This window comes from Staurois parvus, unplaced genomic scaffold (assembly GCF_062004578.1).
Source record: "Staurois parvus isolate SC_StPar_1 unplaced genomic scaffold, SC_StPar_1.0 ptg000336l, whole genome shotgun sequence".
Classification (NCBI taxonomy): domain Eukaryota; kingdom Metazoa; phylum Chordata; class Amphibia; order Anura; family Ranidae; genus Staurois; species Staurois parvus.
In genome coordinates this window covers 2,867,066-2,923,183 of record NW_028318132.1, presented here as the reverse complement: position 1 = coordinate 2,923,183, position 56,118 = coordinate 2,867,066, and the positions used below count along the sequence as shown (strand labels likewise).

At 40.2% G+C, this 56,118-nt stretch overlaps 1 protein-coding gene across 1 annotated transcript; it reads right to left on the bottom strand.

Annotated features, from left to right (window-relative positions):
• Nucleotides 1–2,431: 2,431 nt before the first annotated feature.
• CRYBB3 (crystallin beta B3) lies at nt 2,432–38,607 on the bottom strand. The gene is made up of 6 exons (XM_089684115.1): nt 38,562–38,607; nt 26,882–26,962; nt 8,434–8,552; nt 5,435–5,567; nt 3,797–3,939; nt 2,432–2,791 (listed from the first exon to the last, which is right to left on the bottom strand). The coding sequence occupies exons 2-6, from the start codon at nt 26,954–26,956 to the stop codon at nt 2,578–2,580; spliced, it is 684 nt and encodes a 227-aa protein (XP_089540241.1). The 5' UTR covers nt 26,957–26,962; nt 38,562–38,607; the 3' UTR covers nt 2,432–2,577.
• Nucleotides 38,608–56,118: the final 17,511 nt, after the last annotated feature.

Sequence of the window (56,118 nt, the reverse complement as noted above, 5' to 3'; positions counted from 1 at the left end):
GGTCTTATTTTAGCAGATTTTGTAGCTTCATTATCAGATTTTAATGTTACTGGTTTTGAGATGAACACTACACCAGTAGCGTCCATAGGGGGGTGCGGGCCGCACTGGGTGACACCATCACAGGGGGTGCAGGAGCAGGATGCCGACACAGTGACAGGTGCCCCTGCCCCGGTGTAGCGGTAAAATGAGTATCCCCTGAAGCAACTGCGCATGTTCTGTTTTCAGGCCGAAGAAGCCAATCGCCGGCTCTGTGCTAAAGTCGGAGATAGGCTTCTTCGGCCTGAAACTGGCACATGCGCAGTTGCTTTAAGGGATACATATCTTCAAGGGATATTCATTTTACCGATACACCAGCACTGCTCCTTCCTCTCTGGAGAGGTGACATCACGTGTTACCGCACCAGGTGACACCAACCCTAGGGACGCCTCTGCACTACACCTCTAACTAGCAAAGTCAAACAATAAAATTCCCTTCTATCACATTATCGCACATAATTTATTATTCTTGACCATATAGTAAGAAAATGGTGTTTAATGGTATTTAATTTTATAGCCCAAAGCACTGTTCTGTGAAATCTAATAAAATATTTGTAACTCCAACTATGTGAACCTCAGTTTTTAGAATGCTGAATACTGACCTTAATATTGTCTGGATGTTGACGTTGATGATAGGAATAATGACTTTCCTGACTGCACTATGCACCAGCATAGTCAACAAAAAAATCAACTTGTTGGCATTTGATGACTCTGGTCTTCTAATTTTCTTGGAACATATTTCCAAGTTACCATTTTTGTTTCATACAACCAACTAAATATGTAGTGGATATAATATAGACTATATATATATATATATATATATATATATAATATTAATATATGAGCTGTGTTAAAGGCTGTTTATTCCTGAAATTTACAACTGTCCAACCCAACAGCACAGCCCGGCTGGCTACCTATGGCAATTACAAAATACAAATTTTGATTGGACAATAAACATAAGCAGGCTAATGAGTTCCTCTCTCCTGTCTACATGTTCCTTGGTGGCACAGCCTTATTGTTTCAGAGCACTGCCTCTCCCTCTCCCAGTCAGATTTCTGTTATGGAGAGGATTCAGAAGAGGCTGATAACAAGGAAGATTCATGTCCTACACTAGTTGGATTTTAAATTAAATGTAATTATTTTTAATGATTGTGTAATTACAAAAATTAGTTAGGAGTAACAGCTGGGAAAGATAGTCAGAGGATTCAAGTTTGGGTCAGGGCTGCGAGGCTCTTCAGATCAGCTCTCTGAAACCTCCCCTTGACCTAGCGACTTGTAGAAGTCTCTAGAACTCAGTGGGTGGGGGTGAGGAGGAGCTGGTCTGCATTCAAGCAGAAGGCTTGGCATGGGATCAGGACAGCCTTTAAGAATGACTGAGACTGCTCTGTAGCAGGAGTGTTTAGGTGGAAGATGTGAGAGCAGGAGCTGGAGTGTGGAGTCTGGGAGGTGGTGCAGGGAAGGGGCCTGCCTCCAGGAAGGATCTTGAGGGAGGGAAAGCTGAACCTCACCCCTAAGAGAGGACCATCTGTGGAGCTAAGGAAGGAGCCAGCCCAGAAGGAGGGCTGAAGGCAGCTACCAACCTGCAGCTTGCAGAAGAGGAACAGTGAGTACTTCACAACCCCTGAACTGGAGTAGGGGAGAGGGCATTTGGGTGGGAAACCTAACTAGCCCCCAGCTGCACTGGGCTTTAAAGATGCAGACTCTCGATCCCCTTGTCCAGGGATTCCCCCAGAAAGCTGGATAGAGGAGAACTATCTGGGGTTTGGGGTGTTACATCAGGAAAGGCTGGATAGCTCTCCAAAAAAGAGAAACCCCTTCTGTGCACTTGCACAAATGGAGAAAGTTTTCCTCCATTTAACAGTTCCTTGAGCATTCCATGTATCCCACATCTCCATCCAAGTTCAAATCCCCTAATAAAATCCATAAAAAACAAGTTCAAGGACTCTTTACTGTCTCTGAAGTGCAAGTCTGGAGGGGAATGTGTGTTTCCTGGCTGTTCAGGACAATAGGGGGACCCAAATCTTCAACAACTCCAAAAGGGGGTGGTGCTACATATATCTGCCTGGAATCCAGCTTTAAAATCAACCTTACCTTTCAGGCTTGGCCCTATTAACACATTATGATGTTATACCACAGGGTAGATTAACTATTTTTAATGCAGTTTTAAACCCAAAACCAAAAATGTAATATATTGCAGCTTACCAATCCTTTGATGTGGTGGCTGTATTGTAATGAAAATAGGAGAAAGAAAGCATAAAAAAGAAAACGAATACAGCCATCACATATAAGAATTGGTAGGTTGCAATAAACAAAATGTTTGCTTTTGGGTTTAATAAAACTTTCATTTAAAAAGCAAAAAAAAAAACATGGCAACAGAATTCCATCCAACAACAGGATTTAGTGATGCAGTAATCTTTATTTAAGATTACAGACTGACACATTAAAGAGACGTTATCAAGGTTTAAAATCATATTATGCGTCTCTTCTTGCCGTGCTTGTCAGCAGAAGAGGGTGACATCTGGTGAGCTTGCTTTGTTCTCCTTCAGCTACTGGTGGGGGCTGGGGCAGGGGCAGCAGCAGCTGCAGCCACAGGGGGAGGAGCAAAGCATCCACGCTTGTGCCACTGCATATCACGAATACGGCGAACGGACTGAATTTGCGGCTGGTTGGCTTCCCAGTCATTCCAGTGTCTGTACTCGTTCTTCTCAAAGACATACTGACGACCTCTGTAGCCAGGGTATTCATAACCTACCCATCTGAAATAAAGAACACACTGGATGAAATTCAAATGTCAGGTTATGTTATTTCCAAGCAATACACAAATGGCAAAATTACCACTTTGTATTACATATGTTATGTGCACCAATTTACGAGATGAATTACACAGTAAAACCCATTTTGACTATTGTGTGCAGCCTTGAAACCAGCCTGGTCAGATGTTTTTTCTACATAGCCTTTGCAGCATGTCTGGCAGGGTTTCTCAACCAGGGTTCCATGAACCCTATGGTTCCTTCAGAAGTTGATATGAGTTCCATGCTCAATGAGCCATTTCTTCCTCTCAGTTAAGTTCCCAATTACACCATTGATCTTTTTAGTTATCTGTAAGGAGAAAATTCTTCTCAATGACCACAAGTGTAATGAGTGTTCTTTCCGCTGACCATTACACTAATGTATCATGAGGTGTGGATATAGTCATTTTTAGCAGGGGTTCCCTTAGACTGAAAAGTTATTTCAACGGTTCCTCTGTGTTGAACAGGTTGAGAAAGGCTGGTGTAATGCTTCAGAAGTCACTCCTAGCCTTAATATTGGCTGACGTCCCTTTACAGCTACAGTAAAATGTGACTCTGCTACCTTGCAGTTATCCAGGTTCTCTGGAAGCAGGAAAAGTCTTTGTTGTGATCAATTTGACAATGAATTACTGCACATGACAAGCAGCTAGAAATATGAGTGAGGTCTTGTTTTAAAGCCTTTTTACTGCTAGTTAAGAATATGTAAAGTGTTTAATGTCTTTTGTCTGGGCACCGGTGCACTTTAAGTTTCTAAGTACAGAAGTATAGGTGTAAATGTATAATTTGTGCAAAATTACATTTGTTCCTGTATATTTATTCACAAACAACCCTGAATAGGTTTTAATCGGATTCTGCTTACAGTACGTTGTACTGTATAATATGTATTTTAATTTGATACCCACAACATGTGAGTGAATTTGTTTTTTTAGTAACAGAGTGCAAGAATTAAAATTGTCAATTAAATGTTCTTACGTTCCATTGAGAACTTTGATACTGGCTACACGGTCCTGGAAGCCATGAGCCCACAGACTGGGTACATCATCATCCACAATCTCCATTTTCCTTCCATTGTAGCCTGCATTCTCAAAAAGGTGGATTTTGTGGTCAGCACTGTCCTGTAAAAAAAATTAAAATGTATTAGTAAAGATTTTGGATTAGCAATAATTATTCATATATAAGATAATTTAAAACATAAATAGCAGCCTAAAGTTGTCCATAAAAACAAGGCAGTTGAACATGCAGACACTATCTGAGTGCCTTTTCCCACTCCGGTCTGCTGGACATTTTACAAACATGAATGTTTATCTCACCTAAATTCTCCTGTTCCTGGGAATGTAGAGTAGAAGTATAAACAGAAAGGTAATGTGGGCATATGTTCCCAGCACTGATTGTATCATGGGGAAGAAAATACTAATAAAAAATAAAATTTCTAATCCACCCAATTAACTGGGACCAAGCGTAGCTACTGTATGAAAGCTTCATGGAGGCCTACAATAGATGTACACAGGGGCGGACTGACAACTCATGGGGCCCCCGGGCAATATTGGATTATGGGGCCCCTGTGTCCTCGCCCACACCCAAAAAAGCCTATGAAAAAACCAATGAAAGGTACCAGGGGCATCTCATGGGGCCCCCTACTGACCCCAGGCCCTCAGGCAGTGCCCGAGTGCTCGAATGGTCAGTCCGCCCCTGGCTGTACGTTAGTTGTCTTCAAACAGTTGTTCATGCTTATGTATCAGCATATGTTGAGCTTGTACTGCTACATTTTTTGGTTGTGTTTTTACTGGATATATGTGATGTTCTGTAACATTTACTGTGATAAAGCTCCATAAACCATGTACAAATTTCACACTAATCATAAAAATTAGAACAGAAATAGTATGGGCCTTTTTATTTACATGGAGACCCCTGGCATTGCTCTATAATCTGGTATTTTACATGCAATTAATATATGTATTTTTCATTTTTGTTTGTATGTTTCCATTATAGACTTATGTCAGAAACAGGGAATTAACTAGCATGCACTGTTAACTTTATTACAATGCCATTGGTATACTAAACCATTTTTAGGCCCCGTATACACAGCTTGTTGTGGGAACTCGCCTTCCCTCTCGCGATTTGTGTGAAAGATTCTCACGCAATTCCACATGTCACGCGCAAGGCAGCCCATTCATTTTAATGAGCTGCCCTATGTGCATTTACCACAGCAAAGAAGCTCAGGGGCCACATTTTGGATTTCTTGGATTTTACAAACACATTTTGCTGCAATTCTCCCCAAAAAAACTTTCAAGTGACGATCGCAGCAAAATCACATCACGTTTGGGGTGCTTTGTAGGATAATTGGCACCCAAATGCACCTTTTGCCACGATTCCTAATTGCCTAAGTGTGAACAGGGCCTTAGTTTGTTTTTGGTGGTAGGAAATGTGAAAAACAGCAACCAATGTCATGGCAAAACTGCCTGTTTTTCCTTAATTTTGTACTAGCTGTTATTGCTAAGTTATGCTTTCCTTGGCATACTTTTTTATTAACATTTACTATGTAAAGTTTCTATGCATTTCTTTAACTATAGTGCAGTGTTCCCTCGAACAGCACCTTATTACTGAACTCACAATGTTCAAGGGACGGATGGACATCACATAGTCACTTCTGTGGCTGTTAGACCAGGTGTCCCATCGTGGATAGTCGCCCTTCTCCAAGACAAACTGTTCCCCGCCAAATGCTTGACGTTCAAAACTGAGCCATCTACAGCCAGAGGACAAAGAAAATTATGATATATTCTAGGTTTATTAAAGTAGTGACACATAGCTCTTGTTAAAGTCATATCCTATGCAGTGTCATGCAATTAAAGCACTATATGACCTTACCCCTATTATATTGTAAACCCAAGAACAAATATTTAAAAATATATTCTTCAGATTTTTTTAACATATAAGAAAGTAATTTTAACATATAATTTATATATATTTGTAAATGCATTCCAAAAATATGGATTTGTATTTTTAAAGACATTCAGTATATTTTAAATGTATTTTTAAAAATTTCAAATATATTTTTCTTCCATATGGGGGGTCAGAATAAATTTTGGAGATTTTATATGTGACCCGGCCAATGGTTCTCTTTTGAATGCTGTTAATTTACTAAAACTGGAGAGTGGAATATCTGGTGCAGCTCTGCAAAGAAACCAACCAGCTTTCAGGTTTTTTTTTGTCAAAGCTTATTTGAGTTAGAAGCTGACTGTCTACTAGAACTAGAGAGTGCAATATCTGGTGCAGCTGTCTTTGGTAATCAACCACAATGAGACAAGTTGAGCAACATGTCAGCTATTAATATCCATTGAGTGAGTTGCATGAGAATCCATGTCAGTCCCAGGACTACAGAGAATTAGCAAATGTGTTCCTTCCTGTCATTCTCTAGGGTAGTGCTGATATTTGATTCATGGGATGTGTACTTTTAAAAACAAGCCCTTCTAAGACAACCTTGAGTCCACAATCATTAGTTCTGCCAGTTTAGCTTTTTTACACCCTGTCTATGGTTTACCTTATTTTTATAAACTTGTCCTGTGCAAAAAAAATGTGTGCTCATCCCCTAAACACCACTGGGGTGTCAGTAGCCATGAAACACATTCCTATCTGGGGTGATTAGCAATATTATTAAATGATAAAGATTACAATGTTTTAGGAAAGTGTAACATGACAAATGGAACAATGGTTGTCTCTTGCCAGAACCCTTTTTAATTGAGTGATCTTGGTCTTTGTTTATTTAAAAAAAATCTCAAGATATTAGGCTCCTCTATAGGAAAATGCAAATATGAGATTTAAATTCATACTGCATTTTATGGATGCCAGTAAATGATCCTAATCTTATCACAGTGTTCTCATCAAACTGTCTAATTAAAAAGAACCGACTTTTCAGTCATATTAGATTGTAAGCTCCAAGGAGTAGGGCCCTCTTGTATTGAACTGTATTGTCTCCCTTTATATTGTAAAGCGCTGAGCAAACTGTTGGCACTATGTAAATCCTGTATAATAATAATAATATAATAATATTGTTGTGAACACCCACAATGGCTTTAGGGCACATTTATGAGCTTAGGAGCACCATTTTTTCATTCCAGCAGAAACGGGGTACTTTTTATTCACAACAGTAATTTTATTTGGCAATGAGCCCAGCAAATGTATGTATGAATATTTATACTTGGCCTTGAATACACACGAGCATTAGTTCTCCCAGTTTAGTTATTAATTATGTCCTGCCATAAACCCTCTTCCAGTAAACACAGCTGACATAGATATTTACAACCAAAAGCAACAAAAAGTTTATTAAAAGTCAAGACCCAGCACAGTGAGAAATATATGACTAATTTAACTGTCAAAACAATGACTTAATGCAGTGTGATTTGTGGTAAATCATACATCTCTGTACTGATATTACCTAGGAAACGAAAACACATAGCTTCTGGCTTCTGATTGTGTGCACTAGGGTTAGAGAATTCATATCCTTGGCAAATCTGCAAGAGGTCCTTGGATGGATAATTTCTTTGCAATGCAATTAAATTGCTGGGGTCCTGGGCTAATTTCCTTCAAGGGACACTATCATCACAGGGTTTGCATATAATTCTTCTGTTCATAAGGATTGCCTCCTGACATTTTTATTCCACAACCCAAAAATACACTAGTAGGGGACAATGAACCATGATGTGTTTGAAGCTAGGTTCCCCCCTATTGATATGCAAATGAACCCGTTTGACTGGTTTATGAACAGCATAGGAAGCTACTTACAGGAAAAGAGGGAAGGGGGTAGGGAATTAGGACTTTGACAGAGTTGTTCTGGACTTTGGGGAGGAAAAACTTGTTTTGGATAGACAAAGAAGGAGACACTTGTTCCAAACACAGAGGACGAAGTAGTTGGACTTTGAAGGAACCATGAGAAGATTCCATCTCTGGGAGAGCCCAAGTTGAGAAGCTGTTTAGTATACTTATCTCATACATATTGTACCTGCTTACTTGCTAGGAAAATAGTCAGCTTGTGCATTTTGTAGGCATATTTTGTTACACGTTCCATGCTATGATTTGTGTTTTTCTGTAGTCTTATGTGCAGCTTTTTTGTTTAGTAAAGCACATTATTACACTACAGGGGTCTACATTTTGGTGTACCTTTCTTTGGCTTTTATCACAAGAACCTTTAATAGACACCAAGCAAAACAGGTGTGAATGGATCATTGTACACAGTAAAGCACCTAGGAAGGTGTTGACCTTATTTAAATGAGTAATGGAACTGTGTGTTTGGAGTGCATAGAAAACAGACAGAGACAGTAACTTGAAAGTTCAGTAGCACTCCACACCTCATATATCAGATTGGGTGTGAGATGTCATTAAGAAATGTGAGAATAATTCTTTCATCCTCTAATTACCAGATCAAAGCTACAGTGTAATGTGTGGGCAGAGTTTTCTGTGGTCCAATTCCATCACAGTAGCACTTTTTAGATTGTAAGCTCTCATGAACAGAGCCCTCCTAATTTATGTATTGATTTGTATATTAACTGTACTGAATCCCTTTATTTTGTAAAGCATTGTGCAATCCTGTATAATAATAATAATAATTTACTCACGGTCCAGATTCCACCTGGATGGATCCAACTTTCTCAAGTCCTTTCTCTGACAAGTTCTGGCACTCCCCAGTGAGCTCACACTTCTTACCCTGGAAGTTCTCCAACTCAAAGAGTGTGATCTGAAGAAAAAAACAGAAATAACTGTTTTTATCCTCTTTTTTTTTAATTTGCTTTGGTGAAAACCATATTTTACACAGCTCTCTACAAAAATTCGACAATTCTGACAATTGTTACATGGCCAGCTCTGACCACCTGCTACAGCTGTATTATGATGCATCATTCCTTTCTTAGAAAATACAGTGGGAGCAAAGATATTGCCTTCTTTGTCTCCACAACAACCTCACTCAGGTCAGAAATGCACTGTCCTGCGGAGATCCTACTACTAGACATATAAACCACTGGAGTCCAAATATAACCAAAATATCATATTCTATATGTTCAGATAAAAGTACCATGTACTGTATGTCCACTTCATAACATTTTATGCCTATTGATGTCAGCGAAGTGCTTGCCCCTGGAAAGTGAAAATGCCTTTTAATTTTTGCCAACGCAGGATGGATACAAAGGACTTACGATCCAGAAACCGAAGCAATATGTTCTGCTCCCTCTGGAGTTTACTCACAATACAATATGTAAACAATTTAATGGGAAGAGTGCAAACTTGGTCTGATCCAGTGGCAGTTTTTTGAGGTTCTGGGCATAGCTTCATTATATTTGTTTTTAAAAGTGGGGCTTGATGGCCCATTAAATATTTTTTTGTTTATAGGGTAACAGTAACAACATTTTTATATGCCCCCAGCCCCAGCATAAACTACACAAAACTGCCTGCTCCCCATCACATTTTTTCATATCTATGTCCCATTCAGTCCAAGCTGTTTGTAAAGAAGATGACTATGCATTGTGCTATCTATCAACTGACCTTTCTTTTGATAGCTATTTAAGGCATATGCATGTTTTCTTTGGGACTGGAGAGGAAATATATGTGAAAAATGGGAATGGGCAAGCCATGCAAAGTAAAACTATTAAAATGCAGCTAAGGCCTGCATAGCATATGATAACTATTATAAGAGGGAGCCACATGCAAATTTTATTTTGAAGCTACAGATATCCTGTCAAATCAATTCTCCTCTTCCATGGACTGTAATATATATGCAAACCTTTCATAAAAATGGAACTAGAAGGCAAGTATTAGAATATGTGTCAGTTGTTTCTATGTGTCTGTATCATTGCTGGGGAGATTCACCCTTTTTAGAACTCCTGGTGACAATTGTCATCTGGGCAGAGTAATAGAAAATCCAATCTTTTACAGTTGTCACCCCAACGCATCAAATTCAAACTACTCACTCTGACCTACAAAGCCATTCACAACACTGCCCCTAACTACCTCACCGACCTGATTCCCAAGTACCACCCTACCCGTACCCTTCGCTCTTCACAGGACCTCCTTCTATCTTGCTCCCTGGTCTCCTCCTCACACGCACGTCTGCAAGACTTCTCCAGGTCCTCCCCCATCCTCTGGAACTCACTACCCCAATCCATCAGACTGTCACCTTCCCTCCTCACCTTCAGGCGCTCCCTGAAAACCCACCTCTTCAGGGAAGCCTACCCCACCCTCACCTAACTGCTGCTCTCCTTCATTCCTCCTACCACTCCATCCCCCACAGCCACTTCCTCCTGTACCACTACCCCCTCCCTCCCAGATTGTAAGCTCGAAAGAGTAGGGCCCTCTTACCCCTCGTGTGCTGTTCGTAGCTGCTGTAATGTTTCATGTATTGTCCCCCCCTCTATTGTACAGCGCTGAGCAAACCCTTTGGCGCTATATAAACTCAATGTAATAATGTAATGTCACTGAAACAGGTATAGAGAGGAAATCTTCCATCGATGCCACTTGTTTAAGAGGGGACCTGCCCTTACTTTGAAGAGTTTTGTCTACTTCCTGTGGTGTCTCTGAGCAAGGAAGTGAAAGGAGAGGCATGGGAAAGCAAAAATAGGTAGTACATATGACCCTCATGCTTCTATGACATTTCTTTCTTGCCTCAGTCCTTTAGTTTCTGCAGTACAGATACTTGAACTATCAGGAAGGAGCCACTAATGGTCCTCTCTCTGTTTGAAAGTTTAGAGGGGGTGGATACAACTCCAGCATTCCACACCCTCTTTCAGTCCCTCTCTCTCTCTTGGCAACAGGCACACACCCAAGCTACTAGCTTGAGCAGGCATGCTAAAACTCAGAAGTGGAGGCATGTGAAAACCTGTGCAGCCTCTTCTCCCCTCTGCAAGTCTCCACCACCTCCCCTGTGGGCTTTGATTTCCCCTGTGCTCCGATCCCATTCCCATCACCTAGCAGCTTTCAAAGCCTGCGTCAGCTTCTTCTCCAGCTACTGCTGGGGAAGGGGAGGGGGGGTAAATTGGGTTGTCAGGATGGTGAGCAAGGGGGGGGGGGTGTCAGTAAACATTTCTCATGCTCAGTGATCCCCTGGATGAACACAGGAAATGCTCTCTACACACACATCCCACAGTGTTCATTCAGAAGGAGGGCCATATAATTTTTTGGTCTGGGGGGGAGTGAGTGTCAGGCACCATTTTGTGTCAGACAGCGCATTCACTGACTTTTTTTTAACCTTTACAGATTAAAAAAAGAGAATGCACTGCCTACCACAGGATGATAGCCAAACTTACTGGGCAGGTGCATAGGGCACCATCTTGAATATTTTTTGTTAACCAAGTATACTGGACAAGGGAAGGGGTACTGTGCAGAGTCCATACATACAGGATGAGAGATACTGAGAATTACACCCAGCATTAAGGGCAAGAGAAGTGGTATTGTGCAGAGTCCATAAACACAGTGGGAAACCCATGATCCATGTTTTGTGCACCACATTCAAATCGCACTGCCCTTGCGATCTGCAGTTGGTATAAGTGCCATCTTAACAACGCCCAAATGCAGGTCGCAAATGCAGTGCATTTGCCTGCCCCTGGTCACATGTTACAAAACAACCATGTGATCTGCTAGCAGTTTGGTTCCAAAACTGGTGCATGCATGACTTTGTTGTGATATGGTCCAATTTGAGTCCATTCAAGATGAATGGGCCCAAATCACACCACACTGAATCATATGCGAATTGAGCAGGAATGCAGTGCAGTTCCTGTATGATTCATATGTGTTTCATAGTGTGAACTGAGGCTTAATCCTAATGGAACCCCTATGCACTGGAAACCACACTATTCAGTTTCCCTGCAGGCATGTCCTTTTCCCTGCATTTTCAATGAATGGGCTGCTGTGCCCAAGCAAACGCGACTGCCGAAAACTGCATAAATGTTAACTGGAGGTTAATCTGAACAGAACGGTTTATACTTTCCATTTTACCAAAATAAAAAGGGCAAAGGCATGCCACTGAGGGCAGCAGACAGTCCAGTCTTGCTCTGGCACTGACAAACATGTTGTGGTGCCAACTTCTGAGTCAGAGAGCTGGGGGGTAACCCAGTGAGCACCACAACATGGCTGGCAATGCCAGGCTGGACTGTCAGTAAAGCATGACATAGCTGGTGCGATTTTCTTTCCTGCAACCACGGGTTGCAGGAAAGAACATTGCCTGATTCCCCCATCAACACAATCGGTGTTGATGGGGGAATCCCTCCTGCAGAGCTATTGTGTTCTCCTGAGGGAAGGAGTGGGCATGGGGAGCTGTCCCTGTGGGGAGAACACAGTGATTATTGCTAGCAGCTATTGCTGCTGACAGTAATTGGATCCTGAAAATCTGACATGATGGTTGTAAGTTGATTGATGGATCAACTTTGTACAAATTAATTCGACCTACCCATATATGGATCGAATCTCATCTGGTCAATTCTGAACTGGCCAAGATTTGAACTATGGCCAGCTTAACACAAGCAATGGAAAACAACTCAGCTCAGCTTGAGGGAGAATTCACACAGTTACTGCTCCGGCCAATCTGTATTTCCAGCCCCTTAGAGGGCAGTGTGGGTGCAATTCAGCACATCACACGACTCTTTTTTTTGTACAAGCTTTATTTAAAGTGTACAAAACATACCCCTCATTCACCACAATGTCAGGCAGGTGCACTGCCTGACAATGCAGTGCGATTCGGCCAGTGTGCTGTGATAAAATGTAGCATGTATGCATCTTAACGCAGCACTAGGCTGCACTGTAGTGTGAACAGGACACATAAGAAACAATTGTTTCCTGTGTGTCCCTGCAGTGACAGACCCTTTACCATATGATAAAAGGTCTGTCACCACATATAGTGTGCATTAGGCATCTCAGTCATACTGCCAGTACCCACACAGTCTCACTTATGGATTCTATGAACAGAAGAATGTCAGCAGCAGTAGTAACTGTGTGAGGACACTCTCTCTGGGTCTGGGAGTGACTATGCCAAAAGACAGAAGAGGGACACACCTGGTTGGAGTTGGACAGCAGTTCATTCACTGTGGCAGGCTGACTGGCAGCTACCCTACCATGACTTCAGCGCCCTGCACTCCAGGGCATAGACAAAGCCCCTCCCCCAAGCCCATAGGTAATTAACTCTATTTTAACAGAAAGGGTGCACTTCTCAGAGGGCTGGAAAGATTTGTAGATACTAGCAGCTCATAAGGATTACGATTAAGCGAAAAAAAAAAAAAAAGAAACTCACACTTCTCTTTGAAGGAAAACATCATCAAAGACATACAGACACCAAAGGAGAAAAAAAAAATAACAGGGTTTTAAATCATCCGATACTAAAAAAAAAACAATATACTGTAGGGCAAGACAAAAATCACTGATTAATGTAAGAAAAAAATATGAATGATGTATAAAAATTATAGGAACAAGCAGTTCTTCTAAACTACAATATTTCTATCAACCATGGTTCCTTTTTTTTAAATAGATGTTATTACCATTCTAAAAAAAAAGTTGGAATAAGTAGTAGAAGTTATGACTTTACCTGACCGCTACCTCCATTTTCTTACACATAGAGTGAAGGAAATAAGTATTTGATCCCCTGCTGATTTTGAATGTTTGCCCACTCACAAAGAAATGATCAGTCTAAAAATCGAATGGTAGGTGTATTGTAACACTGAGAGACAGAATAGCAACAAAACATTCAAAAGAAATGCATGTCTAACAAATTATGCACTGATTTGCATGTTCATGAGGGAAATAAGTATTTGATCCCCTATCATTCAGCAGGATTTCTGGCTACCAGGTGTCTTTAATGCAGGTAACAAGCTGAGATTAGAAGCAGTCTCTTAAAGGGAGTGCTGATAATCTCATTTTGTTACCTGTATAAAAGACACCTGCCCACAGGAACAATCAAACAATCAGATTCCAAACTCTCCACCATGGCAAAGACCAAAGAGCTGTCCAAGGATGTCAGGGACAAGATTGTAGACCTACACAAGGCTTGACTGGGCTACAAAACTATCGCCAAGCAGCTTGGTGAGGTGACAACAGTTGGTGCAATCATTCACAAATGGAAGAAACACAAAACAACTGTCAGTCTCCCTAGGTATGGTGCACCATGCAAGATCTCACCTCGAGAGTATCAATGATCATGAGAACAGTGAGGAATCATCCCAGAACTACACGAGGATCTTGTCAATGATCTCCAGGCAGCTGGGACCACAGTCACCAAGAAAACAATTGGTAACACACTACGCTGACAAGAGTTTAAATCCTGCAGTGCCCGCAAGGTTCTTCTGCTCAAGAAAGCACATGTCCAGGCCTCTCTGAAGTTTGCTACTGAATGATGCAGAGGAGGACTGGTTAAAAGTGTTGTGGTCAGGTGAAACCAAAATTGAGCTCTTTGGCATCAATTCAGCTCGCCGTGTTTGGGGGAAGAGGAATGCTGCCTTTGACCCCAAGAACACCATCCCAACTGTCAAACGTGGTGGTGGAAACATTCTACTTTGGGGGTGTTTTTCTGCTAAGGAGACAGGACAACTGCACCGCATCAAAGGGATGATGGATGGGGCAATGTACCGTCAAATCTTGCTTGAGAACCTTCTTCCATCAGCCAGGGCATTGAAAATGGGTCGTGGATGGGTGTTCCAGCATGACAATGACCCAAAACACATGGCCAAAGCAACAAAGGAGTGGCTCAAGAAGAAGCACATTAAGGTCCTGGAGTGGCCTAACCAGTCTCCAGACCTTAATCCGATTGAAAATCTGTGGAGGGAGCTGAAAGTTTGAGTTGCCAAACGTCAGTCACCAAACCTTAATGACTTGGAGAGGATCTGCCAAGAGGAGTGGGCCAAAATCCCTCCTGTGATGTGTGCAAACCTGGTGGCCAACTACAGGAAACGTCTGACCTCTGTGATTGCCAACAAGGGATTTGCCACCAAGTACTAAGTCATGTTTTGTGAAGGGGATCAAATACTTATTTCCCTCATGAACATGCAAATCAGTGCATAATTTGTTAGACATGCATTTCTTTTGAATTTTTTGTTGCTGTTCTGTCTCTCAGTGTTACAATACACCTACCATTCGATTTTTAGACTGATCATTTCTTTGTGAGTGGGCAAACATCCAAAATCAGCAGGAGATCAAATACTTATTTCCTTCACTGTATTACAGAGACTCTCAGACAGAAACATACTGTAGCGCATCAGGATAAATTTACTAAAAATGGAGCCTGCAAAATCTGGTGCAGCTCTGCATAGAAACCAGTCATCTTCCAGGTTTTATTGTCAAAGCTTAATTGAACAAGGTAAAGTTAGAAGCTGATTGGCTGCCATGCACAGCTGCACCAGATTCTGAGTGCTCCAGTTTTAGCAAATCTCCCCATATGGTCTATTTGTAAACTTTCCACCCAATATTCACATTTATTTTTCAATGGAATCCCTTTAAAAATGTGTGAAGCTTGTGTGAAAGTTGTTTAAATCTTGTGTGAAAGCATTTATAAATAGAACAAACATCACAGATCCAATAGCTCAAATACACAATATTTTCTATATGTTAAAGGCAAATTCCACCTTTTGCAAAAAAATAATTAAATGCATTTCATAATGAAAAAGAAAGAAAAATGTGCATTGATTATTTGTTTGCATTGAAGCCTTCAAAGCATTACAACTGTGATCAGTGGATGACGAGTGCAATGCACAGGCACCTGCAGACTATTCTTCCAACTTCAAGTTCATACAGAGTTATGGCCTCTCATTTGTAGAGCTGGAAGAGGTATCAATGAACTACAAGTGCAGTGATATCACCTCACATGTGCACCATCAATGAGTCCTTCTGTTGTGGGGGCAGATGGGATTTATAGTCTTCCATTTCCACATAAAATGATATGGGAATGACTGGGGTGCCCGGGCAGGTAAAGCCATGCACAGCTGGGTCAAATGAAGAAAAAAAAAATACAAGCTCCTGTAGGAAGAAGACCGATGCAATAAGAGTGGTGGCAGTTTGAGGGAGGGGATTTATGGAATGTGACCATCAGGGCTGTCTTGATGCATGGGCACAGTCCTGGGGCCAAAGGTGCATGGGGGCCCCATGATAATCTTGCATGACATCATACTTGTCAACTGTCTCGGATTTGCTGGGACAGTCATGCTTTTTATTAAGCTGTTCCAGGATGGCTGTATCCTGGGTAGCATCCTGGAGCCCGTACTGTGTACTCCTTATCCTAGGATTGTGCCCTCCGGACCCCTCCTCCCTGTACTGTGCCTTTCTGTCTCCCCCTTCTCCCGTATTATGCCCTTTGTGTTGATTAGTCTTTGATTTATGTGTTCCTAATGTTTAACATGTATTTTACTGAAAAATCTAATAAATATATGTTTAATTCTATCAGATATTTATACTTTAATTCTTGAGAGTAGGTGCAGGGCAGGCTGGTAGGGGCCCCAGAGCATTACTTTGCCCAGGGGCCTATGAAGCTGTTAAGACAGCACTGATGACCATGTTTCATGTTAAATAATATAGTTTCTACATCCTGGTTGAAAAAGGCAAATAATAGGTGATGTGTATTCTGCTTTACAGACTGCCCTAAGTGCTCAGATACATTTGAAATGTGGTCAACACTGGGGACAGGATCTAGGTCAGATAAAAGATGATCAATGGATTCAGGTTTTAGAAACAATACCATTATTATCCTTATCTCTCTCACAAATATTGACTTAGTTGTTCATAATGCATAGAGTACATTATACGCCCCAGAGATTACACTCATGGGGGAGGCTGCCATCTTCCAGGTCCCCAAGATGCACTACCTGGGGCCCCATGAGTTGTCAGTCCACCCCTGGTTATAGGCACCCTTATTCACATGATATGGAGATGTCCTAAACTCCATTGCTACTGGTCTGCTATTTTTCCCTTTAGGCCCCAAACTTGCTATCATGGGCATTGTGCCAGAAGATGTCCTCCCAGCTGACACTAGTCTATTGTGGACAAGGGCTTTATATTTAGCTTGCAAACAAATTCAAAGATGGCTCTCACCTACACTTCCAACATTGTCACAATGAAGAGATGCTGTTACTCTTTGATTTCAGGAGGGAAGAACTGACCTATAAACATAGGGGCTGCCCTAAAAAGTTTTTAAAAACCTGGGATCCATGGTTATCATCCACTGATCCGACTCGTGTTTCATCATTGACCTCATCTGAATAAAGGACAGATGCTTTTCTCCACTAGGTCTGGGGTATTTGATGTTCAACAACATTGTACCTGGTGACTTGTTATGGCTGCTTTTGAATTCTACACACTAGAGATGTTGTGTTCATGCTTATGTATCGGCTCAGCTACATTTACGTTTATGGAGACAATCTGGAATGCACGATGGTTACGCACCTTCTATTACTCTGTGTTTTTTGGTTTTTGGGTTTTTTTGCTGCCTATTGGACACTGTTGTTTTGTATTGTATTGCATCGTAAAACTGACAAAATTGCAATACAATTATCTGATTCAAAAACCCCACTAAATACAGGTGTGACATGAAATATAGTCAAAGTTGAAATTTGTCTTTAAAATGTTACAAAACCCAGGACCCTGCATTTACTATATCCGGTCTCCCACAGTACACAGAACATGGAAGCGCAATTATTTTAGTAAATATAAACTGCTAAATACCTTTTCTCATCAGCTGTTAAAGCAGTCTTGTGACTTCAGATGAGCACTGATTAAAGCTTGTAGGAGGAGTTTTCTTTCTGCTCCAGGAGGATGCAAAACCCCTGACCTCTGTCTGAACAGTGCTGATCACATGCACTCTCCCAAGAAAAAAAAACCTCTCTAGAAATACACACTAAACTGAGCGTGTGCAGAAGGGCTACTACGGGTTCAGTCTGTCTTATCGGAGTGTACATTTGAACAAGAGGAGGGGCAAAGAAGTCAGGATCAAACAGCCTTTTTATACAATGCAGAGGATTAACCCCTTAGGTTCCACAGTGAGTATAACAAGCATGCTTTACTGCATATATATACTGATTTTACTGTTGTGGGTTTAGTAACACTTTAAGTACGTTTCAGTAGTATAACATATCCTGCCTGGAGTTTGCATGTTCTCCCTGTGCCTGCGTGGGTTTCCTCTGGGTACACTGGTTACCTCCCACACTCCAAAGACATGCTGGTAGGTTAATTGGCTCCTGTCTAAATTGGCCCTAGTATGTGTATGTATGAATGTAAGTTAGGGACCTTAGATTGTACGCCCCTTGAGGGTTAGGGACTGATGTGAATGTACAATATATATGTAAAGCGCTGCGTAAATTGATGGTGCTATATAAGTACCTGAAATAAATAAATAATAAATAAATATCCATCAGTACACCTGCTAAAAAGACTTGATGATGTGAAAGCAAAGCAAAATTAAGAAATGCAACACATTTTACAATACTAATTAAGAAAAAAAAGTATTTACAAAAAAAACACACAATTTCTGAACTCAGAAATGTTTACTTCATATGAAGTGTGAGCTGATACATTTTGCAAGATCATGTAAACATGTCATTAAGGTTTTCATTGATCAATATTTGTGAATTGCCGTAATACACTGCAAAGTCACAACAGACACAAAGCAGGCAAAAAAGTAAAAAAAAATTAAAAGAATTGGAAAACATTAGCAACTGACTGGTACTGTATTTGCAAATTAGAACTCAATCAGTCTGTCCCAGTAATCGGACCAGTTCATAGATACAAAAGCATTGTTGCCAAATAAAACAATTGGATCTGCAGTCTTTGTTGCTTAATATTGTCTTCAGACAATATTACAATGGCACCACAAATCAGAATTTGCTTTAAAATGTGTAAATTATCAAATAGCTGGAACAAATACAAAGGGACCAGAATAATTGTAATGCTTATTACTAAAAGTCAAGTCAATGTATTTCATTGTTCCTGTTTTCCATATATTACTGTGCCTTGGCTGAGCAGCTTTTACATATAGTGACAAACATATGCTGTCAGACCTTTTTTTTTTTCCAACGAGGTTACAGAAGAATCAATAATAAATTGCCATAGTTATCTTATAGGAGTATACAATCACATATACATCCAGGTCATTGACATATCAGGACATTATAGCTAGGTATAGGTCAGCGTTATCAGCACCCTGTGTATGGAAATCGTACATTCAAAGTGCACCGGAATAAGGGAACAGAGGGATACCCATTTATTATAAATTTCCATAACTTACTCATTGAAACTAAATTTCTAGAACTTATAACAAAACAAGTATAGATGAAATAAAATGGAACATAAGTATATTATCCAAAGGGGACCATTCAGGAAAATTCCTGGATCTAGTGAGTTCTGCGTTTATAAAGGAAATACAGTTGGGTGGGGGGGGGGAGATTGGGGTGACACCTATTGGTGAAAAGAAAGGAAAGGGGGGAGTGAGTTGGAGATCACTGAGGGGAATGAGAGATAACCGCTCTTAACATAGGGAGAGGGAGCTAATCAGACCTTTTCTTTGAAACGTCAGACAAATTAGACAGCTCATCTTTGCTGATTCATATGTAATATGCTGGGGAGTGTATGTGTTGTTTGCGCACAATACACCAGCTGTGTAAGTTATACACTTAATGAGGAACTGACATATTTTTCTTGAGTTGTACTTTGTTATTTCTAGGCTTTTTGTGGTTGACTTACTAAAGGTAAATGGGTTGTTCACTTTGCAAGCAATTTTCCCCAATTTAATAAATGATCTGTAGCTCTGCTGACTTCTATCGTACAATCATGTACAATTAAAATTCTGTTTTCACATTTTCCTTGCACATGATTGAATATTCATATTGGAAATCTTGTCACTTTAACAGAGCTCTGGAGATAATTACTTGCAAAGTGCAATTTCCCTTTACAAAGTAAACAGCCTATTTGCTTATAGTAAATCAACCTTGTTACATAGTGTGCACCATAGGGTGTCCTGGGGTGATTTCTAAGTAAGTTTGCAGTTCAGTGAAGTTTACATATGTTTGCATCAGGGGCGGACGGACAACTCATGGGGCCCCTGGGCAATAGGGGATTATGGGGCCCCTGTGTCCTTGCCCAAACTCAAAAAAGCCTATGAAAAAGGTACCAGGGGCATCTCATGGGGCCCCCTACTGACCCTGGGCCCTTGAGCAGTGCCCGAGTTTCCAAATGGTCAGTCCGCCCCTGGTTTGCATATTAGTTCTCTGGACAATTATAAAAGAAGCCCAAGTTACAGAAGATGCCCTGACAAGGCTATGCATCTTTCACAGACATTTCTTACTGTATGCAAAGGCTTCTGTTTTGAAACAGGTTAGACTGGTCCCCTATGTTGAAAACTATGGCTTGTGCTTGTGCACATATGCTACCATTCAAAGGAATTATATTTTCTGTCATCAGCATTCACATTTGCACAGAAAAGTCTGTTTAATTATGTATACCTAAAACTTTGTTTTCTTTTGAATAGAGTAGGCAAGGACTAAAAGCCCTATCAGGTTCTAGTTTCTACAACGGGGGATTCCCATCTTAGACGATTGCTATACCCATATGGAAGAAAAATATATCTGAAATATATTTTAAAACTATTATTCCCAAATATATTGCCATATATTTGAAATGCTACAATTTTTGCCATATGAAATATATTTCAAACTATATATATATATATATATATATATATATATATATATATATATATACATACAGGTGAAATTAAAAAAATTTGAATATCGTGCAAAAGTTCATTTATTTAAGAAATGCAACTTAAAAGGTGAAACTAATATATGAGATAGACTCATTACATGCAAAGCAAGATAGTTCAAGCCGTGATTTGTCATAATTGTGATGATTATGGCTTACAGCTCATGAAAACCCCAAATCCACAATCTCAGAAAATTAGAATATTGTGAAAAGGTGCAATATTCTAGGCTCAAAGTGTCCCACTCTAATCAGCTAATTAAGCCATAACGCCTGCAAAGGGTTCCTGAGCCTTTAAATGGTCTCTCAGTCTGGTTCAGCAGGAATCACAATCATGGGAAAGACTGCTGACCTGACAGTTGTGCAGAAAACCATCATTGACACCCTCCATAAGGAGGGAAAGCCTCAAAAGGTAATTGCAAAAGAAGTTGGATGTTCCCAAAGTGCTGCATCAAAGCACATTAATAGAAAATTATCTGGAAGGGAAAAGTGTGGAAGAAAAAGGTGCACAAGCAGCAGGGATGACCGCAGCCTGGAGAGGATTGTCAGGAAAAGGCCATTCAAAAGTGTTGGGGACTTTCACAAGGAGTGGACTGAGGCTGGAGTCAGTGCATCAAGAGCCACCACACACAGACGGATCCTGGACATGGGCTTCAAATGTCGTATTCCTCTTGTCAAGTCGCTCCTGAACAACAAACAACTTCAGAAGCGTCTTACCTGGGCTAAAGAAAAACAGACCTGGTCTGTTGCTCAGTGGTTCAAAGTCCTCTTTTCTGATGAGAGCAACTTTTGCATCTCATTTGGAAACCAAGGACCCAGAGTATGGAGGAAGAATGGAGAGGCACACACTGCAAGATGCTTGAAGTCCAGTGTGAAGTTTCCACAGTCTGTGTTGATTTGGGGAGCCATGTCATCTGGTGGTGTTGGTCCACTGTGCTTCATTAAGTCCAGGGTCAACGCAGCCGTCTACCAGGAGATTTTGGAGCACTTCATGCTTCCTTCCGCAGACAACCATTATGGGGATGTTGACTTCATTTTCCAGCAGGACTTGGCACCTGCCCACACTGCCAAAAGCACCAAAACCTGCTTCAATGACCGTGGGATTACTGTGCTTGATTGGCCAGCAAACTCGTCTGACCTGAACCCCATAGAGAATCTATGGGGCATTGCCAAGAGAAAGATGAGAGAAATGAGACCAAACAATACAGAAGAGCTGAAGGCCGCTATTGAAGCATCCTGGTCTTCCATAACACCTCAGCAGTGCCACAGGCTGATAGCTTCCATGCCACGCCGCATTGAGGCAGTAATTGCTGCAAAAGGGGCCCAAACCAAGTACTGAGTACATATGCATGCTTATACTTTTCAGAGGTCCGATATTGTTCTATGTACAAACCTTGTTTTATTGATTGCATGTAATATTCTAATTTTCTGAGATTGTGGATTTGGGGTTTTCATTTATCACAATTATGACAAATCATGGATTGAACTATCTTGCTTTGCATGTAATGAGTCTATCTCATATATTAGTTTCACCTTTTAAGTTGCATTACTGAAATAAATGAACGTTTGCACGATATTCTAATAATTTTTTGAGTTTCACACACATATATATATATATATATATATATGTATATATATATATATATATTATATACTGCATGTTGAAATGCGTTTTTATTACAAAATATATGAAAAATATTTTTAAAAATACATTTCAAATATACTGTATGTCTTTAAAAATACAAATCTACATTTTTGGAATGCATTTACAAGTATATGTAAACAGATATGTTAAAATAACTTTTTTATATGTTAAAACAATCTGAAGAATGTATTAAAAATATATATATTTTTAAATATATTCTTCAGGTTTTTTTAACATATTAAAAAGTAATTTTAACATGTATTTTTACATATATTTGTAAATGCAATCCAAAAATGTAGATTTGTACTTTTAAAGACATACAGTATATTTGAAATGTATTTTTAAAAATATTTGTCATATATTTTGTAATACAAATGCATTTCAACATGCAGTATATAATATATATATATATATATATATATATATATATAGAAATATATTGAAATATATTGAATATGGCCAAAATTGTAGCATTTCAAATATATGGCAAAATATTTGGGAAGAATATTAATAAAATATATTTCAAATATATTTTCTTCCATGTGGGTAGGAACATGTGTTCCCATTGCATAAGTGGTTAAATGGTTAGAACTTTTGTCTGGCAGCATTATGGTCATCGGTTTGAATCCCAACCATGACACTACCTGCCTGGAGTTTGAATGTTCTCCTTGTGCCTGCATGGTTTTCCTACAGATACTCCAGTTACCTCGCACACTCCAAAGACATGCTGGTAGGATAATTGTCTCTTGTCTAAATTGGCCATGGCATATGTGTGTATGAATGTGGGGACCTTAGATTGTATGCTCCTTGAGGGCAGGGACCGAGGTGACTGTATAATATATGTGTAAAACACTGGATAAATTGTCGGCGCTATGAAAATACCTATAATAAATAAATACTAGAAAAGCTACAATTTCTGGGGAAATTGTGTGAAGTGTTCTTGTCTCCACCAGTAGTCTACAACTGGAGTGGGCGGAGTAACTGGGTGGGGTGGCTTGAGTAACTGTTGTGTGGTTGGAGTGGCTGGAGTAATTTCACCACAAAAACACCGATATTTTGTGAACCATTCAGTGAAACGTTCCGCAAAGTAGTAGCACACCAATCGGAAACAATCCGGGCGATTTGGTATATTACTGTCTATGTAGTGTAAAAACTGTGGGAGGAGTTACGGTGGTAAATTTGGCTATAATAATAAGAATATATATGTGAGATAACAGTAAGTGGTCTTGCCATGCAAGAACACTTAATTAGACAGTTGTCATTGAAACATGCATCCCCATTGGATAATTTAAAGCCTCCTGACTGGCTGGAGAACATGATGTCATCCACCCGCCTCTCTACTTTGGCCAATCTGAGGAAGCCATATATTCATTCATAAAAATACAAGGCCTCCTGTGAATGGCAAAGCAGTGCTCAGCCCAATTCAATTTTGTTCAAGGAATGGGATTAGAAGTCTCTTTACCACAACACAGCTCTGTATACTGTATGAAGCTGGTGCTACATCCAATTTATACAGCGCTGACAGCAGTAGAATGTAGTAGTGAAGAAAATAATTTGTCTGAACCAGCTTGGCCCAAACAAACTATTTAAAGTAATAGCAAACCTGGAGTTAGGCTTTAACTTCATCTCTTGCTCTGGTGACAACTGTAAAATGTTTTACTTCCCCTCAATTTTTGTTTCAGTGGCAGTGGTCAGTTTGACAAATAAAAGGACAACTTTCCCAATTGGGGACACACACAGCAGTAAAAACTTGGCAGAGGTACTAACCCTTCCGTACTCCTATCCAAACCAAAAAAACTATACACTTTAGTTGTGTACTCTACTTCACCGTTCAAGTTATCTCCCAGCGACCACTAGTGTCTTGCATAGTTTTACACCACCATCTCTAACAAGTTGTTTTCTAGTTCTGTATAGAGAAGTAAAACTATTTCCTGCAGCTTGTTCTATGGATTGTGCAGAGGACAGTACAAACACAACAATGGTTCAAATATTCTACACCTTTGTTACACATGATACTAAGAAGTGTGTGGTTATTGACATTTTGCCATGAAGATGTTTTATTAAACCAGAAAACACAATAGTGTAGCTAGACAATGTCTTAAAATTCTTATTTTTATGCCAGGCTAGAAATTTCAGAGAGGATCAGGCATTGCAAAGGGTGTCAGGAGAACAGGGAGGAAGCAAAGCACTGAAGTTTATTTGCCTACATAGTTACATAGTTAGTCTGGCTGAAAAAAGACAAAAGTCCATAGAGTTGAAACATAGAAAAAAAAAAAGTTATAATCCTATACCCACAGTTGATTCAGAGGAAGGCAAAAAAAATCCCACTACTGTGCTGCCCTTGGCTATTCCCTGTCCACAATCCAGGTCCTGCAGCCTCCTGAGTCCTGAGATACTCTTGTCACATCTCCCAGGAGGTTGCAGGACTAGGGACACAGAGCAGCTAGAGGGTTGGCCCAGAGAGTCATCCAGAGCTGGCTGCTGAAACCTAGAAGAGGTATCCAGCTGAGGAGGACCAATATGGCGGGCCTGGGCTATATTAATGGAACAGTGGATCTCAGCGCGACAACACTGAATTTTCTGTGCTGGTGAATATGAGCTCTGAACATAACCCCGCAATAAAGGTGAGAGGGTTAAAAATAATAGGCACAGGGGTAATTTATTACCACTTTACGTTGTTCTTGGAGATGACGATCAGTCATTTATAAGGTTTGTTTGTTTGTTTATAAGGTTTTTTTTTTCTTACTCTGGACCACCCTGGTATTTTGGAATGGCTGAATTGCTTCTTGTGTCTTTTTTAACCACTTACCCTCCAGAGGATTTACCCCCCTTCCTGACCAGGCCATTTTTTGCATTACGGCACTGCATTACTTTAACTGATGAATTGCGCGGTCCTGCAACACTGCACCCAAATGAAATTTACGGCCTTTTTTCCCCACAAATTGAGCTTTCTTTTGGTGGTATTTGATTTCCTGTGTTTTTTATTTTGTATGAAAAAAAAAGAATGACAATTTTGAGAAAAAAAAACAATATTTTTGACTTTTTGCTATTAACCTCCCTGGCGGTATGATCATGTCAGGAATTTTGTGCTGAAAGCGGTACCATTTTTTTGCATGGAAATATGTAGTTTTTAATTGTAGGCTGTAATTTTTAGGAATAACTCACTGAAATCTATCCGAAAAAGAGTCTATTAAACATTCCGGATATGATAAAACTTGAAACACGAAATCATAAATTATAATTTAATAAATAATCATAAAAAATAATAATATAATAATAATAAATTTAATTCAATAATATAATCAAATCAAAAACACTGAAATTTGAAATACAGAGGCAAATTCGCACATCGCTGAGCAAAGTCGCAAAATCGTTTTCAGTGTCTGATGACGAATTTCCCCACAAATCATTATCACTCAATTCTGCAAGTGGTTCTGATTTACTATCGCTGTTCTAAAACCGCTTTTGATGTAAAGGGATGCTTTTTGGCCGCCATGGACTTTTCTAAGTTTCCAGGCAGAAAGAACAGTCAAAATGCAGGCAGGGCACAGGACAAAGCAGTGGGGACAAAATGTATGTGAAATGCAGTGAAAAAGCAATGACAGCAAAAATGTCATTTTTTAAAAATTTCAAATTTCCCACCGGTTCCGCCGCCCGAACGTTCCGACGTCACGGGGACCGGAACACGGAAGTCAGATGCCGGCATCCGCCGGAGGAGATGGACGGGGACACTGCAGGGGACCCATCGTGGGAGCGAAGGACAAGGTAAGTGCTGCAGGGACCCCCAGAGAACGCTGCATAGTAAGCCCGAGTGTAGCTCGAGGTTACCGTTCTTGGTATAGAAATTCTACCCCGAGCTACACTCGGGAACACCGCCAAGGAGGTTAAACATGTCCAGTAAAGAAAAATGTAAAAATCAAATTTCCTCATAAATTTAGGCCAAAATTTATTCTGCTACAAGTCTTTGCTTAAAGAGATCCCAATACATGTAAATTAATTGGTTTACGTGAAAGTTATAGCATTTACAAATGGCGGTATATACAGTATACTGGAATTTTTTTTCACTAGTGATGGTGGCGATCAGTGACTTATAGCGGGACTGCGGCGGGCATTCTGACACTGTGGGGAACTGATTTGGTGTCACCGACATCCCCAGTGACACCAATACATTGATCTCTGCTAATAAAAAGCACTGACACTATACTAATGGCATTGCGCAGGAAGGGGTTACCATGTGGGATGATCAAAGGGTTAACTGTGTGCTGTTTTGCATACTGGGCTGTGTTTGTGCTGCACTGTAAGCACACTGCTTTGCAAAGCAGTGTGCAGGAGCTTTTGTTTAAAAACAGTTCCCCCCCCCCCCCCCGTTGGAGATGCTCGGCAGTCACCGGGTGCTGGCGATTAATCACCAGATGGGACCCAGTGATTGACAGCCGAGACTGTGAATGATGGCACGGGTAGGGCTCGTGCACACCCCCTACCCAGAACTGCAAAATCACGTATATATACGTGATTTTGCGCACCCATGCCGCCCTGTAGCAGTACTTCTGCTACAGAGCGGAAGGGAAGCGGTTAACCTACATATGTTGTAAAATCTAGACCTTAAAGCAACTCCAAGCTGACAGGTCTCTTCATTAAGGAGTGAATCTGTATGATAACCTTTGTCCAATGAGTAGGGAACTGACCTAGGAAACTTTGCGAGTGACTTGCCTTACCTTGTAGTTGCCACCAATTCCTCCATGGCTCTTGCCAGCTGCCATTTGTTCAGGGGTACTCTGTGGTTCAGTCATGTTTACCTGTAGAGTTCAAAATAAAAAAAGTCCAGTATTACAAACTATTTGTTTAAAAATAAAAGTGACATGGTATAGTGCAGATATATTTGGAACAATACAAATGAGACAGCTCACTCTATCAATTATCCAATGCATGATAGTCTCATACACAGCTGCAAAAGACTTTCATACAAGAATATCAAACCAAAGTCAGCATTTTCTCAAAGCCAGAAAATATGGTTTCATTTTTTTCCAAATGATCTAGTGGTGTGTCTGTGAGCTTACAGCTATTTAACAGGGAAACTACAGAGGTTTTTGGTCAATTTTGTGTTCATCAGTTCATAACCTTATATTTGATACCATAGTTTTTTAATAATTTTTACAAAATTGCCTTTTCACAAATAGACATTTAATACTGGGTGCTTCCATGCTTTGGTGTATGCAGTGCATGCTGGACTGTCTATAGTAAGTAAGCAAGCCCAGCACTAGTTGTGAACTAGTGTGTTCCTAAAGACCAAGGAGCCAGACTGCCCCATCTCTTCTAGAAGAATAAGAGGGAGTGTACCCTCCTCCGGGGCGGACTGACCATTTGGAAACTCGGGCACTGCCCGAGGGCCCGGGGTCAGTAGGGGGCCCCATGAGATGCCCCTGGTACCTTTTTCATAGGCTTTTTTGAATTTGGGCAAGGACACAGGGGCCCCATGATCCCCTATTGCCCAGGGGCCCCATGAGTTGTCAGTCTGCCCCTGCCCTCCACTGTGTATGTTTATTCTAAAATCCTGTTATTCAGGTCTGTCATATCACAGCAGTAATGGCCTATTACTATTATTATATATTATACAGGATTTATGTAGCGCCAACAGTTTGAGCAGCACTTTACAATATAAAGGGAGACAATACAGTTACAATACAATTTGGTACAAGAGGAAACAGAGGGCCCTGCTCATTAGAGCTTACAATCTAGTACTAGACTTGAACTTGCCACCTGCTGGCTGCCAGTTAGTAAGCATGATGTATAGGCAATATTTGATTTTTACCCCAAAGCAATAATTAAAAAATGAAACATCTGTATTTTTTTTCCGGACATAAAGAAAATAAACACCACAGTACGGCATGAATACCATAAAGAGAATACATTTAGCATACATAATAACATGCAGAAGAACAGTTTCAAGAAGTTATCAGAAGATATTTAATATTTGGATGATAGAGATGCTGGAGAGATATTTTAAATAGCGCAGCTGACTTCCTGTCTGGTGGTCATATAGATGAAGAAGCTGTGAAGCAAAGGGAAATTCTAAATCTACTGGGAAAACTCCTCCTGCATTTATATGGGCAATCCCTCCCTCCAAGCTGCTGGCACTAAAACTTCACCCTCAAAAGTGCAAATGAAAATCACAATATAAGTAGTGCAGCGCTCAATCCCTACTAACTCAATCAGTATATGGCATATAATAACACAAATATAAATATATATATATGCGTGATAAATCATACAATAAACACAACCCCTTCCTGATCCTCATCTGAGGTATCATAAATAAGTGCAATGAAGTGAGTCCATCCCTTAAAAGGGATGAGAACAAGTGAAAAAAGTGTAACACACTATAAAGAACTTTCAATCCCCCCAATGTCCATAAGAACCCCCTACGTATATACACATAAAAATCCACAGCAAATTCAGTGCTCCAATTGAACATCACACACATGCAGGTGATAATCTTGTGACCGTGATCATAGGTGCCACTCCTTCAATAGCCTGATTGCCCCCTCACCTTCTTACAAAGACCCCACAGGGCCAGCACGCTTTGTGGATCACCCTTCAATCCTCACAGGTGGTACTCTTCCCAGGTCAGTACCCCACTTATGGTCATCAATAGTGGCACTCTCTCCTCTCCTTGGATGGAGATAGTTGGTAACTGATAAGACTGAAATAATAACTGAAAAGAGTGCAGCTTAAGCAGAGATCACAGGACATTGTCATTTAACATGATTTCTGCCAAGATCAAATGGCATTTTTTGCATTTATCAAACAAATAAAACAAACTCTTAAAAATGGTATATTTGAAGCGGAACTTCATTCTCCCAATCAACATCACATTTTTTTAATGCTTATACTGCTAGCATTAGTAAATAGATAGGAAAGTATAAGGTATTTACTTGTTTAAACTTTCTTTTTTTTTTTTACTTTTTTTCAGTTACTTCCTGGTTTCCATGCCTAGGCAAATTATGTCATACATCCCAGGAGTCTTAAGGATGGGAGGTGGGGTTTTCTTAGCTAAGCACACCCTTCTATTTGCATTTCTAAGCTATGGGAAGATGGATTCCAGGACGTAAATGCTAGTGCCCTTATTTAACATGGAAGCAACAAGAAATGCTTGGGGGTGTTTTTCAAAGTGATTTCTCAGCAAAATAAAGCATGGAGACACGGATGGATGGAGGAGTTTTCTTTGAGTATTAAAAATGAATTAAAGGATAAGTTCATCTTTTTACCAAAAATAATAAATGCACATTTTTTGCAGATAAAAAAAGGTGCATTTTTAGTTTTTGGTTGCAGGAGCCTGGAAACCATTGCACCAGCGATCAGCAGACAGCTGGTGCCATGCAAGTCTCCTGCAGACCTGTCAGTATATCTGCTTGCCAGTACAGGAGGTACAAGCAAGCAGATATACTGACAGGAGAATGAATAACCTACCACGGCGCTCCACAGTGTTATAGTAGTTCATTGAGAACTACAAGCTGACAGCTGCTAAGGCAGTTGGGACTTGTAGTTTCTCATTCACTGTGAATGAGTGACGCAGCCAGGCTGGTGGAGCCATGTTTGTTTTTAAATTTGACAGCTAGCGGGGGGGGGGGAGAAGATCCCCCGTTAGCTGTCAAAGTGGGGAAGCCGGTGTATTCACCACATGTTACACCCTGAATATGGGTGTAACATGTAACATGTTATGAAAGGCGAACTTATCCTTTAAATAACTTTTTTGGTTTGCGGTGCTCTGTTTCAGTGTAGTACTGCTTTAAAACACTAAAGGGGAGCAAATAAGAGAAGCTTACAGCCAGGCTCCATGTACACGGGACACTTCTGAACACTGGAAACCGACCGCTGGAAAACGTAGCTTAAAAAAAGTCTGCTTAGCCGCGTTTGCATACCGCGTTAATGTGCGTTTATGAACGTTTGCGTTTAGAAGCATTTTTTTAAAGATAACCTCAGAAGACCTTCCAAAATGCCCAGAATGCACTGAAAAACAGTAAAAAATTAACTATTTCAGACATTTTGAGAGAACTAGAGAGAGTAGAAGCAGGGAGAGCAGTATGTGTTGAGATTAGCTGTCTTTTTCTTTTTGGGGTGTTTGGATGTGTTCCAGCTCATTTCTGTGCAGAAATTATTGCAGCAGTGTCTAACATATTTTCTTTCATGGAAAACCTCAAAGTGTGGTGTTCCAGGTCCATTGGAGTACCGGGAAAATGCTTTGCATGTATTTTTCATGATGAAAAAAGGCTCTGGCCAGCATCTGGAAATGGAAGAGTTTAAAAAAAACACATTTACAAGCATTTGGCGTTTGAAACACTGATAAAAAAGGGTTAAATACACTTTAGGAATGTCTATTTACCCCTTTTAGTGTGATATTACTAAGCATATTGAGAAGATCTGATATAGTTACTGGTGCACTATATTACACATCAGACCGAAAATATTATATGAACATCTTTCAACCAAATTGTAGCTCTCTTTTTCTTTTGTCATATGGTGATACATAAATATTTCGTAAATGCAATACCCCAGATGAATACTGGCTATTAAAGCAATTGCTAAACATTGAAATCTGTTTGGAAAATGTCTTGTAAGTGCATTTCAGATACTCTGAGAGGATGTGGGCGTATATATGAGAACCATCTGTGAATATCAAACTTCTGACCTTTACATCAAATGAGAGGTTGCTAGACATTAAACTGTCCAGCCCAGCAGGCTTCCTAGTTAACCTAGTTAATGAGATATTCAGACCAAAAGGTCTTCTCATCAGTAATTAAATACGTCTCCATGCTGGGTGACTCTTTCTCTCTTTGACCTATAGAAGGTGCATGTTATGTAAACCTGTTGTTATTCTTGTAATTGAAGAAACTAATTTGCATGCAGACAATATGCTTGCACCAATGCCAAACAGGGACACTGCCATAGCTGTCACCTTGGGGTTTATTTACTAAAGCTGGAGAGTCCAAAATCAGACTCCCTTCTGCATAGAAACCAATCAGCTTCCAGGTTTCATTGCCAAAGCTTCATTGAACAAGCTGAGGTTAGAAGCTGATTGGTTTCTATGCAGAAGGGAGTCTGATTTTGGACTCTCCAGCTTTAGTAAATAAACCCCCTTATGTCAGTTGTCAGTGCATTGTAGTTGTAAGGGCCACCACTAGGGGCTACTCTGAGACACTGCTGAAGTACGGTACGTGGAAAAGGTCACCGATGTGGATGTTTTTTTGCATGGAAAAATCAATGCCAATTATAAGCCCGGGAAGGCGAAACATGTAGGGAGTAAGTACAATTATATAACCAAGTTTGAATCTCAGTTTTACTCTTAGTAGCCATATTTGTGTACTTGCGACAGTGCAAATAAAAAAAGTATCACGTCAGTACTTTTAGTACTGAAATTGTTTTTATGTTTCTGTATTTTTTCCTTTTTTGTTGTGTTTTTTACAAAAATACGAAATAAAAATTATATAACTTTTTATTATGTTTGGTATTCATGTCCATGCACCCTGAAAGTTCCATCTTCTCTATTGAATATTCACATTTATCAATGTACATGACACTATTTTGCATCCTATATTTACATTGACATTCAAGCTTGGAACTTTACAATTGAAGAATAAAAGTGCAGATTTTTGAATGATGTGCCCTCTTCCCCCTTTGCCCAATGGGAAACAGACCTATAATCCCCACATTCAGACCAGCAATGGACAAGAGCATTTTGCTCCATGTATAAGGCCATGTGCTGCTCCTCCCTTTGAGATCTCACTCACTCACTATCTTTGATATGGTACCTAAAGTCTCCTAGGCTTTCCAAATTTGGTCAATCTCCCTCAACTTGTTGGAGAGGATGTGGCCTCAAAAGTACCACTTTTCACTTTTTGTGGGCCACACCTTACCAAATACTGGGAAGATATTTTCCAGGTTCTCTCTAAAATAATTGGGATCCTTATGACCTCCTCACTCAGTTTAGCACGATTGATTGATACAATTTCTTCCCAGTTCCACCAGGTTATCATACATGCCCTCCTGGTGGCGAGATTAACCATAACACTCCATTGGAAGTCTTTCCACGCTCCAGTAGTTACTAAAACCATGATACAAACTCATTACACATAGGAACTAATGATGGCATATGGGAAGGTCAACTATACACATGTGTTCCAAGCATGGCACCCCTGGGTTCACTGGTACCCCACATGGAAGAAAAATATATTTGAAATATATTTTTAAAATATTCTTCCCAAATATATTAACATATATTTGAAATACTACAATTTTGGCCATATTCAATATATTTCAAAATATATTTCAATAAATATATATATATATACTGTATGTTGAAATTCTTCCATATGGGACAGGCATTATACCAGAAACTGATGTGGTTACCAATAAGGTCTCAAGCACTGTATAACTGTTATTTAAACCATGGGGATCTCCTATGGTATTATACAGCCATTTTATCAGCTTCTTGACTATGCATGCTATAACATACTAATTTGCCTTGTTTTTCGAATGCTCAAATCAATCACCTCCTATGTGTGAATACCTCAGGCAGTCATTGTATCTTCAACACTAAGAACTACTGAGATATTCTGTATGCAGCTTTACTTATACTATGTAAGCGATGGATGAAGGAACCTATTATTTTATTTTCTATTTCCTATATAGTATTCCTGTTTGAAATCGAATAATTTATTGAAAGTAAAAGCATTAATCTGAAGGACTGCATTGGGGTAATACAGGGACATTACTCAAAGTGATATACCTCATACTTACTTTATTCTCTTTTTTTAAATGAAAATGAAAAAAATATATAATTTTACATATATATATATACAGTAAGTCCCCTACTTATGAACGAGTTATGTTCCGGGAGCTAGTTTGTAAGTCCAACAAAAAGTAGCGCTTGCAGGCAATGTCTGGGAGCACTGACCAGTGTGTTCTGGTGGGGGGAGTCCCCCTGTCAGAACACAAAAGCACAGCAGGGAGATCGCCGCACCAACATTGCTTGTGTTAGTATGGCGATCTGTAGGCCTTTTCTTCATTCAGCCTGCTGGGTTAAATGATAAAAAAAAGAAAACTAAGTGTGTGTACCCTGCTTTACATGATTTGACATACAAACACACGTTTGCATCTTTGAAAGTTTTTAAGTTAAACCTTCACATGTGGGGGACTTACTGTATAACTATATAGAACAGGGGCGGAATGACCATTTGGAAACTCGGGCACTGCCCGAGGGCCCGGGGTCAGTAGGGGGCCCCAAGTGATGCCCCTGGTACCTTTTTCATAGGTTTTTTTCAGTTTGGGCAAGGACACAGGGGCCTCATGATCCTCTATTGCCCGGGGGCCCCATGAGTTGTCAGTCTGCCCCTGATATAGATAGTATATATTTGTACAAATAAAAATGAGCAGCATCTGCAGGCTATATACTGATTGCTAGCAAGCAGAGCCCTGTATGGAAAAAAGTCCAAAGGGCTATGATTAAAGTGTTGCTAAACCCACAACAGTAAAATCAGTCTGTTTATGCAGTAAAGCATGCTTGTTATACTCGCTGTGGAATCTAAAGTGTAATCCTCCGCATTGTGTAAAAAGGCTGTTTGATCCTGACTTCTCTGATCCTCCCCTTCTTCCAGTGTCCCCCTCTTATCTCCTGATAAGACATATCATATGTAGTCACTCTGCACATGCTCAGTTTGGTGTGTCTTGCTAGAGAGTTTTTTTTTTTCTTGGGAGAGTACATGTGAGAGCACAGGGCCAATCAGCACTGTCCAGACAGAGGTCAGGGGTCCTCCTAGAGCAAAATGAAAACTCCTCCTAAAAGCTTTATCATGTGCACTGTTGGACACTGATAGAAGTCACAAGACTGCTCTAACTGCTGGACACTGATAGAAGTCACAAGACTGCTCTAACTGCTGGTGAGAAATGTGATTTAGCAAGTTTATATTTACTAAAATAATTGCACTTCCATGTTCTGTGTAGTGTGGGAGACCAGATATAGTGAATGCAGGGTCCTGGGTTTAGTAACACTTTAATGTCCAATTGGCCAATATGGATTCAATATGGATCAAACTGTCTTTGAATTTACAAAAAATCTCAATTATGCTGCAACCCCCTTGGACTTTCTTTTATATATATATATATCTCAAACCGGATGAAGATAGTTAAAGAAGAACTGCAGGCAAAACAGTTATTTTCCCATGCAGCGGGGCTGTGCCTGCACTGCATGGGTTATCTGCTTGCTTTGTCCAGGGGTGCAACGAAAAGCTATACTTACCTGATCATTCAATCCTATGGAAAACAGCTCTCCACTTGTCCAGCAGTGGACTGTTCATGGCCAGATCTAGGGGGGTGCTGGGGAGGGCTGTGACCCCCAGATATCAGTTGTGCCCCCCCAGGCTGGGTGCCCCCCTCCTCCCATGTATATTGCCCGCTGAACTCCCCCCCAACCTGGCACTCATGGCAGGTCACAGTTATCTAAAGTAAACAGTCCAGACAGGAGCGGCAGAGAGGAGAGAGTGGGGAGGAGATGCAGGCTCTTTGTGATCTCCACCTCCTGTCATACAAGAGATCCTCCATACAGCAGGTTACATAGGATCACTATTACATCAGACAGTGCACAGCTTTATTACCCCCCCCATCCACATTTCCAAGCAGGGGTGGACTGACCATTTGGGAACTCGGGCACTGCCCGAGGGCCCGGGGTCAGTAGGGGGCCCCATGAGATGCCCCTGGTACCTTTCATGGGCTTTTTTGGGTGTGGTTTGAGTGTGAGTGAGGACACAGGGGCCCCATGATCCCCTATTGCCCGGGGGCCCCATGAATTGTCAGTCCGCCCCTGTTTCCAAGTGTTCACTTTGGAGGAGATGGGGGAGGGTAATAAAGCCGTGTACGGTCTGATGTAATAGCGATCCTATGTAACCTGCTGTATGGAGGATCGCTGTTATGACAAGAGGTAGAGATCACAGAGAGCCCGCATCTCCTCACTACTGTTGTCCCTGCATGTAAGATTGGGGGAGGGGAGCTTGTGGAGGAGGGGTGGTGGGGGGGCTGTTTGTGCTGGGAAGGGTAATTGGGGGGGGATGTGTTAGGAGGCAGGATTTTGTACTAGGGGAGGGGATTTGTACTAGAAGGGGAGATTTGGGGGGAGGATTTTCACTGGGGGGAGGATTTGTGCTGGCAGGGGGGATTTAGGGGGGAGGATATGCACTAGGAGGGAAGACTTGAGGAAAGGATTTATGTTAGGAGTGGGAATTTGGGGGACAGGGTTTGTGCTAGGAGTGGGGGGAATTTGTACTAGGTGGGGGATTTGAGGAGAGAATTTGTACTAGGAGGGGGGATTTGAGGAGAGAATTTGTACTAGGAGTGAGGATTTGGGGAGAGGATTTATGCTAGGGGGGGATGGGGGGTTTGTACTAGAAGGGGGAATTTGGTAAAGTATTTATGCTAGGAGTGGGGATTTGTACTGGGGGATTGGGGAGGGAATTTTTACTAGGAGGGGGGGATTTGAGGGGAAAATTAGTACTAGGAGTTGGGATTTGGGGGAGATGGTTTGTACTAGGAGGGGGGATTTGGAAGAAAAGAGGATGTGTGCAAGGAGAGGTGAGCATGTTGATTAGTGCTGTTTTTTTTGGGCAGGAGGTGCAGTTTGCCACCTTGACCTTGAGTGCTAGATGACATTGTCCCGTCACTGCACACAAGGCACTCAACAGATCTCCTCCCCACACATAACACATAGCTGAGATCAGATTCCCCACAGTATCGATCTGCACAGGGGCAGACTGACAACTCATGGGGCCCCCAGGCAATAGGGAATCATGGGGCTCCTGTGTCCTTGCCCACACTCAAAAAAAACCTAAAAGGTACCAGGGGCATTTCATGTGGCCCCCTACTGACCCCGGGCCCTCGGGCAGTGCCCAAGTTCTCGAATGGTCAGTCTGCCCCTGGTCTGCACAATGTGTAACTAGCTGCAGTGGCAGTTCTGACCTGTGAAATTCCCTGATTGGATAGCCAGCTATACACTGTGTGGAGGGATACTGATCTCAGCTATGTGCTGTGTGGGGAGGAGGAGATCTCTTAAATGCCCTGCCAGCAGTGACCCTGCCCTCAACTCTGCTGACCACTATCTTCTGCCATGCTGGCTCCTATACCCTGCCCTGCTAACCCCTGTCCTCTGCACGGCTGACCCCTATCTTCTGCCATGCTAATCCCTGTACACTGTCCTACAAACTGTCCCTTGCCCCCCTGACATTTTTTACTGCGCTTCCAAATCAGACAGGCTAGATCCTGCCCTGGGACTGTTCCTACTGTCCTCAAATCCAGAGCCAGTCTATGGGCGTGATGACATCAGGAACAGTCCATTCACAAGACCACTAGGGTGCGGGGGGGGGCAGGGGTGGTGGGGACCGGTCTCACGCTCAGAGGATCTGCTCTTCAATCCCCTAAACAATAACGAGCAGTTAACCCATGCAGTGCAGGCACAGCCCCATTGCGTAAGAAAATAAACATTTTGCCCAGAGGTTTTTTTAAACTCCAGAACAACTTTTCATGTTCTTTTAATAAGAACTGCTGTTTAGTTTTTATTGCCTGTGCCAGCCTTAAAGACATCTTATTTCACTTCATGTTCAATAGACACAACAGAAAGTAAGAGAAAAGTCTCCACAGTAAGAAGGAAATTGCCCCTTTCACTGGAACAGGAGTCTCCATTGACAAATGAATCCTCATCTCCTGATATAGTGTCATCTGTAAAATGTTAGATTTTTGGAGACAGCAGCACCAGGAAAGAAAATGGGAGTGAATGCATCACAAAAACACAGAAAACTGATCGAGATTCTATAACTTTACCACTCTTTCCAAATCTAGAAAAAAGTTACTATGTTAACTTTCAGAAAATGCCAAACATTTTGCAGACCTCACAACACTCTGCACACCCCACAAAGTGTAAAACAATATCTATATTCTGCAATAAAATGCATACTCCACGTGAAATGTTGGAAGATTATTTTAAAAAGGTGCATATCTATTATATTTATTGCATCATTACTAAGCGTGTGATTAAATATTAAAAAAGGCAATTTCACCACTAACATTTGTTGAAGTAGACTGTAAAAAATTGACCATTCATGAACTATAATGTTCATCAGATTTTGTAGAAGATAGATGATGATTTGCTCTAACTTCATAATGATTGTTTTTGAAAATTCATTTTCAGTAAAACGCTGGAAGAAAAAAAATCAAGTTGCTCATTGTAATGGAAGTTTGTACTGAGTCTGCTCAATACAAATATACCAACACACAATTCTAGGAGTAATGGTGAGCCAACAATCCCCTACCATCATTAAAGTGTATGTCCAGCCTAAATTTTTTTTCATAGTTTTAAATAAAGTAAGGACATAACCCTTCCTTAGTTTATTTAAAACTATGAAAAAAAATGGGCGCCCATTAAACCACTGTGAGGTTTAATGGGACCATCAAAGAGATTTTTCCTCCCTTGCTAACAATATATTACTAGACAGGAAATAATGGAACATCACAAAGAGAAATAAAATGCTTTTCTTTAGTACATAGTTACATAGTTAGTCTGGTTGAAAAAAAAGACAAAAGTCCATCCAGTTCAACCATTAAAAAAAAAAAAGGGAGTGCTAGAACTCCTATCACATTTTTATCTCTGTCTATGTCCTATTTGCAGATTTTACCTCGCTTCCTGTCTAATGTAAGCAGGAAAGGAAGCGAGCGTTTTTGTTTTCTAAAAATCTAACAAGGGTTCTAATACCATGCAAAACTAAATAAAGTGTTATGATCAACAACACTTTAAGGGATCATTACAATAAGTGGCCATTTGCCTCATCCTAATACTATGTATTACATACACCATCTGATTTCTTGCATTGTGATAATAATAATATCAACAAGAACATATTTTCATTGAATAAGACCGGTGTATAATACATGCAATCCATACATATTATCATTGGTTCTTTGGTTTATGCTCTTATACTTCCCGAAAAAAAGCCCCACTATTACACATTACTCATTTCATTTTTAGAACCTAAAAAAACAAAATCCTAAATATTAAAATTATAAGTGAGGTCAATTCCTTAAAGAGTGGTGCATGGAGCTTGTACATTGAGGGTCCCAATTATCAAATACTGGCTGGTATGAAACAACACTGTGCTGGTCACTTTACACTGAGCACCACTTCAACTCCATCAGCTCCATCCACCATGGAGGACAGCCACAGCAGAAGGTAAGAAAACAGGTTTCAGCCAAAGCATAGAGAAAACTGAGAGCACAGATTAACATTATCATCCCAGGGTCAAGAATAAGTAGAAATCCAGAGACATGCCAACCCCACTGTCAGATGGAGGGAAGACACTATACCTCTTCTGCTGACTGTTTTCCCAAATGTCCATGCCCTGCTGTAGTAGTGTACCTTATATATATATGATAGCAATGAATAGAGCTTTAGAGTACACAGGTGCTGAGGCAGCAAGTGTGTCTATCGCATTGTCTCCATCAGAGTTCACATGAATAGCGTGAGCTGGGCATCCACTGAGCCCATCAGACACTGGTCTGCCTTACAGCTCGACAGCTCATTTTCAGAAGATTAGTGATTAACTTTGGGTCAGCATGTTCAGATTGCCTCACTCCGCCACCTCATGCCAAATATGTCAGATCTACTGCAGCTCTCAGCATTTTCTAAAGTAACAATTTCAATCCCTACATCCAAATAAACAAGACAAACAGAATCAACTTCAATGTATATCTGCTCACTTTTTTGTTTCTTAAGGCAATGTATCTCAAGTAATTTTTATGTATGCCTTTTTTTTTTTTTTGTACAAAGATATACAAAGTATTAGTGTACGCGAGTAGCCCCTATAGTGTCTGTATGTATTGCCCAGACCTAATAAACGTATATCACTGCTTTACCAGCATATTCATTATTCTTAAAAAACACCTAAAACTATCAGATTTTGCATAAGATTTATTTGAACTGTCAAACTTATATATTTTTTTAAAACAACTTTATGGAAAGAGACAAAGACTCAGAAATGTTTTAAAGTGGTTGTAAAGGCTGCAGATTTTTTTTATGCAAGGTAAAAAACCTTCAAACCTTCTGTGTGCAGAAGTTCCCCACAGCCCCTCCATTATGCTCACCTGAGCCCCCTCTCAATCCAGAGATATGCATGGGAGCGTTGGCTGTCCCTGGTCACTCTTTCCTCATTGGCTGAGACACAGCAGTGGGAGCCATGGGCCAGTGAGCCAATGAGGAGAGAGTGGAGGGGGGACAAAGCCACAGCTCTATATGTCTGATGATGCATAGAACGGGGCTTGGGAGCGAGCACGCACCAGTGCCCCTATAGCAAGTGGCTTGCTTTTGGGGGCACTGATCTAGATGGAGGGGCCAGAAGCACCAGTGGGGGACCTGAGAAGATGAGAATTGGGGCTGCTCTGTGCAAAACCATATACGAATGACATTATATCTCTTCAGGGAAGCCTATCCCTCCCTCAGCTAATAATGGAATCTTCTATTCCTCCTACCAGTCCATCCCACACAGTTATTACCTTTTGTACCTCTTAGATTGTAAGCTCCCAGGATCAGGCCTTCCTAACCCTCTTGTATTGAACTGTATTGTTGCTGTATTGTCTCCCCTTATATTGTAAAGCGCTGAGCAAACTGTTGGCGCTATATAAAATCTGTATAATAATAATAATGTTAATGAACCTTTATAATCACTTTAAGGTATGAGAACAATTTATTAATTCTTTTTCAGCCCTGACCAAGCAAAACTTGTGAAAAAAGTTTTCTTTGTCCTTTTGGTACACCATTAGAAGTCTTTGCAATAACTCCTAGTAAACTTCCATCATTTACCTTGTATGGCCTTTTAAAGGCCTATGGTTGTTACAGTATGGTTTGTGTACTTAAAAAAAAGATCTAAAATAAAATCTATTGTAAGCGGATTGCAGCCAGAAATAGATATATAAATCACTATAAGAAATGATCTACTGTTGTATGGCTGCATAGGTGGGGTTGCCACTGACCAGATCCAGAGATCCCATGAAAAATTAAGGTGTAAAAAGAATTGAAAAAAAAATGAAAAAAAGAAATACATATATAATCAGTATAGATAGTGTAGAAATAAGCCACCGCACATGCTTATAGGGATAGTGGACCAAATGCAATCCATGAAGTAGGTACAGTATGTAGAATATCAAGCTGGCAAGCAGGTGCATTCCGTGGGACTTGCAAAAGCAGGAATTTCAAACATGGTTTTATTATTGTCAAAATAAACAGTTTTCAAGTGTACAGAATATACTGTAATAAATAAAAATATTCCCTTCCCATAATAAGCCCTGAGTGCCAACAATGACTTTGGATGATCTGGATGACGTTTGTGTTCAATGTGCAAACACCAAATGCTCAGGTAAGTGAATGCAATGTAATTTAAAGTTTTAGTGATTGCAACCTGTGAAAGTTGCTGCCATGCTAATTTGTGCCCTCCTCAACCCAACTTTATGTTATCCTAATGTTACACTACCACTTTACATGGCCCATTTTTCAGTGTCATAAAGTAGCACTGAAATAGGAATGTAACCCTTCTAAAGTAAAACACACTATATGCTCACTTGGAGCTTTAGCAAAATAACATATGAGTGAAAACATCGCCAAAAGAACTTTATAGAAATGATATTATTGTTTTATATTCAAGCTGCTAAACCTCACCCTCTAACAGAGGTAATAGTGAAAATCAGAAAAAAGGTAGCGCTTACTTGATTTAGTAAGCGCTACCTTTTTTCTGATTTTCACTTGGAGCTTTACCACTCCACTACATTACATAAAAGTCACACTAATGTGGTATCATTTGCATCAGAAGACTGGCACAAATTAAGCTGGGAAAAAATTACTTCCTGTCCTGAAAAAACAATGTATAATAAGTTGGGATAGACTACAAATGGTTCAAGGTATGACACCCAGAACTGGGACATCGGCTAAATGAAAAAGGTTTATGTAGAAAAAGGCATAAAGTAGCTAAAAAAGAAATATATAATTTTTTTTAGGACAAACAGTGCTTTCTTTTTGTGACATTGTCTTCCAAAAATTATTTTTATTTTATTCTTCATGTAATCCATAGACAAAAATGTAACAAATAAAAACCTCACACTTTTTATAATCTTATCAGTGTTAGTTTAAAAGATATATTGTTACTATAGATAAAGTGTATAAATGTTATTATATAATTTTCCGTGTTTAAATTTACTCTAAAATTATGATTCTGGTATAAACCATTGTGGTTATTTACTAATGAGGCTTTTTTTCTATTTTGAGCCTTTTTCTAAGATGACGTTATACAAAAATGAACAAATCAAATAAAAAAAAAAAAGTTTAAACATTAATGGTTAGAAACACATAAATAAGCAAAGAAATCAGCAGGAAAACAATAGCTAAGCAAAGAAGAGGAAGAAAGTGCTAATTGTGTTGGTGGGGAATCCCTCCCATTGTGTTATAATAACTGATAGCAATAATTGCATTTAAAATCTGACAGGATGGTTGCACCCAAGTTAATCGTTCAATCAGCTTGGTTACATCTAGCCTGCCCATACATGCCAGCTTCTAATAAGTAGGTTGAGATTCAACAGTCTATGGCTGGCTTAAAGATTAAAAAGGGGTTACATGAGAAAAAATATATATTTAAAAAAAACTTTTTTTTATTACTTGTCAGGTTGCTTTAAATGACATTATAAGCAGATTGAAACTCATCCATTCAATTTACAGATGACTGAAACAAAGTAGATACAAAAGTGACAATGTTATATTGTATCTCTGTATTTAGCATCTAGACCGGGTGTCGGCAACCCGCGGCTCCAGAGCCGCATGCGGCTCTTTTTCATCTTTGCTGCGGCTCAGGAGCACACTGCCCACCAGGTGACAGGCAATAGGGTTTCAGTGGTCGGCAAGCCGCGGATCGCAAGCCACATGCGGCTCTTCTGTGTGCCGGGCGCCCGCTCCCCTCCCTCCTCTCGGGCGGCCGCCTCAAAAGTCAGGACTCTTTTAATCCGGCCCGCGGAGCGTGGAACATTAGCTGTCAGGATGTAGGCGGGGCAGCCAGGATGTAGGCGGGGCAGCGTGACGAACTCCTCTCACAGTCTGCCCTGAAGACCGGAACACAGCGCGGGAACACAGCGAGAGGAACGCGCGGAGCAAAGGTAAGTGAATAGAGACAATATGGGGAATTAATTACTATAGGGGGGATGAATTACTATGGGGGATGAATTATTATATGGAGGATTAATTACTATGGGGGATGAATTACTATGGAGGATGAATTACTATATGGGGGATGAATTACTATGGAGGATGAATTACTATATGGGGGATGAATTACTATGGAGGATGAATTACTATATGGGGGATGAATTACTATGGAGGATGAATTACTATATGGAGGATGAATTACTATATGGGGGATGAATTACTATGGGGGATGAATTACTATAGGGGGGATGAATTACTATATGGGGGATGAATTACTATATGGGGGATGAAGCTAACTGCACGATCCTGTATATACAGTTGCAAGAAAAAGTATGTGAACCCCTTGGGATTACGTGGAGTTTTGCATGAATTGGGCATAAAATGTGCTCTGAACGTCATCTAAGTCACAACAATAGAAGAACACAGTCTGCTGAACATAATACTACACAAACATTAAATATTGCCATGGTTTAATTGCACATAACACGTAAACATTCACAGTGCAGGGAGGAAAAAGTATGTGAGGCCCTAGATTAATTACTTCTCCCAGAGCTAATTGGAGCCAGGAGTGAGCCAACCTTGACTCCAATCAGTGTGATGATATTGGATGTGTTGCTGACAGCTGTCCTGCCCTTAAAAAACACACACCTGTTTTGGGTTTACTGGTTTCAAGAAGCACTGTCTGATGTGAACCATGCCTCACAGAAAAGAGCTCTCTGAAGACCTACGATCAAGAATTGTTGACTTGCATGAAGCTGGAAAGGGTTACAAAAGTATCTCCAAAAGCAATGATGTTCATGTGTCCACGGTAAGACAGACTGTCTACAAATGGAGAAAGTTTAGCACTGTTGCTACTCTCCCTAGGCGTGGTCGTCCTGTAAAAATGACTGCAAGAGCACAGCGCAGAATGCTGCATGAGGTAAAGAAGAATCCCAGAGTGTCAGCTAAAGACCTACAGAAATCTCTGGCACATGCTAACATTTTTGTTGACACATCTACAATAAGGAAAACATTAAACAAGAATGGAGTACATGGGAGGACACCACTCCCATGTACGCCATTGCTGTCCAAAAAGAATATTGCAGCACGTTTGAAGTTTGCAAAAGAGCACCTGGATGTTCCACAGCACTACTGGCAAAATATACTGTGGGCAGATGAAACCAAGATTGAGTTGTTTGGGAAGAACACACAACACTATGTGTGGAGAAAAAAAGGCACAGCACACCAACATCAAAACCTCATCCCCACTGTAAAACATGGCAGAGGGAGCATCATGGTTTGGGGCTGCTTTGCTGTCTCAGGGCCTGGATGGATTGTTGTCATTGATGGCAAAATGAATTCCAGAGTTTATCAAGACATTTTGTAGGAAAACGTACGACCATCTGTCCGCCAACTGAAGCTCCGCAGAGGATGGGTGATGCAACAGGACAATGACCCAAAGCATACAAGTAATTCAACAAAATAATGGCTGCAACAGCACAGAATACGCCTTCTGGAGTGGCCCAGTCAGAGTCCTGACCCCAACCCGATTGAAATGCTGTGGCATGACCTTAAGAGAGCGATTCACACCAGACATCCCAAGAATATTGCTACACTGAAACAGTTTTGTGAAGAGGAGTGGTCCAAAATTACTCCAGATCATTGTACAGGTCTGATCTGCAACTACAGGAAACGTTTGGTTGAGGTTATTGCTGTAAAGGAGGGTCAACCAGTTATTAAGTCCAAAGGTTCACATACTTTTTCCTCCCTGCACTGTGAATGTTTACATGTTTTGTGCAATTAAACCATGGCAACATCTAATGTTTGCATAGTATTATGTTCAGCAGACTGTGTCCTTCTATTGTTGTGACTTAGATGACGTTCAGAGCACATTTTATGCCCAATTCATGCAAAAATCCACATAATCCCAAGGGGTTCACATACTTTTTCTTGCAACTGTAGCATTAAGGTAAGAAACAATATATGCAGTGTCGGATTTGTTTTAAATGTTGCAATGGTTTTGCGGCTCCCAGTCTTTTTTTTCCCTTCGGAAACGGGTCCAAGTGGCTCTTTATGTCTTAAAAGTTGCAGACCCCTGATCTAGACTGCCAAAAAAACAGCATCAGACGGTCTGTTTTTGACAGCAGCAGCTACTGTATTATAGCTATTGTATTTACACAATAAATCCAGGACATAAGTTTCCCAGCTGGGAATTGTTGGCAAATGCAAGGGGGGTTGTGACTATAGAACAGAAGGACAGAGATCACAAATGTGTATTTTTAATTAAGTTTTTCTGGATGTATAGTATGTCATGTTTCCACAACTATTTACAGTACAAATCTAGCTAAAACCTCTGTCAGCTTGTTTCTGCTGTCTGTGCCCCATTTGGGGGACCAACCATCCCTTCCTGGCTGTCATCACTGGAACTAAATATAAGAAGCAACATTTCCAGCAGAGACACAAACAGCAAAGAGAGGCTTTTTTAGTTGGGTGGTAAAGGGTTGGAATTTAGAATCTCTGCTGTTGTGTCCCCGTGGTGGAGATTTTGCCTTATTCCAGAGGCACCATTTTTTGTGACATAAGCAAGTGTCCCTGGGAAGAGACATAAGAGAAAATGTCCTCAATAAGGGGAAAGCAATACAAAGGTTCTAATGCTTCTCCATTGCTCCCGAAACAAATGAAAGCAGCTATTTGATGGAGCTCAGCCTTACATTACATACAGCATATCCATACAGAGTGCAACTGTTTTTTTTTTTCATTTTCACAGAATGATTTTTCTTTTCAACACTAGTTTTTCAAATTATTTTTGTATCTCTACAAATATGAAAATATTTTGCAAACACAGTAGCAAATTGTGAATGCATTATGGCAGAGTATGGCCAAGGCCCTTTTATAATCCCTCATATGCATACATTGCAGCAATCATGGCTGAAAAAGTTACAAAATCTGGTAGAAACACTAGATAAAATGACTCTACATTCACACCTAAGCGCCATGTTTTCAAGTGTTTTTTTTAAGTGTTTTTTTTTTTTAGTTTTTTAGCGTTTTTGGAGCAGAATTGCACATCTTTGCAGCTTTTATCAAGCATTTTTTCAGACATTTTTCCACTAAAAGGTGTGGGTGCTGCTGAAAAAGGAAAGGAGAGCTGCTGTTTGAGCAGAAAAAAAGCTCATGTCGTGTTTTTCAGGCGTGTCTATTGAAATCCATGGGAAAGCTCAATTATGCCTGAAAAGTAGCTAATGTATTTTTTTTTTTTTTGAGTCACAGGCATTTTGCTACAAGTGAGAGGACACTCAGATGTGAACAAAGGCTATTAAAAACAATTGTTTTGTGCCTGTTGAGCGTTTTTGACCTTCAAGCTACAAGCTACAACAGTGAACAGGGCCTAAGATCACAGTTGCAAGCCTTGTTTTCACATTTCTTCACTTGAAAGCAGTTGCTGACACCCCAAAATATTCTGCATATTATTGGAAATATGGCCCAGAAACAATTTAGACAGTGTAAGGCTTCACATATGGGCATTTTAGATCACAGGCAGAATTGCTGCGATTCTGCCTGCAATTTCAAAACGCTCTGCTAAAATGAGAAATCGCATTTCAGGTGCCATTCATTTTAATGGCACCTAAAAATGCTGTGGGGTTCTGCCACATTTGTCATGTGATAAATTATTATTATTACAGGTATTTATATAGTGTCGTCAATTTACACAGCGCTTTACATATATATTGTACATTTACATCAGTCCCTAACCCTCAAGGAGCGTACAATCTAAGGTCCCTAACTCACATTCATACATATACATACTAGGGCCAATTTAGACAGGAGTCAATTAACCTACCAGCATGTCTTTGGAGTGTTGGAGGAAACTGGAGTACCCGGAGGTATGCAGACCTCGTAGGCACAGGGAGAACATGCTAACTCCAGTCAGGTAATGCTGTGGTTGGGATTTAAACCAATGACCCAAATATTGCCAGGCGGAAGTGCTAACCACTGTGCTACAAGCATAACAAACAGCATTGCATGAAGCTGATTGCCCAAAAAGGAGCAGGGGCTTCTAAAAGGAGCAGGAGCCTAAAAGCCCACATAAGGTGGAAATGTTTTCACAGGCCCTATTGTCCTCTGTGAGTACAGCCAAAACTGACCACTGGCTTCATAGGCTTGAATTTAAATCATATAGCAGAAGCTCATCAATGACTTAATAGAGAAGTAGGGCTTTTTTTTTCTCCATTTATACTTACCTAGGTGGATGCAGCATTGGTCTGATGCTGCATCTGCCCCTCGCCGGCTCTAAGGGTGACAACTCAGCGATCACATGACCTCACAGCCGCTCTGAGCTAAGAGCGGGACTGTCAGTCACCTCTGCCCCTCCAGTGCTCACTGAAGATCTGGGCTGTGGAGAGGAGGGAGCAGTTGGCTCAGGCTCTCAGAGCTTCGCTGAGAGGCTGAACCAGATGCCGCTCCAGACTCAGGGGTGGATTGAAACTTTAATGTTGAGATCTTTTCCAACCTGGACCAGCTGAGTAACATCAGCTATCAGCGGACTTCGGCCTGCTGTCAGCTGAGATTGGGTCAAAGGACTGCAGAAACAACTGCACTCCTGTAATCCACAGGGGAAGTACAGCCAAAAGAGCTTTTGCTGTATTTCTCCTTTAAATCTGGGGCTTGCATCTGGTGGTCTGAATATTTCTAATAGGTGGCTCCTTAGTGACCAGTAACTGGACCACCATCTGTCAGATTTGGGAAAATGAACCAAACTACAATCAGAAATCTTTTTAGCTGCTTACATTGTGTTCTCACTCTTCATTGCCAGTTTACCTGGAAGGGACAAACATGGCACATGGTGCGTATCAAAGACAAGGTCATGGGAATCTCCTAGTACACAACATTGCCCATTGTGTTGTCCCATTGTGTCAAATGAAATGATTAATTTCTTTTACAAGGACATCACAGTACATGACATTTGTGTTATTCTTCAATCAAACTGGTTTGTGATGTATAAAGAGGACTGACACGAGAGGTATTTTGCCTACTGTATTCAGAAATGTATTATGTAGTATTATAGCACAGCTCCATCATTTTCAATCTGTCTTCTATGTTCAGCCTTTAAAAACACTGTGGTGTGGTACAATGGAGAAATCTGTTCATGCAGCTACACAAGGGTGAGCACCATAATCTGATTTATTGTTCTCGATCATTGTACCATGGGTAGACCCTGATATCAGTTGGTTGCTGGCAGCTGCCAAGAGACACTGAACCTCTTGTAGTTCCTGTAGTTGTTGCAGTCAATAGATGACATATTGTCACAAAACCTCCGACAGGAAATTGGCTTTACTCTAAATCAGAACACTCACTCATAAAATGAGATCTACTGCAGCTCCGAAGCTCTGTTTTAGCAAATGTTTTCTATACTGGTAGCTTCCAGTTACTACCTCGCCATTCATGTTGTGGATTCAGACAAGGAGCTTTGTATCTTTCAGCACAGTTCCTGTCCCTATATTAGCATTAAAATGATGTTGTCCTCTTTTCCTTTAGATTTAGCTTACACTTGTCATTGAGTCATGTTTTTACTGCCCCACCACCACCCCCACTAAGATGAAATGACAGCTGTTTGGGGGGTATAAACCCACATGGCAAAAATTATCTCCTTCATTGAATTCAGAGTGAATGCAGCCACAACGCAACCATATGCAATGCACACAGCCATGGGACAGTGATGCTGGCTTTTAGGGGTTAAAACAGGTGGTAGTGAGGCGAAATAACACTCAACACTTTTTAAGAGGAAAGCTAGTGTAAACAAGTCCTTACAGTGATATTAACCACTTGCCCTCCAGAGGATTTACCCCCCTTCCTGACCAAGCCATGTTTTGCATTACGGCGCTGCATTACAATTGTGCGGTCATGCAACGCTGAACCAAAATTAAATTTACGACCTTTTACATTACAATTGTGCCGTCGTGCAACGCTGAACCAAAATTAAATTTACGTCCTTTTTTACCCATGAATAGAACGGTCTTTCTGTGGTATTTGATCGCCTGTGCATTTTAAAAATTTTTGCACTATAGAAAAAAAAGACCGACAATTTTGAGAAAAAAAACTATATTTTTGACTTTTTGCTATTAAACATGTCCAGTAAAAAAAATTAGAAAAATCAAATTTCATCATAAATTTAGGCCAAAATGTATTCTGCTACGTCTTTGCTAAAAAAAAATCCCAATATGTGTAAATTAATTGGTTTACGTGAAAGTTATAGCGTTTACAAATGGCGGTATAGATACTGGAATTTTTTTTTTTTTTACTAGTAATGGCGACGATCAGCAACTTATAGCGGGACTGCGGCAGGCATTTTGATACTTGGGGGAACTGCCTTGGTGTCACTGACATCCCCAGTGACACCAAAACAGTGATCAGTGCTAATAAAAAGCACTGACACTGTACTAATGGCACTGGGCAGGAAGGGGTTAACATGTGGGGCGATCAAAGGGTTAACTGTGTGCCGGCATGTGTTTTACTGTGGGGCTGTGTGTTTGTGCTTCACTGTAAGGAGCTGACAGGAGAGAAAACTGATTTGTTTACTGCTGTTTGCTGCTTTTCTGTATCAATCACTTGTATTAATGTAATATTTACTGGAAAACATTCCAGTTAGAAAAAGTATAATGATGTTGGAATGATTTTACTTACTTCCACTTTTCTTTTTTGTTCACTTAACTTATTGTTTAAAGAAGTCTCTTTTGAAGTTAAAGTGGTATTAAACCCAAAATGAAAATGTAATATATTGCAGGGGGGGGAGGGAGTGTTAGATGTACTAACAGGTTTTGATACACTAATAAACTGAAGCCAAACTCCATATAGGCAATTACAGCAAGTTTTTTTACTTTGGGGAAAAAGGTTTTACATAAGTAAATAAAAGATGATAATTGGGAGGTTGTTATGTTTTGGAAAACCAAAATAAAAAAATATTGAAAGAAACACTGATCATTGTAAGCACCCCTGTCACTGTTAAATGGTTTTTCTCAACCCTATAACAGTTACATCTACAGCACAGCTTGTTCTGTTGAAAATGATATAGAGAAAGAAGGGAAGGAGACCCGTATAGATAACGGTCTCTACCTTGTCACTGGGTTTTACTGGTACCACATCCCTTATTATAAGGACACTGAAAAATGCAAAAAACCTAACTAGAAAAACTTCTAGGACTTTTTAGGTACCATACTAACAACAAACCTTACAAGTGTTATAGTAAAAAATATGATCGTAGTAAAAAATCGAGCATCAACGGGCTCTCTAAAAACATACAGTTGTGTTCAAATAATAGCAGTGTGTTGAAAAAAGTGAATAAAGCTCAAAATTCTTCTAATAGCTTTTATTTCCATACACACAAATGCATTGGGAACACTACACATTCTATTACAAATCAAAACATGAAGAAAAATATATCAAATTTGTGTTGTTCCTCTAAAAAAATTGAAGAAAAGTTAATATTAGACTGGTCAAAAAATAGCAGTGTTTGTATTCTTCTTTACAAACTCAAACATTCACTATATAAACTGAAAAATGTTTGAAGATTTTGCTTTCCTTTGAATCACTTAATTAATATTTAGTTGTATAAGGACTGTTTCTGAGAACTGCTGTACATCTGTGTTGCATGGAGTCAACCAACTTCTGGCACCTGTGAACAGGTATTCCAGCCCAGGATGATTGGACTACATTCCACAGTTCTTCTCTATTTCTTGGTTTTGCCTCAGAAACTGCATTTTTGATGTCACCCCACAAGTTTTCTATTGAATTAAGATCCGGGGATTGGGCTGGCCACTCCATAACGTCAATCTTGTTGGTCTGGAACCAAGATGTTGCACATTTACTGGTGTGTTTGGGGTCGTTGTCTTGTTGGAACACCCATTTCAAGGGCATTTCCTCTTCAGCATAACCTCTTCAAGTATTCTGATGTATTCAAACTGATCCATGATCCCTGAAATGCGATAAATAGGCCCAACACCGTAGTATGAGAAACAACCCCATATCATGATGCTTGCGCAACCAGTGTAACCAGCATGTACAACATTTGCTGCCTTCCTTCCTTAAATAAGGGCAATAATTGGCACCTGTTTTTCAAAGAATGAATGACCTCACTAATAGAACTCCACACTGCTATTATTTTGAACATGCCCCTTTCAATTAGTGATTCAATTACACAGAATCAGCAGCATGCATGTCATGACTGTTGGGTCTGTTGGATTCCTATTACTCTACTACACCTGCTAGTAAATTATTTGCCATGTAGAAATATCATTTCTACCAAAAACAGTGAATGATCAGGTTAGTGATGTCTGACTGCTATTATTTTGAGCACAACTGTATATACCATTGCATGTTGTGACAATACAAGCATCAAGCTAGATATAAATAGCTCCAAAATTGCATATACATAAGGAGAATGTGTATAACTTGAGGTAAATTCCTCCGACTCATTTCACAGGTCAAAAGCCTGCTTCCTCAGGGAGATCTTATATGTATCTTTAGAATCATAGGCAGGGCTATAATGAGCACACAAAAGAGGCAAGAACAGGATACAATATTACAATGTAGGATGATACACTTAGATATGCCAAAAAGAAATACCTATTGTTTCAAAGTTCAGGACACTCACACACCACAGTTACAACAGTGAAGAACCACGGTCACTCACTTGGGGAAGAGCCAGTTCACCAACTGTTGTGAAAGTATATAGTATGTAGGCAGAGAAACTACCAATCCTATATATAAAAAAAAAAGAAAAAAGAGAAATAAAAAGAAAAATAAAGAAAAGAAACAAAGAATAAGAAAAAATAGGCAAACTTGTAAACCCAGTATACTATATGTACTCATACTTAATCTGTAGAGGGACACGGGATCACATTCAAAACCAAGCTGGTTGGCTACATACATTGGTCATTCTATCAACAGTATCCTGGGGCCCAAATACCTCCAAACTACACCCCTACTCTCCATACTGGTCTCAAAAGAATTCATAGGAGATCCCCTAGCTTATCTATATATAATCCTGAACCTTCAATAATCTCAGTAACCTAAATATCAAAAGTAGTCTTTAAGAATTTTGGAATTTATTCAGGGATCCATCCTTAAACCCCCATTTTGGTCAAAGAAAATAAAGCCATAAGAATGAGTTCCTATAGTTGCCATAATAACCTTCAGATGCCAAAGTTGCTTTCGAATAGGGTTTCCAAGGAGGCCAGTATGACTGGTGCATATACAATGAAGGAAATACGGATTTGATCCCCTGCTGATTTTGAATGTTTGCCCACTCAGAAAGAAATGATCAGTCTAAGAATCGAATGGTAGGTGTATTGTAACACTGAGAGACAGAATAGCAACAAAAAAATTCAAAAAAAATGCATGTCTAACAAATTTTGCACTGATTTGCATGTTCATGAGTGAAATAAGTATTTGATCCTCTATCATTCAGCAGGATTTCTGGCTACCATGTGTCTTTTATGCAACAACCTGAAATTAGAAGCAGTCTATTAAAGGGAGTGCTGCTAATCCCATTTTGTTACCTGTATAAAAGACACCTGTCCACAGAAGCAATCAGCTTGGTGAGAAGGTGACAACATTTGGTGGAATCATTCGCAAATGGAAGAAACACAAAACAACTGTCAGTCTCCCTAGGTCTAGTGCACCATGCAAGATCTCACCTCGTGGAGTGTCAATGATCATGAGAACAGTGAGGAATCATCAGAACTACACGTGAGGATCTTGTCAATGATCTCCAGGCAGCTGGGACCACAGTCACCAAAAAAACAATTGGTAACACACTATGCCGACAAGGAATGAAATCCTGCAGTGCCCGCAAGGTTCCTCTGCTCAAGAAAGCACATGTCCAGGCCTGTGTGAAGTTTGCCACTGAACATCTGAATGATACAGAGGAGGAATGGTTGAAAGTGTTGTGGTCAGATGAGACCAAAATTGAGCTCTTTGGCATCAACTCAACTTGACGTGTTTTCCTTTAAGATCTGTATTTGACATTTCCCCCACTACATTGTGGTTCTTTAGCTGCTGACCCCTATGTCACTAGAGGATACACAGTGCAGTGGGGGCCAGGTGCTTCTTTCAGAAAAGTTCAGTAACAGGACAGATAGATATAAACTTTGTTTTGTAGGAAGCTGTTAGTTTCAGGTTTGAAAAACCGTGACAGGGTTGGTTTAGGTCAGCCTCTCTCAACCAGGGTGCCTTGGAAAAATATCTAAAAATTGGCCAAAACTTGTATACAAGCCAGCGGGTGGAACAAGCCTGCCTTTTAGTTACACAAAGCCACAGGTTTTCATTGTGCACCATTACAACCTTGTAGTCGCCAGCGTCCTGACAACCAATGACATCATCAGTTGAAAAGGAGGATGCCAGCTGCCTGCACAGCATCCTAGTTTGACCCACCCCTGTCCCTTGCCATCAGTGCTCCGAGCTCAGTGATATAGAAAAACTGAGGGAGAAGAGAAACATTGGAATACTAGTCAGTACCAGTGTGCAAAAGTGTATCTGCTTTGGAAAAATAAATCACCTCTAATGTTGGGTGTCCTACATGTGTGGATGTTGCTGTTTTCTTTAAAACTATTTGAATAGTTTTTCACATTTTAGAGTGGGGTGCCTCGGGACTGTCCATAATTTTAAAGGGTGCCTCGGGATGGTCCATAATTTTAAAGGGTGTCTTGACTGAAAAAAGGTTGGGAAACACTGGTTTAGGTAATGCATATTTCTTGTAGAACTTCAGTTAGGCCCTCCACATCCTGCTGTCATTTCAGCAGCTTAGGTCCTATCCTATGTGACAAAGGCACTGGTCTGCACTGATAACAAACATGGCTGACTGATATAACAAACTTAATGCTCTCTCTTTTCATTACTCATTCTCACCGCACGTCTATTGTGCATTTTTCTCTCTTTCCTTCCAATACCCAGGAACATAGACAGGATGTTAGATGACCCGAAAACCTCCTAACATTTACTTAAAGCATGTGTAAAACCCTCACCTTGTTAAACAACCCATTCATTTTAACCATTTCAATACCGGGCACTTTTACACCTTCCTGCCCAGGCCAGTTTTCACGCTTCAGCGCTCTCACACTTTGAGTGACAATTGCGCGGTCATACAACATTGTACCCAAACTAAAATTTTATCATTTTCTTCACACAACTAGAGATTTCTTTTGGTGGTATTTAATCACTGCTGGGGTTTTTATTTTTTGCTAAATTAACAAAAAAAGACCAAAAATTTTGAAAAAAAAAAAACACGTTTTTCTTTGTTTCTGTTATAAAAGTTTACAAATAAATAATTGTTCTTCATAAATTTAGGCCGAGATGTATTCTACTACATGTCTTTGGTGAAAATAACCCAAATTAGGATGTATTTTTTAGTTTGTAGGAAAGTTATAGAGTTCACAAACTATGGTATAGATCTGAAAATTGATCAATCCTGAAGTACTGACAGCCAATCTAATTTCTTGTGGTCCAAGAAAGTCAGAATAGTACAGATATCGCCAAATGACCCCTTTTTGCAGAGTAGACAGTCCGACGTACTTCATAAGAGGAATGGCGAGTTTTTTGACATTGTATTTTTTTTGTCATAATTTTTCGGAAAATTAAAAAAATAATTTTCACTATTTTTTTTTTTTATATACTCTCACCAGTGCAGTACAGCGTCATCATATAACTGGCATAGCGGTGAACAGGGACACTGACTGGTGACAGTATGAAAAAAAAAAATATATTTTTTATTACATTTTTATTTTTTTTTTCATATTTTACTATGACCAAAGTAGTACAATGTTACCATAGTAACATTGTACTACTTTGGGGAAGTGATCAGTAGGTTTTTTTTTTTTTTTTTTTTTACACAATTTGCTTATAGCAAAGAATTACTTTGCTATAAGCAAGCATTTACCTGAATGACCGATTCATTCAGGTTTTTTTTTTTTTTTTTTTGTGCTTAGATGTGATTTGGCCACAGCTAATCACATGACATGTGCATGTGACCTGCTGTGACCATTCACAGCTAGGCACTAGTATACAATGGATGGCATGAATGAAGCCATCCATTGTATACAACTGTCATGTGACCTGCTGTGATTGGTCACAGCAGGTCACATGGTACCGGCAACGGGGGACGGTACTCAGATCTGTCATCGGCCGTGTCCGAGGTACAGATCGCGCCGCTGCGCATGTGCGGGAGGACGCCAAATGGCGTATACCCCGGAAAGCTACAGCATTTTTGCGGCCACCAAACGGCTATAGGCCGGGCGGCTAATGGTTAAAATATAAAAGGCAAAACATTTGTGTATAGATATAAAAAACTAATTATAAACGCTTTTTTTCAATTTTTTTAAATAAGTGATCACAATCCCTCTGTTCTCAGCTGCATAAGAGCAGGAGGAAAAGCAACAGCACACTGATCTTCCCACTGAATGGCTGAGCAGAGGGGACATGACAGGACAAGTCTGATCATTGGAGAGCCGGCTGAGTTCCCAGCACACCTAGAGAACCGACTATGCTGTGCTCTCCTGCTTAGTGTGGTCAGTTTTTAATAGGAAAGCAGAGTGACTGGCTGGAAACCCAGGGTTTTCACACAGAGGAAGCAATACAAAGAGAAAAGGATTTTTTCATACAAGTACATGGTACAGAAGGCACATATCAGGAATAGGAAGTGTTGGGTTTACATATTCTTTAATCATACATTGTCATATGACACCATAATTAAAACTGAAACAAATGATGGTGCATCTCCTCTTACTTATAAACCTTCTTTATCACTCACAGTTCACTTGCTACATCTGGCATAGCATAGTTTTTGCCCTATTGCTCCCCCCACCTTCCCAGATCAGAGAAGAAAATATGAGGTTTTACAGGTTTTTAGATTAGTAACCAAACCTCCAGCAAGAATAATCTAGCCAAAGTATGGTCAAAGTTTTAAAATTGGTTTGCAAGAAGTTTATGAACTCTTAAAAAGTAAATAGAATTTCGTCATGAACTTCATCATAATTTGTTCCTTAACAAAAAATTTTGTGGGTTCAGAGACCTTATTGCAACTGTATAAATGCATTTTGCAAAGACACATTTACTTGTTACATGAGCATGTTGTGATATATTTATAACCACATTGTATTTTAATGATTTCTAGCTTACTCCTATTGTAAGCTGCGCGGAGCAGGGCCCTCAAATCCCTCTTGTATTGAACTGTATTGTTGCTGTATTGTCTCCCGTTATACTGTAAAGCGCTGCGCAAACTGTTGGCGCTATATAAATCCTGTATAATAATAAATAAAAAATGTATAATAATAATGTGAATGATCTTTGTAAACTGTCTTTGCAAGCAATCTCACACATTTACTTCCTTGAATTCTGTGATATGTATTCACTATGCCCTGGGAGTAGGTACTGCTATGTCACACATTTCATAGAGCCTGCCTTCTGAGCAACAGACGTGCTGAGAGGAGGAGTTTCAGGAGGTGGAGTCAGAGAAATCACTGCTTGTAGTCAGTAAGGTACCATGGGGCTAGGTTGTCCTTGGAAACTGAAAGTAAACTGCAAACCATGCGGGGAATCTGGGAAAAAATGTCCAAACGAGTTTGAATTGTGGAAAGAGATGGCCAGCAGACAGGCTAAAAGGAGACTTTTCATGAAGGCTTATATTGGATTGTCAAAAATAACTATTGTTATTACAAT

Bases quoted from the DNA above. Each gene is read 5' to 3' on its own strand.
- CRYBB3 (XM_089684115.1), bottom strand. From the start codon at position 26,956: ATGACTGAACCACAGAGTACCCCTGAACAAATGGCAGCTGGCAAGAGC. The intron at 8,553-26,881 runs GTAAGGCAAGTC...TTTTTTCTTCAG, and splicing joins GAATTGGTGGCAACTACAAG to ATCACACTCTTTGAGTTGGA. The intron at 2,792-3,796 runs GTAAGAACATTT...TCTTTATTTCAG, and splicing joins ATCAAAGTTCTCAATGGAAC to ATGGGTAGGTTATGAATACC.